Source organism: Amblyomma maculatum, chromosome 1 (assembly GCF_055883805.1).
Source record: "Amblyomma maculatum isolate TAMU_Amacu chromosome 1, ASM5588380v1, whole genome shotgun sequence".
Lineage (NCBI taxonomy): Eukaryota > Metazoa > Arthropoda > Arachnida > Ixodida > Ixodidae > Amblyomma > Amblyomma maculatum.
In genome coordinates, this window is record NC_139344.1 from 495,637,904 (window position 1) to 495,709,992 (window position 72,089).

Here is a 72,089-nt window from a genome sequence, read left to right on the forward strand (position 1 = left end):
GCTCAGAACTGCGATTCAAGTTTGCCCATAGCGGCTAAAACGAATCGCAACATGCTAATACAAACAAAGCATTACAGGCACTTTTAGGCTTGTGCAAAATGGGGTCATCCAGCTTGCGCGGGTTAGGCTCAGAACTGCGATTCAAGTTTGCACGTAGCGGCTCAAACGAATCGCAACAAGTTAATACACACAACGCCTTACAGGCATTTTTAGGCATGATGTGCATAACGCGGTCATCCAGCTTGCGCGGGTTAGGCTCAGAACTGCAATTCAAGTTCGCACATAGTGGCTAAAGCGAATCGCACCAAGTTAATACGCAGAAAGCCTTACAGGCACTTCTAGGCATGATGTGCATAACGCGGTCATCCAGCTTGCGCGGGTTAGGCTCAGAACTGCGATTCAAGTTTGCACGTAGCGGCTCAAACGAATCGCAACAAGTTAATACACACAACGCCTTAAAAGCACTTTTAGGCATGATGTGCAAAACGGGGTCATCCAGCTTGCGCGGGTTAGGCTCAGAACTGCGATTCAAGTTTGCACGTAGCGGCTCAAACGAATCGCAACAAGTTAATACACACAACGCCTTAAAGGCACTTCTAGGCATTATGTGCAAAACGCGGTCATCCAGCTTGCGCGGGTTAGGCTCAGAACTGCGATTCAAGTTTGCACGTAGCGGCTCAAACGAATCGCAACAAGTTAATAAACACAAAGCTTTAAAGGCACTTTTAGGCATGATGTGCAAAACGTGGTCATCCAGCTTGCGCGGGTTAGGCTCAGAACTGCGATTCAAGTTTGCACGTAGCGGCTAAAGCGAATCGCAACAAGTTAATACACACAAAGCCTTACAGGCACTTTTAGGCATGATGTGAAAAACGAGGTCATCCAGCTTGCGCGGGTTAGGTTGAGAACTGCGATTCAAGTTCGCACATAGCGGCTAAAGCGAATCGCAACAAGTAAATACACACAAAGCCTTACAGGCACTTCTAGGCATGATGTGCATAACGCGGTCATCCAGCTTGCGCGGGTTAGGCTCAGAACTGCGATTCAAGTTTGCACGTAGCGGCTCGAACAAATCGCAACAAGTTAATACACACAACGCCTTAAAGGCACTTTTAGGCATGATGTGCAAAACGTGGTCATCCAGCTTGCGCGGGTTAGGCTCAGAACTGCGATTCAAGTTTGCACGTAGCGGCTCAAACGAATCGCAACAAGTTAATACACACAAAGCCTTACAGGCACTTCTAGGCATGATGTGCAAAACGTGGTCATCCAGCTTGCGCGGGTTAGGCTGAGAACTGCGATTCAAGTTCGCACATAGCGGCTCAAACGAATCGCAACAAGTTAATACACACAAAGCCTTACAGGCACTTTTAGGCATGATGTGAAAAACGCGGTCATCCAGCTTGCGCGGGTTAGGCTCAGAACTGCGATTCAAGTTTGCACGTAGCGGCTCAAACGAATCGCAACAAGTTAATACACACAACGCCTTAAAGGCACTTTTAGGCTTGATGTGCAAAACGGGGTCATCCAGCTTGCGCGGGTTAGGCTCAGAACTGCGATTCAAGTTTGCACGTAGCGGCTGAAACGAATCGCAACAAGTTAATACACACAACGCCTTAAAGGCACTTTTAGGCATGATGTGCATAACGCGGTCATCCAGCTTCCGCGGGTTAGGCTCAGAACTGCGATTCAAGTTTGCACGTAGCGGCTCAAACGAATCGCAACATGTTAATACACACAAAGCCTTACAGGCACTTCTAGGCATGATGTGCATAACGCGGTCATCCAGCTTGCGCGGGTTAGGCTCAGAACTGCGAATCAAGTTTGCACGTAGCGGCTCAAACGAATCGCAACAAGTTAATACACACAAAGCCTTACAGGCACTTTTAGGCATGATGTGAAAAACGAGGTCATCCAGCTTGCGCGGGTTAGGCTGAGAACTGCGATTCAAGTTTGCACGTAGCGGCTCAAACGAATCGCAACAAGTTAATACACACAACGCCTTAAAGGCACTTTTAGGCATGATGTGCAAAACGTGGTCATCCAGCTTGCGCGGGTTAGGCTCAGAACTGCGAATCAAGTTTGCACGTAGCGGCTCAAACGAATCGCAACAAGTTAATACACACAAAGCCTTACAGGCACTTTTAGGCATGATGTGAAAAACGAGGTCATCCAGCTTGCGCGGGTTAGGCTCAGAACTGCGATTCAAGTTTGCACGTAGCGGCTCAAACGAATCGCAACAAGTTAATACACGCAACGCCTTAAAGGCACTTTAGGCATGATGTGCAAAACTTGGTCATCCAGCTTGCGCGGGTTAGGCTCAGAACTGCGAATCAAGTTTGCACGTAGCGGCTCAAACGAATCGCAACAAGTTAATACACACAAAGCCTTACAGGCACTTCTAGGCATGATGTGCATAACGCGGTCATCCAGCTTGCGCGGGTTAGGCTCAGAACTGCGATTCAAGTTTGCACGTAGCGGCTCAAACGAATCGCAACAAGTTAATACACACAAAGCCTTACAGGCACTTCTAGGCATGATGTGCATAACGCGGTCATCCAGCTTGCGCGGGTTAGGCTCAGAACTGCGATTCAAGTTTGCACGTAGCGGCTCAAACGAATCGCAACAATACACACAACGGCTTACAGGCACTTCTAGGCATGATGTGAAAAACGAGGTCATCCAGCTTGCGCGGGTTAGGCTGAGAACTGCGATTCAAGTTCGCACATAGCGGCTAAAGCGAATCGCAACAAGTTAATACACACAAAGCCTTACAGGCACTTTTAGGCATGATGTGAAAAACGCGGTCATCCAGCTTGCGCGGGTTAGGCTCAGAACTGCGATTCAAGTTTGCACGTAGCGGCTCAAACGAATCGCAACAAGTTAATACACACAACGCCTTAAAGGCACTTTTAGGCTTGATGTGCAAAACGGGGTCATCCAGCTTGCGCGGGTTAGGCTCAGAACTGCGATTCAAGTTTGCACGTAGCGGCTGAAACGAATCGCAACAAGTTAATACACACAACGCCTTAAAGGCACTTTTAGGCATGATGTGCATAACGCGGTCATCCAGCTTCCGCGGGTTAGGCTCAGAACTGCGATTCAAGTTTGCACGTAGCGGCTCAAACGAATCGCAACAAGTTAATACACACAAAGCCTTACAGGCACTTCTAGGCATGATGTGCATAACGCGGTCATCCAGCTTGCGCGGGTTAGGCTCAGAACTGCGAATCAAGTTTGCACGTAGCGGCTCAAACGAATCGCAACAAGTTAATACACACAAAGCCTTACAGGCACTTTTAGGCATGATGTGAAAAACGAGGTCATCCAGCTTGCGCGGGTTAGGCTGAGAACTGCGATTCAAGTTCGCACATAGCGGCTAAAGCGAATCGGAACAAGTTAATACACACAAAGCCTTACAGGCACTTCTAGGCATGATGTGCATCACGCGGTCATCCAGCTTGCGCGGGTTAGGCTCAGAACTGCGATTCAAGTTTGCACGTAGCGGCTCAAACGAATCGCAACAAGTTAATACACAACGCCTTAAAGGCACTTTTAGGCATGATGTGCAAAACGTGGTCATCCAGCTTGCGCGGGTTAGGCTCAGAACTGCGAATCAAGTTTGCACGTAGCGGCTCAAACGAATCGCAACAAGTTAATACACACAAAGCCTTACAGGCACTTTTAGGCATGATGTGAAAAACGAGGTCATCCAGCTTGCGCGGGTTAGGCTGAGAACTGCGATTCAAGTTCGCACATAGCGGCTAAAGCGAATCGGAACAAGTTAATACACACAAAGCCTTACAGGCACTTCTAGGCATGATGTGCATCACGCGGTCATCCAGCTTGCGCGGGTTAGGCTCAGAACTGCGATTCAAGTTTGCACGTAGCGGCTCAAACGAATCGCAACAAGTTAATACACGCAACGCCTTAAAGGCACTTTAGGCATGATGTGCAAAACTTGGTCATCCAGCTTGCGCGGGTTAGGCTCAGAACTGCGAATCAAGTTTGCACGTAGCGGCTCAAACGAATCGCAACAAGTTAATACACACAAAGCCTTACAGGCACTTCTAGGCATGATGTGCACAACGCGGTCATCCAGCTTGCGCGGGTTAGGCTCAGAACTGCGATTCAAGTTTGCACGTAGCGGCTCAAACGAATCGCAACAAGTTAATACACACAAAGCCTTACAGGCACTTCTAGGCATGATGTGCATAACGCGGTCATCCAGCTTGCGCGGGTTAGGCTCAGAACTGCGATTCAAGTTTGCACGTAGCGGCTCAAACGAATCGCAACAATACACACAACGGCTTACAGGCACTTCTAGGCATGATGTGAAAAACGAGGTCATCCAGCTTGCGCGGGTTAGGCTGAGAACTGCGATTCAAGTTCGCACATAGCGGCTAAAGCGAATCGCAACAAGTTAATACACACAAAGCCTTACAGGCACTTCTAGGCATGATGTGCATAACGCGGTCATCCAGCTTGCGCGGGTTAGGCTCAGAACTGCGATTCAAGTTTGCACGTAGCGGCTCAAACGAATCGCAACAAGTTAATACACACAACGCCTTAAAGGCACTTTTAGGCATGATGTGCAAAACGTGGTCATCCAGCTTGCGCGGGTTAGGCTCAGAACTGCGAATCAAGTTTGCACGTAGCGGCTCAAACGAATCGCAACAAGTTAATACACACAAAGCCTTACAGGCACTTTTAGGCATGATGTGAAAAACGAGGTCATCCAGCTTGCGCGGGTTAGGCTGAGAACTGCGATTCAAGTTCGCACATAGCGGCTAAAGCGAATCGCAACAAGTTAATACACACAAAGCCTTACAGGCACTTCTAGGCATGATGTGCATCACGCGGTTATCCAGCTTGCGCGGGTTAGGCTCAGAACTGCTATTCAAGTTTGCACGTAGCGGCTCAGACGAATCGCAACAAGTTAATCAACACAACGCTTTAAAGGCACTTTTAGGCATGATGTGCAAAACGTGGTCATCCAGCTTGCGCGGGTTAGGCTGAGAACTGCGATTCAAGTTCGCACATAGAGGCTAAAGCGAATCGCAACAAGTTAATACACACAAAGCCTTACAGGCACTTTTAGGCATGATGTGAAAAACGAGGTCATCCAGCTTGCGCGGGTTAGGCTGAGAACTGCGATTCAAGTTCGCACATAGCGGCTAAAGCGAATCGCAACAAGTTAATACACTCAAAGCCTTACAGGCACTTCTAGGCATGATGTGCATAATGCGGTCATCCAGCTTGCGCGGGTTAGGCTCAGAACTGCGATTCAAGTTTGCACGTAGCGGCTCAAACGAATCGCAACAGTACACACAACGCCTTACAGGCACTTTTAGGAATTATGTGCAAAACGCGGTCATCCAGCTTCGCGGGTTAGGCTCAGAACTGCGATTCAAGTTTGCACGTAGCGGCTCAAACGAATCGCAACAAGTTAATAAACACAACGCCTTACAGGCATTTTTAGGCATGATGTGCATAACGCGGTCATCCAGCTTGCGCGGGTTAGGCTCAGAACTGCGATTCAAGTTTGCACGTAGCGGCTCAAACGAATCGCAACAAGTTAATACACACAACGCCTTACAGGCACTTTTACGCATTATGTGCAAAACGCTGTCATCCAGCTTGCGCGGGTTAGGCTCAGAACTGCGATTCAAGTTCGCACATAGTGGCTAAAGCGAATCGCACCAAGTTAATACGCACAAAGCCTTACAGGCACTTCTAGGCATGATGTGCATAACGCGGTCATCCAGCTTGCGCGGGTTAGGCTCAGAACTGCGATTCAAGTTTGCACGTAGCGGCTCAAACGAATCGCAACAAGTTAATACACACAACGCCTTAAAAGCACTTTTAGGCATGATGTGCAAAACGGGGTCATCCAGCTTGCGCGGGTTAGGCTCAGAACTGCGATTCAAGTTTGCACGTAGCGGCTCAAACGAATCGCAACAAGTTAATACACACAAAGCCTTACAGGCACTTCTAGGCATGATGTGCAAAACGTGGTCATCCAGCTTGCGCGGGTTAGGCTGAGAACTGCGATTCAAGTTCGCACATAGCGGCTCAAACGAATCGCAACAAGTTAATAAACACAAAGCCTTACAGGCACTTTTAGGCATGATGTGAAAAACGCGGTCATCCAGCTTGCGCGGGTTAGGCTCAGAACTGCGATTCAAGTTTGCACGTAGCGGCTCAAACGAATCGCAACAAGTTAATACACACAACGCCTTAAAGGCACTTTTAGGCTTGATGTGCAAAACGGGGTCATCCAGCTTGCGCGGGTTAGGCTCAGAACTGCGATTCAAGTTTGCACGTAGCGGCTGAAACGAATCGCAACAAGTTAATACACACAACGCCTTAAAGGCACTTTTAGGCATGATGTGCATAACGCGGTCATCCAGCGTCCGCGGGTTAGGCTCAGAACTGCGATTCAAGTTTGCACGTAGCGGCTCAAACGAATCGCAACAAGTTAATACACACAACGCCTTAAAGGCACTTTTAGGCATGATGTGCAAAACGTGGTCATCCAGCTTGCGCGGGTTAGGCTCAGAACTGCGAATCAAGTTTGCACGTAGCGGCTCAAACGAATCGCAACAAGTTAATACACACAAAGCCTTACAGGCACTTTTAGGCATGATGTGAAAAACGAGGTCATCCAGCTTGCGCGGGTTAGGCTGAGAACTGCGATTCAAGTTCGCACATAGCGGCTAAAGCGAATCGGAACAAGTTAATACACACAAAGCCTTACAGGCACTTCTAGGCATTATGTGCATCACGCGGTCATCCAGCTTGCGCGGGTTAGGCTCAGAACTGCGATTCAAGTTTGCACGTAGCGGCTCAAACGAATCGCAACAAGTTAATACACACAACGCCTTAAAGGCACTTTAGGCATGATGTGCAAAACTTGGTCATCCAGCTTGCGCGGGTTAGGCTCAGAACTGCGAATCAAGTTTGCACGTAGCGGCTCAAACGAATCGCAACAAGTTAATACACACAAAGCCTTACAGGCACTTCTAGGCATGATGTGCATAACGCGGTCATCCAGCTTGCGCGGGTTAGGCTCAGAACTGCGATTCAAGTTCGCACGTAGCGGCTCAGACGAACCGCAACAAGTTAATACACTCAAAGCCTTACAGGCACTTCTAGGCATGATGTGCATAACGCGGTCATCCAGCTTCCGCGGGTTAGGCTCAGAACTGCGATTCAAGTTTGCACGTAGCGGCTCAAACGAATCGCAACAAGTTAATACACACAACGCCTTAAAGGCACTTCTAGGCATTATGTGCAAAACGCGGTCATCCAGCTTGCGCGGGTTAGGCTCAGAACTGCGATTCAAGTTTGCACGTAGCGGCTCAAACGAATCGCAACAAGTTAATACACACAAAGCCTTACAGGCACTTCTAGGCATGATGTGCAAAACGTGGTCATCCAGCTTGCGCGGGTTAGGCTGAGAACTGCGATTCAAGTTCGCACATAGCGGCTCAAACGAATCGCAACAAGTTAATACACACAACGCCTTAAAGGCACTTTTAGGCATGATGTGCATAACGCGGTCATCCAGCTTCCGCGGGTTAGGCTCAGAACTGCGATTCAAGTTTGCACGTAGCGGCTCAAACGAATCGCAACAAGTTAATACACAACGCCTTAAAGGCACTTTTAGGCATGATGTGCAAAACGTGGTCATCCAGCTTGCGCGGGTTAGGCTCAGAACTGCGAATCAAGTTTGCACGTAGCGGCTCAAACGAATCGCAACAAGTTAATACACACAAAGCCTTACAGGCACTTTTAGGCATGATGTGAAAAACGAGGTCATCCAGCTTGCGCGGGTTAGGCTGAGAACTGCGATTCAAGTTCGCACATAGCGGCTAAAGCGAATCGGAACAAGTTAATACACACAAAGCCTTACAGGCACTTCTAGGCATGATGTGCATCACGCGGTCATCCAGCTTGCGCGGGTTAGGCTCAGAACTGCGATTCAAGTTTGCACGTAGCGGCTCAAACGAATCGCAACAAGTTAATACACGCAACGCCTTAAAGGCACTTTAGGCATGATGTGCAAAACTTGGTCATCCAGCTTGCGCGGGTTAGGCTCAGAACTGCGAATCAAGTTTGCACGTAGCGGCTCAAACGAATCGCAACAAGTTAATACACACAAAGCCTTACAGGCACTTCTAGGCATGATGTGCACAACGCGGTCATCCAGCTTGCGCGGGTTAGGCTCAGAACTGCGATTCAAGTTTGCACGTAGCGGCTCAAACGAATCGCAACAAGTTAATACACACAAAGCCTTACAGGCACTTCTAGGCATGATGTGCATAACGCGGTCATCCAGCTTGCGCGGGTTAGGCTCAGAACTGCGATTCAAGTTTGCACGTAGCGGCTCAAACGAATCGCAACAATACACACAACGGCTTACAGGCACTTCTAGGCATGATGTGAAAAACGAGGTCATCCAGCTTGCGCGGGTTAGGCTGAGAACTGCGATTCAAGTTCGCACATAGCGGCTAAAGCGAATCGCAACAAGTTAATACACACAAAGCCTTACAGGCACTTCTAGGCATGATGTGCATAACGCGGTCATCCAGCTTGCGCGGGTTAGGCTCAGAACTGCGATTCAAGTTTGCACGTAGCGGCTCAAACGAATCGCAACAAGTTAATACACACAACGCCTTAAAGGCACTTTTAGGCATGATGTGCAAAACGTGGTCATCCAGCTTGCGCGGGTTAGGCTCAGAACTGCGAATCAAGTTTGCACGTAGCGGCTCAAACGAATCGCAACAAGTTAATACACACAAAGCCTTACAGGCACTTTTAGGCATGATGTGAAAAACGAGGTCATCCAGCTTGCGCGGGTTAGGCTGAGAACTGCGATTCAAGTTCGCACATAGCGGCTAAAGCGAATCGCAACAAGTTAATACACACAAAGCCTTACAGGCACTTCTAGGCATGATGTGCATCACGCGGTTATCCAGCTTGCGCGGGTTAGGCTCAGAACTGCTATTCAAGTTTGCACGTAGCGGCTCAGACGAATCGCAACAAGTTAATCAACACAACGCTTTAAAGGCACTTTTAGGCATGATGTGCAAAACGTGGTCATCCAGCTTGCGCGGGTTAGTCTGAGAACTGCGATTCAAGTTCGCACATAGAGGCTAAAGCGAATCGCAACAAGTTAATACACACAAAGCCTTACAGGCACTTTTAGGCATGATGTGAAAAACGAGGTCATCCAGCTTGCGCGGGTTAGGCTGAGAACTGCGATTCAAGTTCGCACATAGCGGCTAAAGCGAATCGCAACAAGTTAATACACTCAAAGCCTTACAGGCACTTCTAGGCATGATGTGCATAATGCGGTCATCCAGCTTGCGCGGGTTAGGCTCAGAACTGCGATTCAAGTTTGCACGTAGCGGCTCAAACGAATCGCAACAGTACACACAACGCCTTACAGGCACTTTTAGGAATTATGTGCAAAACGCGGTCATCCAGCTTCGCGGGTTAGGCTCAGAACTGCGATTCAAGTTTGCACGTAGCGGCTCAAACGAATCGCAACAAGTTAATAAACACAACGCCTTACAGGCATTTTTAGGCATGATGTGCATAACGCGGTCATCCAGCTTGCGCGGGTTAGGCTCAGAACTGCGATTCAAGTTTGCACGTAGCGGCTCAAACGAATCGCAACAAGTTAATACGCACAAAGCCTTACAGGCACTTCTAGGCATGATGTGCATAACGCGGTCATCCAGCTTGCGCGGGTTAGGCTCAGAACTGCGATTCAAGTTTGCACGTAGCGGCTCAAACGAATCGCAACAAGTTAATACACACAACGCCTTAAAAGCACTTTTAGGCATGATGTGCAAAACGGGGTCATCCAGCTTGCGCGGGTTAGGCTCAGAACTGCGATTCAAGTTTGCACGTAGCGGCTCAAACGAATCGCAACAAGTTAATACACACAAAGCCTTACAGGCACTTCTAGGCATGATGTGCAAAACGTGGTCATCCAGCTTGCGCGGGTTAGGCTGAGAACTGCGATTCAAGTTCGCACATAGCGGCTCAAACGAATCGCAACAAGTTAATAAACACAAAGCCTTACAGGCACTTTTAGGCATGATGTGAAAAACGCGGTCATCCAGCTTGCGCGGGTTAGGCTCAGAACTGCGATTCAAGTTTGCACGTAGCGGCTCAAACGAATCGCAACAAGTTAATACACACAACGCCTTAAAGGCACTTTTAGGCTTGATGTGCAAAACGGGGTCATCCAGCTTGCGCGGGTTAGGCTCAGAACTGCGATTCAAGTTTGCACGTAGCGGCTGAAACGAATCGCAACAAGTTAATACACACAACGCCTTAAAGGCACTTTTAGGCATGATGTGCATAACGCGGTCATCCAGCGTCCGCGGGTTAGGCTCAGAACTGCGATTCAAGTTTGCACGTAGCGGCTCAAACGAATCGCAACAAGTTAATACACACAACGCCTTAAAGGCACTTTTAGGCATGATGTGCAAAACGTGGTCATCCAGCTTGCGCGGGTTAGGCTCAGAACTGCGAATCAAGTTTGCACGTAGCGGCTCAAACGAATCGCAACAAGTTAATACACACAAAGCCTTACAGGCACTTTTAGGCATGATGTGAAAAACGAGGTCATCCAGCTTGCGCGGGTTAGGCTGAGAACTGCGATTCAAGTTCGCACATAGCGGCTAAAGCGAATCGGAACAAGTTAATACACACAAAGCCTTACAGGCACTTCTAGGCATGATGTGCATCACGCGGTCATCCAGCTTGCGCGGGTTAGGCTCAGAACTGCGATTCAAGTTTGCACGTAGCGGCTCAAACGAATCGCAACAAGTTAATACACACAACGCCTTAAAGGCACTTTAGGCATGATGTGCAAAACTTGGTCATCCAGCTTGCGCGGGTTAGGCTCAGAACTGCGAATCAAGTTTGCACGTAGCGGCTCAAACGAATCGCAACAAGTTAATACACACAAAGCCTTACAGGCACTTCTAGGCATGATGTGCATAACGCGGTCATCCAGCTTGCGCGGGTTAGGCTCAGAACTGCGATTCAAGTTCGCACGTAGCGGCTCAGACGAACCGCAACAAGTTAATACACTCAAAGCCTTACAGGCACTTCTAGGCATGATGTGCATAACGCGGTCATCCAGCTTCCGCGGGTTAGGCTCAGAACTGCGATTCAAGTTTGCACGTAGCGGCTCAAACGAATCGCAACAAGTTAATACACACAACGCCTTAAAGGCACTTCTAGGCATTATGTGCAAAACGCGGTCATCCAGCTTGCGCGGGTTAGGCTCAGAACTGCGATTCAAGTTTGCACGTAGCGGCTCAAACGAATCGCAACAAGTTAATAAACACAAAGCTTTAAAGGCACTTTTAGGCATGATGTGCAAAACGTGGTCATCCAGCTTGCGAGGGTTAGGCTCAGAACTGCGATTCAAGTTTGCACGTAGCGGCTAAAGCGAATCGCAACAAGTTAATACACACAAAGCCTTACAGGCACTTTTAGGCATGATGTGAAAAACGAGGTCATCCAGCTTGCGCGGGTTAGGTTGAGAACTGCGATTCAAGTTCGCACATAGCGGCTAAAGCGAATCGCAACAAGTTAATACACACAAAGCCTTACAGGCACTTCTAGGCATGATGTGCATAACGCGGTCATCCAGCTTGCGCGGGTTAGGCTCAGAACTGCGATTCAAGTTTGCACGTAGCGGCTCGAACAAATCGCAACAAGTTAATACACACAACGCCTTAAAGGCACTTTTAGGCATGATGTGCAAAACGGTGTCATCCAGCTTGCGCGGGTTAGGCTCAGAACTGCGATTCAAGTTCGCACATAGTGGCTAAAGCGAATCGCAGCAAGTTAATACACACAAAGCCTTACAGGCACTTCTAGGCATGATGTGCATAACGCGGTCATCCAGCTTGCGCGGGTTAGGCTCAGAACTGCGATTCAAGTTTGCACGTAGCGGCTCAAACGAATCGCAACAAGTTAATCAACACAACGCTTTAAAGGCACTTTTAGGCATGATGTGCAAAACGTGGTCATCCAGCTTGCGCGGGTTAGGCTGAGAACTGCGATTCAAGTTCGCACATAGAGGCTAAAGCGAATCGCAACAAGTTAATACACACAAAGCCTTACAGGCACTTTTAGGCATGATGTGAAAAACGAGGTCATCCAGCTTGCGCGGGTTAGGCTGAGAACTGCGATTCAAGTTCGCACATAGCGGCTAAAGCGAATCGCAACAAGTTAATACACACAAAGCCTTACAGGCACTTCTAGGCATGATGTGCATAACGCGGTCATCCAGCTTGCGCGGGTTAGGATCAGAACTGCGATTCAAGTTTGCACGTAGCGGCTCAAACGAATCGCAACAAGTTAATACACACAACGCCTTAAAGGCACTTTTAGGCATGATGTGCAAAACGTGGTCATCCAGCTTGCGCGGGTTAGGCTCAGAACTGCGATTCAAGTTCGCACATAGTGGCTAAAGCGAATCGCAACAAGTTAATACACACAAAGCCTTACAGGCACTTCTAGGCATGATGTGCAAAACGTGGTCATCCAGCTTGCGCGGGTTGGGCTCAGAACTGCGATTCAAGTTTGCACGTAGCGGCTAAAGCGAATCGCAACAAGTTAATACACACAAAGCCTTACAGGCACTTTTAGGCATGATGTGAAAAACGAGGTCATCCAGCTTGCGCGGGTCAGGTTGAGAACTGCGATTCAAGTTCGTACATAGCGGCTAAACGAATCGCAACAAGTTAATACACACAAAGCCTTACAGGCACTTCTAGGCATGATGTGCATAACGCGGTCATCCAGCTTGCGCGGGTTAGGCTCAGAACTGCGATTCAAGTTTGCACGAAGCGGCTCAAACAAATCGCAACAAGTTAATACACACAACGCCTTAAAGGCACTTTTAGGCATGATGTGCAAAACGTGGTCATCCAGCTTGCGCGGGTTAGGCTCAGAACTGCGATTCAAGTTTGCACGTAGCGGCTCAAACGAATCGCAACAAGTTAATACACACAAAGCCTTACAGGCACTTCTAGGCATGATGTGCAAAACGCGGTCATCCAGCTTGCGCGGGTTAGGCTCAGAACTGCGATTCAAGTTTGCACGTAGCGGCTCAAACGAATCGCAACAAGTTAATACACACAACGCCTTAAAGGCACTTTAGGCATGATGTGCAAAACGTGGTCATCCAGCTTGCGCGGGTTAGGCTCAGAACTGCGAATCAAGTTTGCACGTAGCGGCTCAAACGAATCGCAACAAGTTAATACACACAAAGCCTTACAGGCACTTCTAGGCATGATGTGCATAACGCGGTCATCCAGCTTGCGCGGGTTAGGCTCAGAACTGCGATTCAAGTTTGCACGTAGCGGCTCAAACGAACCGCGACAAGTTAATACACTCAAAGCCTTACAGGCACTTCTAGGCATGATGTGCATAACGCGGTCATCCAGCTTCCGCGGGTTAGGCTCAGAACTGCGATTCAAGTTTGCACGTAGCGGCTCAAACGAATCGCAACAAGTTAATACACACAACGCCTTAAAGGCACTTTTAGGCATGATGTGCAAAACGTGGTCATCCAGCTTGCGCGGGTTAGGCTCAGAACTGCGATTCAAGTTCGCACATGGTGGCTAAAGCGAATCGCAACAAGTTAATACACACAACGCCTTAAAGGCACTTTTAGGCATGATGTGCAATCGTGGTCATCCAGCTTGCGCGGGTTAGGCTCAGAACTGCGATTCAAGTTTGCACGTAGCGGCTCAAACGAATCGCAACAATTTAATACACACAACGCCTTACAGGCACTTTTAGGCATGATGTGAAAAACGAGGTCATCCAGCTTGCGCGGGTTAGGCTGAGAACTGCGATTCAAGTTCGCACATAGCGGCTAAAGCAAATCGCAACAAGTTAATACACACAAAGCCTTACAGGCACTTCTAGGCATGATGTGCATAACGCGGTCATCCAGCTTGCGCGGGTTAGGCTCAGAACTGCGATTCAAGTTTGCACGTAGCGGCTCAAACGAATCGCAACAAGTTAATACACACAACGCCTTAAAGGCACTTTTAGGCATGATGTGCAAAACGTGGTCATCCAGCTTGCGCGGGTTAGGCTCAGAACTGCGAATCAAGTTTGCACGTAGCGGCTCAAACGAATCGCAACAAGTTAATACACACAAAGCCTTAAAGGCACTTTTAGGCATGATGTGAAAAACGAGGTCATCCAGCTTGCGCGGGTTAGGCTGGGAACTGCGATTCAAGTTCGCACATAGCGGCTAAAGCGAATCGCAACAAGTTAATACACACAAAGCCTTACAGGCACTTCTAGGCATGATGTGCATAACGCGGTCATCCAGCTCGCGCGGGTTAGGCTCAGAACTGCGATTCAAGTTTGCCCATAGCGGCTAAAACGAATCGCAACATGCTAATACAAACAAAGCCTTACAGGCACTTTTAGGCTTGTGCAAAATGGGGTCATCCAGCTTGCGCGGGTTAGGCTCAGAACTGCAATTCAGGTTTGCACGTAGCGGCTCAAATGGATCGCAACAAGTTAATACACACAACCCCTTACAGGCACTTTTACGCATTATGTGCAAAACGCGGTCATCCAGATTGCGCGGGTTAGGCTCAGAACTGCGATTCAAGTTCGCACATTGTGGCTAAAGCGAATCGCAGCAAGTTAATACACACAAAGCCTTACAGGCACTTCTAGGCATGATGTGCATAACGCGGTCATCCAGCTTGCGCGGGTTAGGCTCAGAACTGCGATTCAAGTTTGCACGTAGCGGCTCAAACGAATCGCAACAAGTTAATACACACAACGCCTTAAAGGCACTTTTAGGCATGATGTGCAAAACGGGGTCATCCAGCTTGCGCGGGTTAGGCTCAGAACTGCGATTCAAGTTTGCACGTAGCGGCTCAAACGAACCGCAGCAAGTAATACACTCAAAGCCTTACAGGCACTTCTAGGCATGATGTGCATAACGCGGTCATCCAGCTTCCGCGGGTTAGGCTCAGAACTGCGATTCAAGTTCGCACATAGCGGCTAAAGCGAATCGCAACAAGTTAATACACTCAAAGCCTTACAGGCACTTCTAGGCATGATGTGCATAACGCGGTCATCCAGCTTCCGCGGGTTAGGCTCAGAACTGCGATTCAAGTTTGCACGTAGCGGCTCAAACGAATCGCAACAAGTTAATAAACACAACGCCTTACAGGCATTTTTAGGCATGATGTGCATAACGCGGTCATCCAGCTTGCGCGGGTTAGGCTCAGAACTGCAATTCAGGATTGCACGTAGCGGCTCAAACGAATCGCAACAAGTTAATACACACAACGCCTTAAAGGCACTTTTAGGCATGATGTGCAAAACGTGGTCTTCCAGCTTGCGCGGGTTAGGCTCAGAACTGCGATTCAAGTTTGCACGTAGCGGCTCAAACGAACCGCAACAAGTTAATACACTCAAAGCCTTACAGGCACTTCTAGGCATGATGTGCATAACGCGGTCATCCAGCTTGCGCGGGTTAGGCTCAGAACTGCGATTCAAGTTTGCACGTAGCGGCTCAAACGAATCGCAACAAGTTAATACACACAACGCCTTAAAGGCACTTTTAGGCATGATGTGCAAAACGTGGTCATCCAGCTTGCGCGGGTTAGGCTCAGAACTGCGAATCAAGTTTGCACGTAGCGGCTCAAACGAATCGCAACAAGTTAATACACACAAAGCCTTACAGGCACTTTTAGGCATGATGTGAAAAACGAGGTCATCCAGCTTGCGCGGGTTAGGCTGAAAACTGCGATTCAAGTTCGCACATAGCAGCTAAAGCGAATCGCAACAAGTTAATACACACAAAGCCTTACAGGCACTTCTAGGCATGATGTGCATCACGCGGTCATCCAGCTTGCGCGGGTTAGGCTCAGAACTGCGATTCAAGTTTGCACGTAGCGGCTCAAACGAATCGCAACAAGTTAATACACACAACGCCTTAAAGGCACTTTAGGCATGATGTGCAAAACGTGGTCATCCAGCTTGCGCGGGTTAGGCTCAGAACTGCGAATCAAGTTTGCACGTAGCGGCTCAAACTAATCGCAACAAGTTAATACACACAAAGCCTTACAGGCACTTCTAGGCATGATGTGCATAACGCGGTCATCCAGCTTGCGCGGGTTAGGCTCAGAACTGCGATTCAAGTTTGCACGTAGCGGCTCAAACGAACCGCGACAAGTTAATACACTCAAAGCCTTACAGGCACTTCTAGGCATGATGTGCATAACGCGGTCATCCAGCTTCCGAGGGTTAGGCTCAGAACTGCGATTCAAGTTTGCACGTAGCGGCTCAAACGAATCGCAACAAGTTAATACACACAACGCCTTAAAGGCACTTTTAGGCATGATGTGCAAAACGTGGTCATCCAGTTTGCGCGGGTTAGGCTCAGAACTGCGATTCAAGTTCGCACATGGTGGCTAAAGCGAATCGCAACAAGTTAATACACACAACGCCTTAAAGGCACATTTAGGCATGATGTGCAATCGTGGTCATCCAGCTTGCGCGGGTTAGGCTCAGAACTGCGATTCAAGTTTGCACGTAGCGGCTCAAACGAATCGCAACAATTTAATACACACAACGCCTTACAGGCACTTTTAGGCATGATGTGAAAAACGAGGTCATCAAGCTTGCGCGGGTTAGGCTGAGAACTGCGATTCAAGTTCGCACGTAGCGGCTAAAGCGAATCGCAACAAGTTAATACACACAAAGCCTTACAGGCACTTCTAGGCATGATGTGCATAACGCGGTCATCCAGCTTGCGCGGGTTAGGCTCAGAACTGCGATTCAAGTTTGCACGTAGCGGCTCAAACGAATCGCAACAAGTTAATACACACAACGCCTTAAAGGCACTTTAGGCATGATGTGCAAAACGTGGTCATCCAGCTTGCGCGGGTTAGGCTCAGAACTGCGAATCAAGTTTGCACGTAGCGGCTCAAACGAATCGCAACAAGTTAATACACACAAAGCCTTACAGGCACTTCTAGGCATGATGTGCATAACGCGGTCATCCGGCTTGCGCGGGTTGGCTCAGAACTGCGATTCAACTTCGCACGTAGTGGCTAAAGCGAATCGCAACAAGTTAATACACACAAAGCCTTAGAGGCACTTCTAGGCATGATGTGCATAGCGCGGTCATCCAGCTCGCGCGGGTTAGGCTCAGAACTGCGATTCAAGTTTGCCCATAGCGGCTAAAACGAATCGCAACATGCTAATACAAACAAAGCCTTACAGGCACTTTTAGGCTTGTGCAAAATGGGGTCATCCAGCTTGCGCGGGTTAGGCTCAGAACTGCGATTCAAGTTTGCACGTAGCGGCTCAAACGAATCGCAACAAGTTAATACACACAACGCCTTACAGGCATTTTTAGGCATGATGTGCATAACGCGGTCATCCAGCTTGCGCGGGTTAGGCTGGGAACTGCGATTCAAGTTCGCACATAGCGGCTAAAGCGAATCGCAACAAGTTAATACACACAAAGCCTTACAGGCACTTCTAGGCATGATGTGCATAACGCGGTCATCCAGCTCGCGCGGGTTAGGCTCAGAACTGCGATTCAAGTTTGCCCATAGCGGCTAAAACGAATCGCAACATGCTAATACAAACAAAGCCTTACAGGCACTTTTAGGCTTGTGCAAAATGGGGTCATCCAGCTTGCGCGGGTTAGGCTCAGAACTGCAATTCAGGTTTGCACTTAGCGGCTCAAATGAATCGCAACAAGTTAATACACACAACCCCTTACAGGCACTTTTACGCATTATGTGCAATACGCGGTCATCCAGATTGCGCGGGTTAGGCTCAGAACTTCGATTCAAGTTCGCACATTGTGGCTAAAGCGAATCGCAACAAGTTAATACACACAAAGCCTTACAGGCACTTCTAGGCATGATGTGCATAACGCGGTCATCCAGCTTGCGCGGGTTAGGCTCAGAACTGCGATTCAAGTTTGCACGTAGCGGCTCAAACGAATCGCAACAAGTTAATACACACAACGCCTTAAAGGCACTTTTAGGCATGATGTGCAAAACGGGGTCATCCAGCTTGCGCGGGTTAGGCTCAGAACTGCGATTCAAGTTTGCACGTAGCGGCTCAAACGAACCGCAGCAAGTAATACACTCAAAGCCTTACAGGCACTTCTAGGCATGATGTGCATAACGCGGTCATCCAGCTTCCGCGGGTTAGGCTCAGAACTGCGATTCAAGTTCGCATATAGCGGCTAAAGCGAATCGCAACAAGTTAATACACTCAAAGCCTTACAGGCACTTCTAGGCATGATGTGCATAACGCGGTCATCCAGCTTCCGCGGGTTAGGCTCAGAACTGCGATTCAAGTTTGCACGTAGCGGCTCAAACGAATCGCAACAAGTTAATAAACACAACGCCTTACAGGCATTTTTAGGCATGATGTGCATAACGCGGTCATCCAGCTTGCGCGGGTTAGGCTCAGAACTGCAATTCAGGATTGCACGTAGCGGCTCAAACGAATCGCAACAAGTTAATACACACAACGCCTTAAAGGCACTTTTAGGCATGATGTGCAAAACGTGGTCTTCCAGCTTGCGCGGGTTAGGCTCAGAACTGCGATTCAAGTTTGCACGTAGCGGCTCAAACGAACCGCGACAAGTTAATACACTCAAAGCCTTACAGGCACTTCTAGGCATGATGTGCATAACGCGGTCATCCAGCTTCCGAGGGTTAGGCTCAGAACTGCGATTCAAGTTTGCACGTAGCGGCTCAAACGAATCGCAACAAGTTAATACACACAACGCCTTAAAGGCACTTTTAGGCATGATGTGCAAAACGTGGTCATCCAGTTTGCGCGGGTTAGGCTCAGAACTGCGATTCAAGTTCGCACATGGTGGCTAAAGCGAATCGCAACAAGTTAATACACACAACGCCTTAAAGGCACATTTAGGCATGATGTGCAATCGTGGTCATCCAGCTTGCGCGGGTTAGGCTCAGAACTGCGATTCAAGTTTGCACGTAGCGGCTCAAACGAATCGCAACAATTTAATACACACAACGCCTTACAGGCACTTTTAGGCATGATGTGAAAAACGAGGTCATCAAGCTTGCGCGGGTTAGGCTGAGAACTGCGATTCAAGTTCGCACGTAGCGGCTAAAGCGAATCGCAACAAGTTAATACACACAAAGCCTTACAGGCACTTCTAGGCATGATGTGCATAACGCGGTCATCCAGCTTGCGCGGGTTAGGCTCAGAACTGCGATTCAAGTTTGCACGTAGCGGCTCAAACGAATCGCAACAAGTTAATACACACAACGCCTTAAAGGCACTTTAGGCATGATGTGCAAAACGTGGTCATCCAGCTTGCGCGGGTTAGGCTCAGAACTGCGAATCAAGTTTGCACGTAGCGGCTCAAACGAATCGCAACAAGTTAATACACACAAAGCCTTACAGGCACTTCTAGGCATGATGTGCATAACGCGGTCATCCGGCTTGCGCGGGTTGGCTCAGAACTGCGATTCAACTTCGCACGTAGTGGCTAAAGCGAATCGCAACAAGTTAATACACACAAAGCCTTAGAGGCACTTCTAGGCATGATGTGCATAGCGCGGTCATCCAGCTCGCGCGGGTTAGGCTCAGAACTGCGATTCAAGTTTGCCCATAGCGGCTAAAACGAATCGCAACATGCTAATACAAACAAAGCCTTACAGGCACTTTTAGGCTTGTGCAAAATGGGGTCATCCAGCTTGCGCGGGTTAGGCTCAGAACTGCGATTCAAGTTTGCACGTAGCGGCTCAAACGAATCGCAACAAGTTAATACACACAACGCCTTACAGGCATTTTTAGGCATGATGTGCATAACGCGGTCATCCAGCTTGCGCGGGTTAGGCTCAGAACTGCAATTCAAGTTCGCACATAGTGGCTAAAGCGAATCGCACCAAGTTAATACGCACAAAGCCTTACAGGCACTTCTAGGCATGATGTGCATAACGCGGTCATCCAGCTTGCGCGGGTAAGGCTCAGAACTGCGATTCAAGTTTGCACGTAGCGGCTCAAACGAATCGCAACAAGTTAATACACACAACGCCTTAAAAGCACTTTTAGGCATGATGTGCAAAACGGGGTCATCCAGCTTGCGCGGGTTAGGCTCAGAACTGCGATTCAAGTTTGCACGTAGCGGCTCAAACGAATCGCAACAAGTTAATACACACAACGCCTTAAAGGCACTTCTAGGCATTATGTGCAAAACGCGGTCATCCAGCTTGCGCGGGTTAGGCTCAGAACTGCGATTCAAGTTTGCACGTAGCGGCTCAAACGAATCGCAACAAGTTAATAAACACAAAGCTTTAAAGGCACTTTTAGGCATGATGTGCAAAACGTGGTCATCCAGCTTGCGCGGGTTAGGCTCAGAACTGCGATTCAAGTTTGCACGTAGCGGCTAAAGCGAATCGCAACAAGTTAATACACACAAAGCCTTACAGGCACTTTTAGGCATGATGTGAAAAACGAGGTCATCCAGCTTGCGCGGGTTAGGTTGAGAACTGCGATTCAAGTTCGCACATAGCGGCTAAAGCGGATCGCAACAAGTTAATACACACAAAGCCTTACAGGCACTTCTAGGCATGATGTGCATAACGCGGTCATCCAGCTTGCGCGGGTTAGGCTCAGAACTGCGATTCAAGTTTGCACGTAGCGGCTCAAACGAACCGCAGCAAGTAATACACTCAAAGCCTTACAGGCACTTCTAGGCATGATGTGCATAACGCGGTCATCCAGCTTCCGCGGGTTAGGCTCAGAACTGCGATTCAAGTTCGCACATAGCGGCTAAAGCGAATCGCAACAAGTTAATACACTCAAAGCCTTACAGGCACTTCTAGGCATGATGTGCATAACGCGGTCATCCAGCTTCCGCGGGTTAGGCTCAGAACTGCGATTCAAGTTTGCACGTAGCGGCTCAAACGAATCGCAACAATTTAATACACACAACGCCTTACAGGCACTTTTAGGCATGATGTGAAAAACGAGGTCATCAAGCTTGCGCGGGTTAGGCTGAGAACTGCGATTCAAGTTCGCACGTAGCGGCTAAAGCGAATCGCAACAAGTTAATACACACAAAGCCTTACAGGCACTTCTAGGCATGATGTGCATAACGCGGTCATCCAGCTTGCGCGGGTTAGGCTCAGAACTGCTATTCAAGTTTGCACGTAGCGGCTCAAACGAATCGCAACAAGTTAATACACACAACGCCTTAAAGGCACTTTAGGCATGATGTGCAAAACGTGGTCATCCAGCTTGCGCGGGTTAGGCTCAGAACTGCGAATCAAGTTTGCACGTAGCGGCTCAAACGAATCGCAACAAGTTAATACACACAAAGCCTTACAGGCACTTCTAGGCATGATGTGCATAACGCGGTCATCCGGCTTGCGCGGGTTGGCTCAGAACTGCGATTCAACTTCGCACGTAGTGGCTAAAGCGAATCGCAACAAGTTAATACACACAAAGCCTTAGAGGCACTTCTAGGCATGATGTGCATAGCGCGGTCATCCAGCTCGCGCGGGTTAGGCTCAGAACTGCGATTCAAGTTTGCCCATAGCGGCTAAAACGAATCGCAACATGCTAATACAAACAAAGCCTTACAGGCACTTTTAGGCTTGTGCAAAATGGGGTCATCCAGCTTGCGCGGGTTAGGCTCAGAACTGCGATTCAAGTTTGCACGTAGCGGCTCAAACGAATCGCAACAAGTTAATACACACAACGCCTTACAGGCATTTTTAGGCATGATGTGCATAACGCGGTCATCCAGCTTGCGCGGGTTAGGCTGGGAACTGCGATTCAAGTTCGCACATAGCGGCTAAAGCGAATCGCAACAAGTTAATACACACAAAGCCTTACAGGCACTTCTAGGCATGATGTGCATAACGCGGTCATCCAGCTCGCGCGGGTTAGGCTCAGAACTGCGATTCAAGTTTGCCCATAGCGGCTAAAACGAATCGCAACATGCTAATACAAACAAAGCCTTACAGGCACTTTTAGGCTTGTGCAAAATGGGGTCATCCAGCTTGCGCGGGTTAGGCTCAGAACTGCAATTCAGGTTTGCACGTAGCGGCTCAAATGAATCGCAACAAGTTAATACACACAACCCCTTACAGGCACTTTTACGCATTATGTGCAAAACGCAGTCATCCAGATTGCGCGGGTTAGGCTCAGAACTGCGATTCAAGTTCGCACATTGTGGCTAAAGCGAATCGCAACAAGTTAATACACACAAAGCCTTACAGGCACTTCTAGGCATGATGTGCATAACGCGGTCATCCAGCTTGCGCGGGTTAGGCTCAGAACTGCGATTCAAGTTTGCACGTAGCGGCTCAAACGAATCGCAACAAGTTAATACACACAACGCCTTAAAGGCACTTTTAGGCATGATGTGCAAAACGGGGTCATCCAGCTTGCGCGGGTTAGGCTCAGAACTGCGATTCAAGTTTGCACGTAGCGGCTCAAACGAACCGCAGCAAGTAATACACTCAAAGCCTTACAGGCACTTCTAGGCATGATGTGCATAACGCGGTCATCCAGCTTCCGCGGGTTAGGCTCAGAACTGCGATTCAAGTTCGCACATAGCGGCTAAAGCGAATCGCAACAAGTTAATACACTCAAAGCCTTACAGGCACTTCTAGGCATGATGTGCATAACGCGGTCATCCAGCTTCCGCGGGTTAGGCTCAGAACTGCGATTCAAGTTTGCACGTAGCGGCTCAAACGAATCGCAACAAGTTAATAAACACAACGCCTTACAGGCATTTTTAGGCATGATGTGCATAACGCGGTCATCCAGCTTGCGCGGGTTAGGCTCAGAACTGCAATTCAGGATTGCACGTAGCGGCTCAAACGAATCGCAACAAGTTAATACACACAACGCCTTAAAGGCACTTTTAGGCATGATGTGCAAAACGTGGTCTTCCAGCTTGCGCGGGTTAGGCTCAGAACTGCGATTCAAGTTTGCACGTAGCGGCTCAAACGAACCGCGACAAGTTAATACACTCAAAGCCTTACAGGCACTTCTAGGCATGATGTGCATAACGCGGTCATCCAGCTTGCGCGGGTTAGGCTCAGAACTGCGATTCAAGTTTGCACGTAGCGGCTCAAACGAATCGCAACAAGTTAATACACACAACGCCTTAAAGGCACTTTTAGGCATGATGTGCAAAACGTGGTCATCCAGCTTGCGCGGGTTAGGCTCAGAACTGCGAATCAAGTTTGCACGTAGCGGCTCAAACGAATCGCAACAAGTTAATACACACAAAGCCTTACAGGCACTTTTAGGCATGATGTGAAAAACGAGGTCATCCAGCTTGCGCGGGTTAGGCTGAAAACTGCGATTCAAGTTCGCACATAGCAGCTAAAGCGAATCGCAACAAGTTAATACACACAAAGCCTTACAGGCACTTCTAGGCATGATGTGCATCACGCGGTCATCCAGCTTGCGCGGGTTAGGCTCAGAACTGCGATTCAAGTTTGCACGTAGCGGCTCAAACGAATCGCAACAAGTTAATACACACAACGCCTTAAAGGCACTTTAGGCATGATGTGCAAAACGCGGTCATCCAGCTTGCGCGGGTTAGGCTCAGAACTGCGAATCAAGTTTGCACGTAGCGGCTCAAACTAATCGCAACAAGTTAATACACACAAAGCCTTACAGGCACTTCTAGGCATGATGTGCATAACGCGGTCATCCAGCTTGCGCGGGTTAGGCTCAGAACTGCGATTCAAGTTTGCACGTAGCGGCTCAAACGAACCGCGACAAGTTAATACACTCAAAGCCTTACAGGCACTTCTAGGCATGATGTGCATAACGCGGTCATCCAGCTTCCGAGGGTTAGGCTCAGAACTGCGATTCAAGTTTGCACGTAGCGGCTCAAACGAATCGCAACAAGTTAATACACACAACGCCTTAAAGGCACTTTTAGGCATGATGTGCAAAACCTGGTCATCCAGTTTGCGCGGGTTAGGCTCAGAACTGCGATTCAAGTTCGCACATGGTGGCTAAAGCGAATCGCAACAAGTTAATACACACAACGCCTTAAAGGCACATTTAGGCATGATGTGCAATCGTGGTCATCCAGCTTGCGCGGGTTAGGCTCAGAACTGCGATTCAAGTTTGCACGTAGCGGCTCAAACGAATCGCAACAATTTAATACACACAACGCCTTACAGGCACTTTTAGGCATGATGTGAAAAACGAGGTCATCAAGCTTGCGCGGGTTAGGCTGAGAACTGCGATTCAAGTTCGCACGTAGCGGCTAAAGCGAATCGCAACAAGTTAATACACACAAAGCCTTACAGGCACTTCTAGGCATGATGTGCATAACGCGGTCATCCAGCTTGCGCGGGTTAGGCTCAGAACTGCGATTCAAGTTTGCACGTAGCGGCTCAAACGAATCGCAACAAGTTAATACACACAACGCCTTAAAGGCACTTTAGGCATGATGTGCAAAACGTGGTCATCCAGCTTGCGCGGGTTAGGCTCAGAACTGCGAATCAAGTTTGCACGTAGCGGCTCAAACGAATCGCAACAAGTTAATACACACAAAGCCTTACAGGCACTTCTAGGCATGATGTGCATAACGCGGTCATCCGGCTTGCGCGGGTTGGCTCAGAACTGCGATTCAACTTCGCACGTAGTGGCTAAAGCGAATCGCAACAAGTTAATACACACAAAGCCTTAGAGGCACTTCTAGGCATGATGTGCATAGCGCGGTCATCCAGCTCGCGCGGGTTAGGCTCAGAACTGCGATTCAAGTTTGCCCATAGCGGCTATAACGAATCGCAACATGCTAATACAAACAAAGCCTTACAGGCACTTTTAGGCTTGTGCAAAATGGGGTCATCCAGCTTGCGCGGGTTAGGCTCAGAACTGCGATTCAAGTTTGCACGTAGCGGCTCAAACGAATCGCAACAAGTTAATACACACAACGCCTTACAGGCATTTTTAGGCATGATGTGCATAACGCGGTCATCCAGCTTGCGCGGGTTAGGCTCAGAACTGCAATTCAAGTTCGCACATAGTGGCTAAAGCGAATCGCACCAAGTTAATACGCACAAAGCCTTACAGGCACTTCTAGGCATGATGTGCATAACGCGGTCATCCAGCTTGCGCGGGTTAGGCTCAGAACTGCGATTCAAGTTTGCACGTAGCGGCTCAAACGAATCGCAACAAGTTAATACACACAACGCCTTAAAAGCACTTTTAGGCATGATGTGCAAAACGGGGTCATCCAGCTTGCGCGGGTTAGGCTCAGAACTGCGATTCAAGTTTGCACGTAGCGGCTCAAACGAATCGCAACAAGTTAATACACACAACGCCTTAAAGGCACTTCTAGGCATTATGTGCAAAACGCGGTCATCCAGCTTGCGCGGGTTAGGCTCAGAACTGCGATTCAAGTTTGCACGTAGCGGCTCAAACGAATCGCAACAAGTTAATAAACACAAAGCTTTAAAGGCACTTTTAGGCATGATGTGCAAAACGTGGTCATCCAGCTTGCGCGGGTTAGGCTCAGAACTGCGATTCAAGTTTGCACGTAGCGGCTAAAGCGAATCGCAACAAGTTAATACACACAAAGCCTTACAGGCACTTTTAGGCATGATGTGAAAAACGAGGTCATCCAGCTTGCGCGGGTTAGGTTGAGAACTGCGATTCAAGTTCGCACATAGCGGCTAAAGCGGATCGCAACAAGTTAATACACACAAAGCCTTACAGGCACTTCTAGGCATGATGTGCATAACGCGGTCATCCAGCTTGCGCGGGTTAGGCTCAGAACTGCGATTCAAGTTTGCACGTAGCGGCTCAAACGAACCGCAGCAAGTAATACACTCAAAGCCTTACAGGCACTTCTAGGCATGATGTGCATAACGCGGTCATCCAGCTTCCGCGGGTTAGGCTCAGAACTGCGATTCAAGTTCGCACATAGCGGCTAAAGCGAATCGCAACAAGTTAATACACTCAAAGCCTTACAGGCACTTCTAGGCATGATGTGCATAACGCGGTCATCCAGCTTCCGCGGGTTAGGCTCAGAACTGCGATTCAAGTTTGCACGTAGCGGCTCAAACGAATCGCAACAAGTTAATAAACACAACGCCTTACAGGCATTTTTAGGCATGATGTGCATAACGCGGTCATCCAGCTTGCGCGGGTTAGGCTCAGAACTGCAATTCAGGATTGCACGTAGCGGCTCAAACGAATCGCAACAAGTTAATACACACAACGCCTTAAAGGCACTTTTAGGCATGATGTGCAAAACGTGGTCTTCCAGCTTGCGCGGGTTAGGCTCAGAACTGCGATTCAAGTTTGCACGTAGCGGCTCAAACGAACCGCAACAAGTTAATACACTCAAAGCCTTACAGGCACTTCTAGGCATGATGTGCATAACGCGGTCATCCAGCTTGCGCGGGTTAGGCTCAGAACTGCGATTCAAGTTTGCACGTAGCGGCTCAAACGAATCGCAACAAGTTAATACACACAACGCCTTAAAGGCACTTTTAGGCATGATGTGCAAAACGTGGTCATCCAGCTTGCGCGGGTTAGGCTCAGAACTGCGAATCAAGTTTGCACGTAGCGGCTCAAACGAATCGCAACAAGTTAATACACACAAAGCCTTACAGGCACTTTTAGGCATGATGTGAAAAACGAGGTCATCCAGCTTGCGCGGGTTAGGCTGAAAACTGCGATTCAAGTTCGCACATAGCAGCTAAAGCGAATCGCAACAAGTTAATACACACAAAGCCTTACAGGCACTTCTAGGCATGATGTGCATCACGCGGTCATCCAGCTTGCGCGGGTTAGGCTCAGAGCTGCGATTCAAGTTTGCACGTAGCGGCTCAAACGAATCGCAACAAGTTAATACACACAACGCCTTAAAGGCACTTTAGGCATGATGTGCAAAACGTGGTCATCCAGCTTGCGCGGGTTAGGCTCAGAACTGCGAATCAAGTTTGCACGTAGCGGCTCAAACTAATCGCAACAAGTTAATACACACAAAGCCTTACAGGCACTTCTAGGCATGATGTGCATAACGCGGTCATCCAGCTTGCGCGGGTTAGGCTCAGAACTGCGATTCAAGTTTGCACGTAGCGGCTCAAACGAACCGCGACAAGTTAATACACTCAAAGCCTTACAGGCACTTCTAGGCATGATGTGCATAACGCGGTCATCCAGCTTCCGAGGGTTAGGCTCAGAACTGCGATTCAAGTTTGCACGTAGCGGCTCAAACGAATCGCAACAAGTTAATACACACAACGCCTTAAAGGCACTTTTAGGCATGATGTGCAAAACGTGGTCATCCAGTTTGCGCGGGTTAGGCTCAGAACTGCGATTCAAGTTCGCACATGGTGGCTAAAGCGAATCGCAACAAGTTAATACACACAACGCCTTAAAGGCACTTTAGGCATGATGTGCAAAACGTGGTCATCCAGCTTGCGCGGGTTAGGCTCAGAACTGCGAATCAAGTTTGCACGTAGCGGCTCAAACGAATCGCAACAAGTTAATACACACAAAGCCTTACAGGCACTTCTAGGCATGATGTGCATAACGCGGTCATCCGGCTTGCGCGGGTTGGCTCAGAACTGCGATTCAACTTCGCACGTAGTGGCTAAAGCGAATCGCAACAAGTTAATACACACAAAGCCTTAGAGGCACTTCTAGGCATGATGTGCATAGCGCGGTCATCCAGCTCGCGCGGGTTAGGCTCAGAACTGCGATTCAAGTTTGCCCATAGCGGCTATAACGAATCGCAACATGCTAATACAAACAAAGCCTTACAGGCACTTTTAGGCTTGTGCAAAATGGGGTCATCCAGCTTGCGCGGGTTAGGCTCAGAACTGCGATTCAAGTTTGCACGTAGCGGCTCAAACGAATCGCAACAAGTTAATACACACAACGCCTTACAGGCATTTTTAGGCATGATGTGCATAACGCGGTCATCCAGCTTGCGCGGGTTAGGCTCAGAACTGCAATTCAAGTTCGCACATAGTGGCTAAAGCGAATCGCACCAAGTTAATACGCACAAAGCCTTACAGGCACTTCTAGGCATGATGTGCATAACGCGGTCATCCAGCTTGCGCGGGTTAGGCTCAGAACTGCGATTCAAGTTTGCACGTAGCGGCTCAAACGAATCGCAACAAGTTAATACACACAACGCCTTAAAAGCACTTTTAGGCATGATGTGCAAAACGGGGTCATCCAGCTTGCGCGGGTTAGGCTCAGAACTGCGATTCAAGTTTGCACGTAGCGGCTCAAACGAATCGCAACAAGTTAATACACACAACGCCTTAAAGGCACTTCTAGGCATTATGTGCAAAACGCGGTCATCCAGCTTGCGCGGGTTAGGCTCAGAACTGCGATTCAAGTTTGCACGTAGCGGCTCAAACGAATCGCAACAAGTTAATAAACACAAAGCTTTAAAGGCACTTTTAGGCATGATGTGCAAAACGTGGTCATCCAGCTTGCGCGGGTTAGGCTCAGAACTGCGATTCAAGTTTGCACGTAGCGGCTAAAGCGAATCGCAACAAGTTAATACACACAAAGCCTTACAGGCACTTTTAGGCATGATGTGAAAAACGAGGTCATCCAGCTTGCGCGGGTTAGGTTGAGAACTGCGATTCAAGTTCGCACATAGCGGCTAAAGCGGATCGCAACAAGTTAATACACACAAAGCCTTACAGGCACTTCTAGGCATGATGTGCATAACGCGGTCATCCAGCTTGCGCGGGTTAGGCTCAGAACTGCTATTCAAGTTTGCACGTAGCGGCTCAAACGAATCGCAACAAGTTAATACACACAACGCCTTAAAGGCACTTTAGGCATGATGTGCAAAACGTGGTCATCCAGCTTGCGCGGGTTAGGCTCAGAACTGCGAATCAAGTTTGCACGTAGCGGCTAAAGCGAATCGCAACAAGTTAATACACACAAAGCCTTACAGGCACTTTTAGGCATGATGTGAAAAACGAGGTCATCAAGCTTGCGCGGGTTAGGCTGAGAACTGCGATTCAAGTTCGCACGTAGCGGCTCAAACGAATCGCAACAAGTTAATAAACACAAAGCTTTAAAGGCACTTTTAGGCATGATGTGCAAAACGTGGTCATCCAGCTTGCGCGGGTTAGGCTCAGAACTGCGATTCAAGTTTGCACGTAGCGGCTAAAGCGAATCGCAACAAGTTAATACACACAAAGCCTTACAGGCACTTTTAGGCATGATGTGAAAAACGAGGTCATCAAGCTTGCGCGGGTTAGGCTGAGAACTGCGATTCAAGTTCGCACGTAGCGGCTAAAGCGAATCGCAACAAGTTAATACACACAAAGCCTTACAGGCACTTCTAGGCATGATGTGCATAACGCGGTCATCCAGCTTGCGCGGGTTAGGCTCAGAACTGCTATTCAAGTTTGCACGTAGCGGCTCAAACGAATCGCAACAAGTTAATACACACAACGCCTTAAAGGCACTTTAGGCATGATGTGCAAAACGTGGTCATCCAGCTTGCGCGGGTTAGGCTCAGAACTGCGAATCAAGTTTGCACGTAGCGGCTCAAACGAATCGCAACAAGTTAATACACACAAAGCCTTACAGGCACTTCTAGGCATGATGTGCATAACGCGGTCATCCGGCTTGCGCGGGTTGGCTCAGAACTGCGATTCAACTTCGCACGTAGTGGCTAAAGCGAATCGCAACAAGTTAATACACACAAAGCCTTAGAGGCACTTCTAGGCATGATGTGCATAGCGCGGTCATCCAGCTCGCGCGGGTTAGGCTCAGAACTGCGATTCAAGTTTGCCCATAGCGGCTAAAACGAATCGCAACATGCTAATACAAACAAAGCCTTACAGGCACTTTTAGGCTTGTGCAAAATGGGGTCATCCAGCTTGCGCGGGTTAGGCTCAGAACTGCGATTCAAGTTTGCACGTAGCGGCTCAAACGAATCGCAACAAGTTAATACACACAACGCCTTACAGGCATTTTTAGGCATGATGTGCATAACGCGGTCATCCAGCTTGCGCGGGTTAGGCTGGGAACTGCGATTCAAGTTCGCACATAGCGGCTAAAGCGAATCGCAACAAGTTAATACACACAAAGCCTTACAGGCACTTCTAGGCATGATGTGCATAACGCGGTCATCCAGCTCGCGCGGGTTAGGCTCAGAACTGCGATTCAAGTTTGCCCATAGCGGCTAAAACGAATCGCAACATGCTAATACAAACAAAGCCTTACAGGCACTTTTAGGCTTGTGCAAAATGGGGTCATCCAGCTTGCGCGGGTTAGGCTCAGAACTGCAATTCAGGTTTGCACGTAGCGGCTCAAATGAATCGCAACAAGTTAATACACACAACCCCTTACAGGCACTTTTACGCATTATGTGCAAAACGCAGTCATCCAGATTGCGCGGGTTAGGCTCAGAACTGCGATTCAAGTTCGCACATTGTGGCTAAAGCGAATCGCAACAAGTTAATACACACAAAGCCTTACAGGCACTTCTAGGCATGATGTGCATAACGCGGTCATCCAGCTTGCGCGGGTTAGGCTCAGAACTGCGATTCAAGTTTGCACGTAGCGGCTCAAACGAATCGCAACAAGTTAATACACACAACGCCTTAAAGGCACTTTTAGGCATGATGTGCAAAACGGGGTCATCCAGCTTGCGCGGGTTAGGCTCAGAACTGCGATTCAAGTTTGCACGTAGCGGCTCAAACGAACCGCAGCAAGTAATACACTCAAAGCCTTACAGGCACTTCTAGGCATGATGTGCATAACGCGGTCATCCAGCTTCCGCGGGTTAGGCTCAGAACTGCGATTCAAGTTCGCACATAGCGGCTAAAGCGAATCGCAACAAGTTAATACACTCAAAGCCTTACAGGCACTTCTAGGCATGATGTGCATAACGCGGTCATCCAGCTTCCGCGGGTTAGGCTCAGAACTGCGATTCAAGTTTGCACGTAGCGGCTCAAACGAATCGCAACAAGTTAATAAACACAACGCCTTACAGGCATTTTTAGGCATGATGTGCATAACGCGGTCATCCAGCTTGCGCGGGTTAGGCTCAGAACTGCAATTCAGGATTGCACGTAGCGGCTCAAACGAATCGCAACAAGTTAATACACACAACGCCTTAAAGGCACTTTTAGGCATGATGTGCAAAACGTGGTCTTCCAGCTTGCGCGGGTTAGGCTCAGAACTGCGATTCAAGTTTGCACGTAGCGGCTCAAACGAACCGCGACAAGTTAATACACTCAAAGCCTTACAGGCACTTCTAGGCATGATGTGCATAACGCGGTCATCCAGCTTGCGCGGGTTAGGCTCAGAACTGCGATTCAAGTTTGCACGTAGCGGCTCAAACGAATCGCAACAAGTTAATACACACAACGCCTTAAAGGCACTTTTAGGCATGATGTGCAAAACGTGGTCATCCAGCTTGCGCGGGTTAGGCTCAGAACTGCGAATCAAGTTTGCACGTAGCGGCTCAAACGAATCGCAACAAGTTAATACACACAAAGCCTTACAGGCACTTTTAGGCATGATGTGAAAAACGAGGTCATCCAGCTTGCGCGGGTTAGGCTGAAAACTGCGATTCAAGTTCGCACATAGCAGCTAAAGCGAATCGCAACAAGTTAATACACACAAAGCCTTACAGGCACTTCTAGGCATGATGTGCATCACGCGGTCATCCAGCTTGCGCGGGTTAGGCTCAGAACTGCGATTCAAGTTTGCACGTAGCGGCTCAAACGAATCGCAACAAGTTAATACACACAACGCCTTAAAGGCACTTTAGGCATGATGTGCAAAACGCGGTCATCCAGCTTGCGCGGGTTAGGCTCAGAACTGCGAATCAAGTTTGCACGTAGCGGCTCAAACTAATCGCAACAAGTTAATACACACAAAGCCTTACAGGCACTTCTAGGCATGATGTGCATAACGCGGTCATCCAGCTTGCGCGGGTTAGGCTCAGAACTGCGATTCAAGTTTGCACGTAGCGGCTCAAACGAACCGCGACAAGTTAATACACTCAAAGCCTTACAGGCACTTCTAGGCATGATGTGCATAACGCGGTCATCCAGCTTCCGAGGGTTAGGCTCAGAACTGCGATTCAAGTTTGCACGTAGCGGCTCAAACGAATCGCAACAAGTTAATACACACAACGCCTTAAAGGCACTTTTAGGCATGATGTGCAAAACCTGGTCATCCAGTTTGCGCGGGTTAGGCTCAGAACTGCGATTCAAGTTCGCACATGGTGGCTAAAGCGAATCGCAACAAGTTAATACACACAACGCCTTAAAGGCACATTTAGGCATGATGTGCAATCGTGGTCATCCAGCTTGCGCGGGTTAGGCTCAGAACTGCGATTCAAGTTTGCACGTAGCGGCTCAAACGAATCGCAACAATTTAATACACACAACGCCTTACAGGCACTTTTAGGCATGATGTGAAAAACGAGGTCATCAAGCTTGCGCGGGTTAGGCTGAGAACTGCGATTCAAGTTCGCACGTAGCGGCTAAAGCGAATCGCAACAAGTTAATACACACAAAGCCTTACAGGCACTTCTAGGCATGATGTGCATAACGCGGTCATCCAGCTTGCGCGGGTTAGGCTCAGAACTGCGATTCAAGTTTGCACGTAGCGGCTCAAACGAATCGCAACAAGTTAATACACACAACGCCTTAAAGGCACTTTAGGCATGATGTGCAAAACGTGGTCATCCAGCTTGCGCGGGTTAGGCTCAGAACTGCGAATCAAGTTTGCACGTAGCGGCTCAAACGAATCGCAACAAGTTAATACACACAAAGCCTTACAGGCACTTCTAGGCATGATGTGCATAACGCGGTCATCCGGCTTGCGCGGGTTGGCTCAGAACTGCGATTCAACTTCGCACGTAGTGGCTAAAGCGAATCGCAACAAGTTAATACACACAAAGCCTTAGAGGCACTTCTAGGCATGATGTGCATAGCGCGGTCATCCAGCTCGCGCGGGTTAGGCTCAGAACTGCGATTCAAGTTTGCCCATAGCGGCTATAACGAATCGCAACATGCTAATACAAACAAAGCCTTACAGGCACTTTTAGGCTTGTGCAAAATGGGGTCATCCAGCTTGCGCGGGTTAGGCTCAGAACTGCGATTCAAGTTTGCACGTAGCGGCTCAAACGAATCGCAACAAGTTAATACACACAACGCCTTACAGGCATTTTTAGGCATGATGTGCATAACGCGGTCATCCAGCTTGCGCGGGTTAGGCTCAGAACTGCAATTCAAGTTCGCACATAGTGGCTAAAGCGAATCGCACCAAGTTAATACGCACAAAGCCTTACAGGCACTTCTAGGCATGATGTGCATAACGCGGTCATCCAGCTTGCGCGGGTTAGGCTCAGAACTGCGATTCAAGTTTGCACGTAGCGGCTCAAACGAATCGCAACAAGTTAATACACACAACGCCTTAAAAGCACTTTTAGGCATGATGTGCAAAACGGGGTCATCCAGCTTGCGCGGGTTAGGCTCAGAACTGCGATTCAAGTTTGCACGTAGCGGCTCAAACGAATCGCAACAAGTTAATACACACAACGCCTTAAAGGCACTTCTAGGCATTATGTGCAAAACGCGGTCATCCAGCTTGCGCGGGTTAGGCTCAGAACTGCGATTCAAGTTTGCACGTAGCGGCTCAAACGAATCGCAACAAGTTAATAAACACAAAGCTTTAAAGGCACTTTTAGGCATGATGTGCAAAACGTGGTCATCCAGCTTGCGCGGGTTAGGCTCAGAACTGCGATTCAAGTTTGCACGTAGCGGCTAAAGCGAATCGCAACAAGTTAATACACACAAAGCCTTACAGGCACTTTTAGGCATGATGTGAAAAACGAGGTCATCCAGCTTGCGCGGGTTAGGTTGAGAACTGCGATTCAAGTTCGCACATAGCGGCTAAAGCGGATCGCAACAAGTTAATACACACAAAGCCTTACAGGCACTTCTAGGCATGATGTGCATAACGCGGTCATCCAGCTTGCGCGGGTTAGGCTCAGAACTGCGATTCAAGTTTGCACGTAGCGGCTCAAACGAACCGCAGCAAGTAATACACTCAAAGCCTTACAGGCACTTCTAGGCATGATGTGCATAACGCGGTCATCCAGCTTCCGCGGGTTAGGCTCAGAACTGCGATTCAAGTTCGCACATAGCGGCTAAAGCGAATCGCAACAAGTTAATACACTCAAAGCCTTACAGGCACTTCTAGGCATGATGTGCATAACGCGGTCATCCAGCTTCCGCGGGTTAGGCTCAGAACTGCGATTCAAGTTTGCACGTAGCGGCTCAAACGAATCGCAACAAGTTAATAAACACAACGCCTTACAGGCATTTTTAGGCATGATGTGCATAACGCGGTCATCCAGCTTGCGCGGGTTAGGCTCAGAACTGCAATTCAGGATTGCACGTAGCGGCTCAAACGAATCGCAACAAGTTAATACACACAACGCCTTAAAGGCACTTTTAGGCATGATGTGCAAAACGTGGTCTTCCAGCTTGCGCGGGTTAGGCTCAGAACTGCGATTCAAGTTTGCACGTAGCGGCTCAAACGAACCGCAACAAGTTAATACACTCAAAGCCTTACAGGCACTTCTAGGCATGATGTGCATAACGCGGTCATCCAGCTTGCGCGGGTTAGGCTCAGAACTGCGATTCAAGTTTGCACGTAGCGGCTCAAACGAATCGCAACAAGTTAATACACACAACGCCTTAAAGGCACTTTTAGGCATGATGTGCAAAACGTGGTCATCCAGCTTGCGCGGGTTAGGCTCAGAACTGCGAATCAAGTTTGCACGTAGCGGCTCAAACGAATCGCAACAAGTTAATACACACAAAGCCTTACAGGCACTTTTAGGCATGATGTGAAAAACGAGGTCATCCAGCTTGCGCGGGTTAGGCTGAAAACTGCGATTCAAGTTCGCACATAGCAGCTAAAGCGAATCGCAACAAGTTAATACACACAAAGCCTTACAGGCACTTCTAGGCATGATGTGCATCACGCGGTCATCCAGCTTGCGCGGGTTAGGCTCAGAGCTGCGATTCAAGTTTGCACGTAGCGGCTCAAACGAATCGCAACAAGTTAATACACACAACGCCTTAAAGGCACTTTAGGCATGATGTGCAAAACGTGGTCATCCAGCTTGCGCGGGTTAGGCTCAGAACTGCGAATCAAGTTTGCACGTAGCGGCTCAAACTAATCGCAACAAGTTAATACACACAAAGCCTTACAGGCACTTCTAGGCATGATGTGCATAACGCGGTCATCCAGCTTGCGCGGGTTAGGCTCAGAACTGCGATTCAAGTTTGCACGTAGCGGCTCAAACGAACCGCGACAAGTTAATACACTCAAAGCCTTACAGGCACTTCTAGGCATGATGTGCATAACGCGGTCATCCAGCTTCCGAGGGTTAGGCTCAGAACTGCGATTCAAGTTTGCACGTAGCGGCTCAAACGAATCGCAACAAGTTAATACACACAACGCCTTAAAGGCACTTTTAGGCATGATGTGCAAAACGTGGTCATCCAGTTTGCGCGGGTTAGGCTCAGAACTGCGATTCAAGTTCGCACATGGTGGCTAAAGCGAATCGCAACAAGTTAATACACACAACGCCTTAAAGGCACTTTAGGCATGATGTGCAAAACGTGGTCATCCAGCTTGCGCGGGTTAGGCTCAGAACTGCGAATCAAGTTTGCACGTAGCGGCTCAAACGAATCGCAACAAGTTAATACACACAAAGCCTTACAGGCACTTCTAGGCATGATGTGCATAACGCGGTCATCCGGCTTGCGCGGGTTGGCTCAGAACTGCGATTCAACTTCGCACGTAGTGGCTAAAGCGAATCGCAACAAGTTAATACACACAAAGCCTTAGAGGCACTTCTAGGCATGATGTGCATAGCGCGGTCATCCAGCTCGCGCGGGTTAGGCTCAGAACTGCGATTCAAGTTTGCCCATAGCGGCTATAACGAATCGCAACATGCTAATACAAACAAAGCCTTACAGGCACTTTTAGGCTTGTGCAAAATGGGGTCATCCAGCTTGCGCGGGTTAGGCTCAGAACTGCGATTCAAGTTTGCACGTAGCGGCTCAAACGAATCGCAACAAGTTAATACACACAACGCCTTACAGGCATTTTTAGGCATGATGTGCATAACGCGGTCATCCAGCTTGCGCGGGTTAGGCTCAGAACTGCAATTCAAGTTCGCACATAGTGGCTAAAGCGAATCGCACCAAGTTAATACGCACAAAGCCTTACAGGCACTTCTAGGCATGATGTGCATAACGCGGTCATCCAGCTTGCGCGGGTTAGGCTCAGAACTGCGATTCAAGTTTGCACGTAGCGGCTCAAACGAATCGCAACAAGTTAATACACACAACGCCTTAAAAGCACTTTTAGGCATGATGTGCAAAACGGGGTCATCCAGCTTGCGCGGGTTAGGCTCAGAACTGCGATTCAAGTTTGCACGTAGCGGCTCAAACGAATCGCAACAAGTTAATACACACAACGCCTTAAAGGCACTTCTAGGCATTATGTGCAAAACGCGGTCATCCAGCTTGCGCGGGTTAGGCTCAGAACTGCGATTCAAGTTTGCACGTAGCGGCTCAAACGAATCGCAACAAGTTAATAAACACAAAGCTTTAAAGGCACTTTTAGGCATGATGTGCAAAACGTGGTCATCCAGCTTGCGCGGGTTAGGCTCAGAACTGCGATTCAAGTTTGCACGTAGCGGCTAAAGCGAATCGCAACAAGTTAATACACACAAAGCCTTACAGGCACTTTTAGGCATGATGTGAAAAACGAGGTCATCCAGCTTGCGCGGGTTAGGTTGAGAACTGCGATTCAAGTTCGCACATAGCGGCTAAAGCGGATCGCAACAAGTTAATACACACAAAGCCTTACAGGCACTTCTAGGCATGATGTGCATAACGCGGTCATCCAGCTTGCGCGGGTTAGGCTCAGAACTGCGATTCAAGTTTGCACGTAGCGGCTCAAACGAACCGCAGCAAGTAATACACTCAAAGCCTTACAGGCACTTCTAGGCATGATGTGCATAACGCGGTCATCCAGCTTCCGCGGGTTAGGCTCAGAACTGCGATTCAAGTTCGCACATAGCGGCTAAAGCGAATCGCAACAAGTTAATACACTCAAAGCCTTACAGGCACTTCTAGGCATGATGTGCATAACGCGGTCATCCAGCTTCCGCGGGTTAGGCTCAGAACTGCGATTCAAGTTTGCACGTAGCGGCTCAAACGAATCGCAACAAGTTAATAAACACAACGCCTTACAGGCATTTTTAGGCATGATGTGCATAACGCGGTCATCCAGCTTGCGCGGGTTAGGCTCAGAACTGCAATTCAGGATTGCACGTAGCGGCTCAAACGAATCGCAACAAGTTAATACACACAACGCCTTAAAGGCACTTTTAGGCATGATGTGCAAAACGTGGTCTTCCAGCTTGCGCGGGTTAGGCTCAGAACTGCGATTCAAGTTTGCACGTAGCGGCTCAAACGAACCGCAACAAGTTAATACACTCAAAGCCTTACAGGCACTTCTAGGCATGATGTGCATAACGCGGTCATCCAGCTTGCGCGGGTTAGGCTCAGAACTGCGATTCAAGTTTGCACGTAGCGGCTCAAACGAATCGCAACAAGTTAATACACACAACGCCTTAAAGGCACTTTTAGGCATGATGTGCAAAACGTGGTCATCCAGCTTGCGCGGGTTAGGCTCAGAACTGCGAATCAAGTTTGCACGTAGCGGCTCAAACGAATCGCAACAAGTTAATACACACAAAGCCTTACAGGCACTTTTAGGCATGATGTGAAAAACGAGGTCATCCAGCTTGCGCGGGTTAGGCTGAAAACTGCGATTCAAGTTCGCACATAGCAGCTAAAGCGAATCGCAACAAGTTAATACACACAAAGCCTTACAGGCACTTCTAGGCATGATGTGCATCACGCGGTCATCCAGCTTGCGCGGGTTAGGCTCAGAACTGCGATTCAAGTTTGCACGTAGCGGCTCAAACGAATCGCAACAAGTTAATACACACAACGCCTTAAAGGCACTTTAGGCATGATGTGCAAAACGTGGTCATCCAGCTTGCGCGGGTTAGGCTCAGAACTGCGAATCAAGTTTGCACGTAGCGGCTCAAACTAATCGCAACAAGTTAATACACACAAAGCCTTACAGGCACTTCTAGGCATGATGTGCATAACGCGGTCATCCAGCTTGCGCGGGTTAGGCTCAGAACTGCGATTCAAGTTTGCACGTAGCGGCTCAAACGAACCGCGACAAGTTAATACACTCAAAGCCTTACAGGCACTTCTAGGCATGATGTGCATAACGCGGTCATCGAGCTTCCGAGGGTTAGGCTCAGAACTGCGATTCAAGTTTGCACGTAGCGGCTCAAACGAATCGCAACAAGTTAATACACACAACGCCTTAAAGGCACTTTTAGGCATGATGTGCAAAACGTGGTCATCCAGTTTGCGCGGGTTAGGCTCAGAACTGCGATTCAAGTTCGCACATGGTGGCTAAAGCGAATCGCAACAAGTTAATACACACAACGCCTTAAAGGCACTTTTAGGCATGATGTGCAATCGTGGTCATCCAGCTTGCGCAAGTTAGGCTCAGAACTGCGATTCAAGTTTGCACGTAGCGGCTCAAACGAATCGCAACAATTTAATACACACAACGCCTTACAGGCACTTTTAGGCATGATGTGAAAAACGAGGTCATCAAGCTTGCGCGGGTTAGGCTGAGAACTGCGATTCAAGTTCGCACGTAGCGGCTAAAGCGAATCGCAACAAGTTAATACACACAAAGCCTTACAGGCACTTCTAGGCATGATGTGCATAACGCGGTCATCCAGCTTGCGCGGGTTAGGCTCAGAACTGCGATTCAAGTTTGCACGTAGCGGCTCAAACGAATCGCAACAAGTTAATACACACAACGCCTTAAAGGCACTTTAGGCATGATGTGCAAAACGTGGTCATCCAGCTTGCGCGGGTTAGGCTCAGAACTGCGATTCAAGTTTGCACGTAGCGGCTCAAACGAATCGCAACAAGTTAATACACACAACGCCTTAAAGGCACTTTTAGGCATGATGTGCAAAACGGGGTCATCCAGCTTGCGCGGGTTAGGCTCAGAACTGCGATTCAAGTTTGCACGTAGCGGCTCAAACGAATCGCAACAAGTTAATACACACAACGCCTTAAAGGCACTTTTAGGCATGATGTGCAAAACGTGGTCATCCAGCTTGCGCGGGTTAGGCTCAGAACTGCGAATCAAGTTTGCACGTAGCGGCTCAAACGAATCGCAACAAGTTAATACACACAAAGCCTTACAGGCACTTCTAGGCATGATGTGCATAACGCGGTCATCCGGCTTGCGCGGGTTGGCTCAGAACTGCGATTCAACTTCGCACGTAGTGGCTAAAGCGAATCGCAACAAGTTAATACACACAAAGCCTTAGAGGCACTTCTAGGCATGATGTGCATAGCGCGGTCATCCAGCTCGCGCGGGTTAGGCTCAGAACTGCGATTCAAGTTTGCCCATAGCGGCTAAAACGAATCGCAACATGCTAATACAAACAAAGCCTTACAGGCACTTTTAGGCTTGTGCAAAATGGGGTCATCCAGCTTGCGCGGGTTAGGCTCAGAACTGCGATTCAAGTTTGCACGTAGCGGCTCAAACGAATCGCAACAAGTTAATACACACAACGCCTTACAGGCATTTTTAGGCATGATGTCCATAACGCGGTCATCCAGCTTGCGCGGGTTAGGCTCAGAACTGCAATTCAAGTTCGCACATAGTGGCTAAAGCGAATCGCACCAAGTTAATACGCACAAAGCCTTACAGGCACTTCTAGGCATGATGTGCATAACGCGGTCATCCAGCTTGCGCCGGTTAGGCTCAGAACTGCGATTCAAGTTTGCACGTAGCGGCTCAAACGAATCGCAACAAGTTAATACACACAACGCCTTAAAAGCACTTTTAGGCATGATGTGCAAAACGGGGTCATCCAGCTTGCGCGGGTTAGGCTCAGAACTGCGATTCAAGTTTGCACGTAGCGGCTCAAACGAATCGCAACAAGTTAATACACACAACGCCTTAAAGGCACTTCTAGGCATTATGTGCAAAACGCGGTCATCCAGCTTGCGCGGGTTAGGCTCAGAACTGCGATTCAAGTTTGCACGTAGCGGCTCAAACGAATCGCAACAAGTTAATAAACACAAAGCTTTAAAGGCACTTTTAGGCATGATGTGCAAAACGTGGTCATCCAGCTTGCGCGGGTTAGGCTCAGAACTGCGATTCAAGTTTGCACGTAGCGGCTAAAGCGAATCGCAACAAGTTAATACACACAAAGCCTTACAGGCACTTTTAGGCATGATGTGAAAAACGAGGTCATCCAGCTTGCGCGGGTTAGGTTGAGCACTGCGATTCAAGTTCGCACATAGCGGCTAAAGCGAATCGCAACAAGTTAATACACACAAAGCCTTACAGGCACTTCTAGGCATGATGTGCATAACGCGGTCATCCAGCTTGCGCGGGTTAGGCTCAGAACTGCGATTCAAGTTTGCACGTAGCGGCTCGAACAAATCGCAACAAGTTAATACACACAACGCCTTAAAGGCACTTTTAGGCATGATGTGCAAAACGTGGTCATCCAGCTTGCGCGGGTTAGGCTCAGAACTGCGATTCAAGTTTGCACGTAGCGGCTCAAACGAATCGCAACAAGTTAATACACACAAAGCCTTACAGGCACTTCTAGGCATGATGTGCAAAACGTGGTCATCCAGCTTGCGCGGGTTAGGCTGAGAACTGCGATTCAAGTTCGCACATAGCGGCTCAAACGAATCGCAACAAGTTAATACACACAAAGCCTTACAGGCACTTTTAGGCATGATGTGAAAAACGCGGTCATCCAGCCTGCGCGGGTTAGGCTCAGAACTGCGATTCAAGTTTGCACGTAGCGGCTCAAACGAATCGCAACAAGTTAATACACACAACGCCTTAAAGGCACTTTTAGGCATGATGTGCATAACGCGGTCATCCAGCTTCCGCGGGTTAGGCTCAGAACTGCGATTCAAGTTCGCACATAGCGGCTAAAGCGAATCGCAACAAGTTAATACACTCAAAGCCTTACAGGCACTTCTAGGCATGATGTGCATAACGCGGTCATCCAGCTTCCGCGGGTTAGGCTCAGAACTGCGATTCAAGTTTGCACGTAGCGGCTCAAACGAATCGCAACAAGTTAATAAACACAACGCCTTACAGGCATTTTTAGGCATGATGTGCATAACGCGGTCATCCAGCTTGCGCGGGTTAGGCTCAGAACTGCAATTCAGGATTGCACGTAGCGGCTCAAACGAATCGCAACAAGTTAATACACACAACGCCTTAAAGGCACTTTTAGGCATGATGTGCAAAACGTGGTCTTCCAGCTTGCGCGGGTTAGGCTCAGAACTGCGATTCAAGTTTGCACGTAGCGGCTCAAACGAATCGCAACAAGTTAATACACACAACGCCTTAAAGGCACTTTTAGGCATGATGTGCAAAACGTGGTCATCCAGCTTGCGCGGGTTAGGCTCAGAACTGCGAATCAAGTTTGCACGTAGCGGCTCAAACGAATCGCAACAAGTTAATACACACAAAGCCTTACAGGCACTTTTAGGCATGATGTGAAAAACGAGGTCATCCAGCTTGCGCGGGTTAGGCTGAAAACTGCGATTCAAGTTCGCACATAGCAGCTAAAGCGAATCGCAACAAGTTAATACACACAAAGCCTTACAGGCACTTCTAGGCATGATGTGCATCACGCGGTCATCCAGCTTGCGCGGGTTAGGCTCAGAACTGCGATTCAAGTTTGCACGTAGCGGCTCAAACGAATCGCAACAAGTTAATACACACAACGCCTTAAAGGCACTTTAGGCATGATGTGCAAAACGTGGTCATCCAGCTTGCGCGGGTTAGGCTCAGAACTGCGAATCAAGTTTGCACGTAGCGGCTCAAACTAATCGCAACAAGTTAATACACACAAAGCCTTACAGGCACTTCTAGGCATGATGTGCATAACGCGGTCATCCAGCTTGCGCGGGTTAGGCTCAGAACTGCGATTCAAGTTTGCACGTAGCGGCTCAAACGAACCGCGACAAGTTAATACACTCAAAGCCTTACAGGCACTTCTAGGCATGATGTGCATAACGCGGTCATCCAGCTTCCGAGGGTTAGGCTCAGAACTGCGATTCAAGTTTGCACGTAGCGGCTCAAACGAATTGCAACAAGTTAATACACACAACGCCTTAAAGGCACTTTTAGGCATGATGTGCAAAACGTGGTCATCCAGTTTGCGCGGGTTAGGCTCAGAACTGCGATTCAAGTTCGCACATGGTGGCTAAAGCGAATCGCAACAAGTTAATACACACAACGCCTTAAAGGCACATTTAGGCATGATGTGCAATCGTGGTCATCCAGCTTGCGCGGGTTAGGCTCAGAACTGCGATTCAAGTTTGCACGTAGCGGCTCAAACGAATCGCAACAATTTAATACACACAACGCCTTACAGGCACTTTTAGGCATGATGTGAAAAACGAGGTCATCAAGCTTGCGCGGGTTAGGCTGAGAACTGCGATTCAAGTTCGCACGTAGCGGCTAAAGCGAATCGCAACAAGTTAATACACACAAAGCCTTACAGGCACTTCTAGGCATGATGTGCATAACGCGGTCATCCAGCTTGCGCGGGTTAGGCTCAGAACTGCGATTCAAGTTTGCACGTAGCGGCTCAAACGAATCGCAACAAGTTAATACACACAACGCCTTAAAGGCACTTTAGGCATGATGTGCAAAACGTGGTCATCCAGCTTGCGCGGGTTAGGCTCAGAACTGCGAATCAAGTTTGCACGTAGCGGCTCAAACGAATCGCAACAAGTTAATACACACAAAGCCTTACAGGCACTTCTAGGCATGATGTGCATAACGCGGTCATCCGGCTTGCGCGGGTTGGCTCAGAACTGCGATTCAACTTCGCACGTAGTGGCTAAAGCGAATCGCAACAAGTTAATACACACAAAGCCTTAGAGGCACTTCTAGGCATGATGTGCATAGCGCGGTCATCCAGCTCGCGCGGGTTAGGCTCAGAACTGCGATTCAAGTTTGCCCATAGCGGCTAAAACGAATCGCAACATGCTAATACAAACAAAGCCTTACAGGCACTTTTAGGCTTGTGCAAAATGGGGTCATCCAGCTTGCGCGGGTTAGGCTCAGAACTGCGATTCAAGTTTGCACGTAGCGGCTCAAACGAATCGCAACAAGTTAATACACACAACGCCTTACAGGCATTTTTAGGCATGATGTGCATAACGCGGTCATCCAGCTTGCGCGGGTTAGGCTCAGAACTGCAATTCAAGTTCGCACATAGTGGCTAAAGCGAATCGCACCAAGTTAATACGCACAAAGCCTTACAGGCACTTCTAGGCATGATGTGCATAACGCGGTCATCCAGCTTGCGCGGGTTAGGCTCAGAACTGCGATTCAAGTTTGCACGTAGCGGCTCAAACGAATCGCAACAAGTTAATACACACAACGCCTTAAAAGCACTTTTAGGCATGATGTGCAAAACGGGGTCATGCAGCTTGCGCGGGTTAGGCTCAGAACTGCGATTCTAGTTTGCACGTAGCGGCTCAAACGAATCGCAACAAGTTAATACACACAACGCCTTAAAGGCACTTCTAGGCATTATGTGCAAAACGCGGTCATCCAGCTTGCGCGGGTTAGGCTCAGAACTGCGATTCAAGTTTGCACGTAGCGGATCAAACGAATCGCAACAAGTTAATAAACACAAAGCTTTAAAGGCACTTTTAGGCATGATGTGCAAAACGTGGTCATCCAGCTTGCGCGGGTTAGGCTCAGAACTGCGATTCAAGTTTGCACGTAGCGGCTAAAGCGAATCGCAACAAGTTAATACACACAAAGCCTTACAGGCACTTTTAGGCATGATGTGAAAAACGAGGTCATCCAGCTTGCGCGGGTTAGGTTGAGAACTGCGATTCAAGTTCGCACATAGCGGCTAAAGCGAATCGCAACAAGTTAATACACACAAAGCCTTACAGGCACTTCTAGGCATGATGTGCATAACGCGGTCATCCAGCTTGCGCGGGTTAGGCTCAGAACTGCGATTCAAGTTTGCACGTAGCGGCTCAAACGAACCGCAGCAAGTAATACACTCAAAGCCTTACAGGCACTTCTAGGCATGATGTGCATAACGCGGTCATCCAGCTTCCGCGGGTTAGGCTCAGAACTGCGATTCAAGTTTGCACGTAGCGGCTCAAACGAATCGCAACAAGTTAATACACACAACGCCTTAAAGGCACTTTAGGCATGATGTGCAAAACGTGGTCATCCAGCTTGCGCGGGTTAGGCTCAGAACTGCGAATCAAGTTTGCACGTAGCGGCTCAAACTAATCGCAACAAGTTAATACACACAAAGCCTTACAGGCACTTCTAGGCATGATGTGCATAACGCGGTCATCCAGCTTGCGCGGGTTAGGCTCAGAACTGCGATTCAAGTTTGCACGTAGCGGCTCAAACGAACCGCGACAAGTTAATACACTCAAAGCCTTACAGGCACTTCTAGGCATGATGTGCATAACGCGGTCATCCAGCTTCCGAGGGTTAGGCTCAGAACTGCGATTCAAGTTTGCACGTAGCGGCTCAAACGAATTGCAACAAGTTAATACACACAACGCCTTAAAGGCACTTTTAGGCATGATGTGCAAAACGTGGTCATCCAGTTTGCGCGGGTTAGGCTCAGAACTGCGATTCAAGTTCGCACATGGTGGCTAAAGCGAATCGCAACAAGTTAATACACACAACGCCTTAAAGGCACATTTAGGCATGATGTGCAATCGTGGTCATCCAGCTTGCGCGGGTTAGGCTCAGAACTGCGATTCAAGTTTGCACGTAGCGGCTCAAACGAATCGCAACAATTTAATACACACAACGCCTTACAGGCACTTTTAGGCATGATGTGAAAAACGAGGTCATCAAGCTTGCGCGGGTTAGGCTGAGAACTTCGATTCAAGTTCGCACGTAGCGGCTAAAGCGAATCGCAACAAGTTAATACACACAAAGCCTTACAGGCACTTCTAGGCATGATGTGCATAACGCGGTCATCCAGCTTGCGCGGGTTAGGCTCAGAACTGCGATTCAAGTTTGCACGTAGCGGCTCAAACGAATCGCAACAAGTTAATACACACAACGCCTTAAAGGCACTTTAGGCATGATGTGCAAAACGTGGTCATCCAGCTTGCGCGGGTTAGGCTCAGAACTGCGAATCAAGTTTGCACGTAGCGGCTCAAACGAATCGCAACAAGTTAATACACACAAAGCCTTACAGGCACTTCTAGGCATGATGTGCATAACGCGGTCATCCGGCTTGCGCGGGTTGGCTCAGAACTGCGATTCAACTTCGCACGTAGTGGCTAAAGCGAATCGCAACAAGTTAATACACACAAAGCCTTAGAGGCACTTCTAGGCATGATGTGCATAGCGCGGTCATCCAGCTCGCGCGGGTTAGGCTCAGAACTGCGATTCAAGTTTGCCCATAGCGGCTAAAACGAATCGCAACATGCTAATACAAACAAAGCCTTACAGGCACTTTTAGGCTTGTGCAAAATGGGGTCATCCAGCTTGCGCGGGTTAGGCTCAGAACTGCGATTCAAGTTTGCACGTAGCGGCTCAAACGAATCGCAACAAGTTAATACACACAACGCCTTACAGGCATTTTTAGGCATGATGTGCATAACGCGGTCATCCAGCTTGCGCGGGTTAGGCTCAGAACTGCAATTCAAGTTCGCACATAGTGGCTAAAGCGAATCGCACCAAGTTAATACGCACAAAGCCTTACAGGCACTTCTAGGCATGATGTGCATAACGCGGTCATCCAGCTTGCGCGGGTTAGGCTCAGAACTGCGATTCAAGTTTGCACGTAGCGGCTCAAACGAATCGCAACAAGTTAATACACACAACGCCTTAAAAGCACTTTTAGGCATGATGTGCAAAACGGGGTCATCCAGCTTGCGCGGGTTAGGCTCAGAACTGCGATTCTAGTTTGCACGTAGCGGCTCAAACGAATCGCAACAAGTTAATACACACAACGCCTTAAAGGCACTTCTAGGCATTATGTGCAAAACGCGGTCATCCAGCTTGCGCGGGTTAGGCTCAGAACTGCGATTCAAGTTTGCACGTAGCGGATCAAACGAATCGCAACAAGTTAATAAACACAAAGCTTTAAAGGCACTTTTAGGCATGATGTGCAAAACGTGGTCATCCAGCTTGCGCGGGTTAGGCTCAGAACTGCGATTCAAGTTTGCACGTAGCGGCTAAAGCGAATCGCAACAAGTTAATACACACAAAGCCTTACAGGCACTTTTAGGCATGATGTGAAAAACGAGGTCATCCAGCTTGCGCGGGTTAGGTTGAGAACTGCGATTCAAGTTCGCACATAGCGGCTAAAGCGAATCGCAACAAGTTAATACACACAAAGCCTTACAGGCACTTCTAGGCATGATGTGCATAACGCGGTCATCCAGCTTGCGCGGGTTAGGCTCAGAACTGCGATTCAAGTTTGCACGTAGCGGCTCAAACGAACCGCAGCAAGTAATACACTCAAAGCCTTACAGGCACTTCTAGGCATGATGTGCATAACGCGGTCATCCAGCTTCCGCGGGTTAGGCTCAGAACTGCGATTCAAGTTCGCACATAGCGGCTAAAGCGAATCGCAACAAGTTAATACACTCAAAGCCTTACAGGCACTTCTAGGCATGATGTGCATAACGCGGTCATCCAGCTTCCGCGGGTTAGGCTCAGAACTGCGATTCAAGTTTGCACGTAGCGGCTCAAACGAATCGCAACAAGTTAATAAACACAACGCCTTACAGGCATTTTTAGGCATGATGTGCATAACGCGGTCATCCAGCTTGCGCGGGTTAGGCTCAGAACTGCAATTCAGGATTGCACGTAGCGGCTCAAACGAATCGCAACAAGTTAATACACACAACGCCTTAAAGGCACTTTTAGGCATGATGTGCAAAACGTGGTCTTCCAGCTTGCGCGGGTTAGGCTCAGAACTGCGATTCAAGTTTGCACGTAGCGGCTCAAACGAACCGCAACAAGTTAATACACTCAAAGCCTTACAGGCACTTCTAGGCATGATGTGCATAACGCGGTCATCCAGCTTGCGCGGGTTAGGCTCAGAACTGCGATTCAAGTTTGCACGTAGCGGCTCAAACGAATCGCAACAAGTTAATACACACAACGCCTTAAAGGCACTTTTAGGCATGATGTGCAAAACGTGGTCATCCAGCTTGCGCGGGTTAGGCTCAGAACTGCGAATCAAGTTTGCACGTAGCGGCTCAAACGAATCGCAACAAGTTAATACACACAAAGCCTTACAGGCACTTTTAGGCATGATGTGAAAAACGAGGTCATCCAGCTTGCGCGGGTTAGGCTGAAAACTGCGATTCAAGTTCGCACATAGCAGCTAAAGCGAATCGCAACAAGTTAATACACACAAAGCCTTACAGGCACTTCTAGGCATGATGTGCATCACGCGGTCATCCAGCTTGCGCGGGTTAGGCTCAGAACTGCGATTCAAGTTTGCACGTAGCGGCTCAAACGAATCGCAACAAGTTAATACACACAACGCCTTAAAGGCACTTTAGGCATGATGTGCAAAACATGGTCATCCAGCTTGCGCGGGTTAGGCTCAGAACTGCGAATCAAGTTTGCACGTAGCGGCTCAAACTAATCGCAACAAGTTAATACACACAAAGCCTTACAGGCACTTCTAGGCATGATGTGCATAACGCGGTCATCCAGCTTGCGCGGGTTAGGCTCAGAACTGCGATTCAAGTTTGCACGTAGCGGCTCAAACGAACCGCGACAAGTTAATACACTCAAAGCCTTACAGGCACTTCTAGGCATGATGTGCATAACGCGGTCATCCAGCTTCCGAGGGTTAGGCTCAGAACTGCGATTCAAGTTTGCACGTAGCGGCTCAAACGAATCGCAACAAGTTAATACACACAACGCCTTAAAGGCACTTTTAGGCATGATGTGCAAAACGTGGTCATCCAGTTTGCGCGGGTTAGTCTCAGAACTGCGATTCAAGTTCGCACATGGTGGCTAAAGCGAATCGCAACAAGTTAATACACACAACGCCTTAAAGGCACTTTTAGGCATGATGTGCAATCGTGGTCATCCAGCTTGCGCGGGTTAGGCTCAGAACTGCGATTCAAGTTTGCACGTAGCGGCTCAAACGAATCGCAACAATTTAATACACACAACGCCTTACAGGCACTTTTAGGCATGATGTGAAAAACGAGGTCATCAAGCTTGCGCGGGTTAGGCTGAGAACTGCGATTCAAGTTCGCACGTAGCGGCTAAAGCGAATCGCAACAAGTTAATACACACAAAGCCTTACAGGCACTTCTAGGCATGATGTGCATAACGCGGTCATCCAGCTTGCGCGGGTTAGGCTCAGAACTGCGATTCAAGTTTGCACGTAGCGGCTCAAACGAATCGCAACAAGTTAATAAACACAAAGCTTTAAAGGCACTTTTAGGCATGATGTGCAAAACGTGGTCATCCAGTTTGCGCGGGTTAGTCTCAGAACTGCGATTCAAGTTCGCACATGGTGGCTAAAGCGAATCGCAACAAGTTAATACACACAACGCCTTAAAGGCACTTTTAGGCATGATGTGCAATCGTGGTCATCCAGCTTGCGCGGGTTAGGCTCAGAACTGCGATTCAAGTTTGCACGTAGCGGCTCAAACGAATCGCAACAATTTAATACACACAACGCCTTACAGGCACTTTTAGGCATGATGTGAAAAACGAGGTCATCAAGCTTGCGCGGGTTAGGCTGAGAACTGCGATTCAAGTTCGCACGTAGCGGCTAAAGCGAATCGCAACAAGTTAATACACACAACGCCTTAAAGGCACTTTTAGGCATGATGTGCAATCGTGGTCATCCAGCTTGCGCGGGTTAGGCTCAGAACTGCGATTCAAGTTTGCACGTAGCGGCTCAAACGAATCGCAACAAGTTAATACACACAACGCCTTACAGGCATTTTTAGGCATGATGTGCATAACGCAGTCATCCAGCTTGCGCGGGTTAGGCTCAGAACTGCAATTCAAGTTCGCACATAGTGGCTAAAGCGAATCGCACCAAGTTAATACGCACAAAGCCTTACAGGCACTTCTAGGCATGATGTGCATAACGCGGTCATCCAGCTTGCGCGGGTTAGGCTCAGAACTGCGATTCAAGTTTGCACGTAGCGGCTCAAACGAATCGCAACAAGTTAATACACACAACGCCTTAAAAGCACTTTTAGGCATGATGTGCAAAACGGGGTCATCCAGCTTGCGCGGGTTAGGCTCAGAACTGCGATTCAAGTTTGCACGTAGCGGCTCAAACGAATCGCAACAAGTTAATACACACAACGCCTTAAAGGCACTTCTAGGCATTATGTGCAAAACGCGGTCATCCAGCTTGCGCGGGTTAGGCTCAGAACTGCGATTCAAGTTTGCACGTAGCGGCTCAAACGAATCGCAACAAGTTAATAAACACAAAGCTTTAAAGGCACTTTTAGGCATGATGTGCAAAACGTGGTCATCCAGCTTGCGCGGGTTAGGCTCAGAACTGCGATTCAAGTTTGCACGTAGCGGCTAAAGCGAATCGCAACAAGTTAATACACACAAAGCCTTACAGGCACTTTTAGGCATGATGTGAAAAACGAGGTCATCCAGCTTGCGCGGGTTAGGTTGAGAACTGCGATTCAAGTTCGCACATAGCGGCTAAAGCGAATCGCAACAAGTTAATACACACAAAGCCTTAGAGGCACTTCTAGGCATGATGTGCATAGCGCGGTCATCCAGCTCGCGCGGGTTAGGCTCAGAACTGCGATTCAAGTTTGCCCATAGCGGCTAAAACGAATCGCAACATGCTAATACAAACAAAGCCTTACAGGCACTTTTAGGCTTGTGCAAAATGGGGTCATCCAGCTTGCGCGGGTTAGGCTCAGAACTGCGATTCAAGTTTGCACGTAGCGGCTCAAACGAATCGCAACAAGTTAATACACACAACGCCTTACAGGCATTTTTAGGCATGATGTGCATAACGCGGTCATCCAGCTTGCGCGGGTTAGGCTCAGAACTGCAATTCAAGTTCGCACATAGTGGCTAAAGCGAATCGCACCAAGTTAATACGCACAAAGCCTTACAGGCACTTCTAGGCATGATGTGCATAACGCGGTTATCCAGCTTGCGCGGGTTAGGCTCAGAACTGCGATTCAAGTTTGCACGTAGCGGCTCAAACGAATCGCAACAAGTTAATACACACAACGCCTTAAAAGCACTTTTAGGCATGATGTGCAAAACGGGGTCATCCAGCTTGCGCGGGTTAGGCTCAGAACTGCGATTCAAGTTTGCACGTAGCGGCTCAAACGAATCGCAACAAGTTAATACACACAACGCCTTAAAGGCACTTCTAGGCATTATGTGCAAAACGCGGTCATCCAGCTTGCGCGGGTTAGGCTCAGAACTGCGATTCAAGTTTGCACGTAGCGGCTCAAACGAATCGCAACAAGTTAATAAACACAAAGCTTTAAAGGCACTTTTAGGCATGATGTGCAAAACGTGGTCATCCAGCTTGCGCGGGTTAGGCTCAGAACTGCGATTCAAGTTTGCACGTAGCGGCTAAAGCGAATCGCAACAAGTTAATACACACAAAGCCTTACAGGCACTTTTAGGCATGATGTGAAAAACGAGGTCATCCAGCTTGCGCGGGTTAGGTTGAGAACTGCGATTCAAGTTCGCACATAGCGGCTAAAGCGAATCGCAACAAGTTAATACACACAAAGCCTTACAGGCACTTCTAGGCATGATGTGCATAACGCGGTCATCCAGCTTGCGCGGGTTAGGCTCAGAACTGCGATTCAAGTTTGCACGTAGCGGCTCGAACAAATCGCAACAAGTTAATACACACAACGCCTTAAAGGCACTTTTAGGCATGATGTGCAAAACGTGGTCATCCAGCTTGCGCGGGTTAGGCTCAGAACTGCGATTCAAGTTTGCACGTAGCGGCTCAAACGAATCGCAACAAGTTAATACACACAAAGCCTTACAGGCACTTCTAGGCATGATGTGCAAAACGTGGTCATCCAGCTTGCGCGGGTTAGGCTGAGAACTGCGATTCAAGTTCGCACATAGCGGCTCAAACGAATCGCAACAAGTTAATACACACAAAGCCTTACAGGCACTTTTAGGCATGATGTGAAAAACGCGGTCATCCAGCTTGCGCGGGTTAGGCTCAGAACTGCGATTCAAGTTTGCACGTAGCGGCTCAAACGAATCGCAACAAGTTAATACACACAACGCCTTAAAGGCACTTTTAGGCTTGATGTGCAAAACGGGGTCATCCAGCTTGCGCGGGTTAGGCTCAGAACTGCGATTCAAGTTTGCACGTAGCGGCTGAAACGAATCGCAACAAGTTAATACACACAACGCCTTAAAGGCACTTTTAGGCATGATGTGCATAACGCGGTCATCCAGCTTCCGCGGGTTAGGCTCAGAACTGCGATTCAAGTTTGCACGTAGCGGCTCAAACGAATCGCAACAAGTTAATACACACAAAGCCTTACAGGCACTTCTAGGCATGATGTGCATAACGCGGTCATCCAGCTTGCGCGGGTTAGGCTCAGAACTGCGAATCAAGTTTGCACGTAGCGGCTCAAACGAATCGCAACAAGTTAATACACACAAAGCCTTACAGGCACTTTGAGGCATGATGTGAAAAACGAGGTCATCCAGCTTGCGCGGGTTAGGCTGAGAACTGCGATTCAAGTTCGCACATAGCGGCTAAAGCGAATCGGAACAAGTTAATACACACAAAGCCTTACAGGCACTTCTAGGCATGATGTGCATCACGCGGTCATCCAGCTTGCGCGGGTTAGGCTCAGAACTGCGATTCAAGTTTGCACGTAGCGGCTCAAACGAATCGCAACAAGTGAATACACACAACGCCTTAAAGGCACTTTAGGCATGATGTGCAAAACGTGGTCATCCAGCTTGCGCGGGTTAGGCTCAGAACTGCGATTCAAGTTTGCACGTAGCGGCTCAAACAAATCGCAACAAGTTAATACACACAAAGCCTTACAGGCACTTCTAGGCATGATGTGCAAAACGTGGTCATCCAGCTTGCGCGGGTTAGGCTGAGAACTGCGATTCAAGTTCGCACATAGCGGCTCAAACGAATCGCAACAAGGTAATACACACAACGCCTTAAAGGCACTTTTAGGCATGATGTGCATAACGCGGTCATCCAGCTTCCGCGGGTTAGGCTCAGAACTGCGATTCAAGTTTGCACGTAGCGGCTCAAACGAATCGCAACAAGTTAATACACACAACGCCTTAAAGGCACTTTAAGGCATGATGTGCAAAACGTGGTCATCCAGCTTGCGCGGGTTAGGCTCAGAACTGCGAATCAAGTTTGCACGTAGCGGCTCAAACGAATCGCAACAAGTTAATACACACAAAGCCTTACAGGCACTTTTAGGCATGATGTGAAAAACGAGGTCATCCAGCTTGCGCGGGTTAGGCTGAGAACTGCGATTCAAGTTCGCACATAGCGGCTAAAGCGAATCGGAACAAGTTAATACACACAAAGCCTTACAGGCACTTCTAGGCATGATGTGCATCACGCGGTCATCCAGCTTGCGCGGGTTAGGCTCAGAACTGCGATTCAAGTTTGCACGTAGCGGCTCAAACGAATCGCAACAAGTTAATACACGCAACGCCTTAAAGGCACTTTAGGCATGATGTGCAAAACTTGGTCATCCAGCTTGCGCGGGTTAGGCTCAGAACTGCGAATGAAGTTTGCACGTAGCGGCTCAAACGAATCGCAACAAGTTAATACACACAAAGCCTTACAGGCACTTCTAGGCATGATGTGCATAACGCGGTCATCCAGCTTGCGCGGGTTAGGCTCAGAACTGCGATTCAAGTTTGCACGTAGCGGCTCAAACGAATCGCAACAAGTTAATACACACAAAGCCTTACAGGCACTTCTAGGCATGATGTGCATAACGCGGTCATCCAGCTTGCGCGGGTTAGGCTCAGAACTGCGATTCAAGTTTGCACGTAGCGGCTCAAACGAATCGCAACAATACACACAACGGCTTACAGGCACTTCTAGGCATGATGTGAAAAACGAGGTCATCCAGCTTGCGCGGGTTAGGCTGAGAACTGCGATTCAAGTTCGCACATAGCGGCTAAAGCGAATCGCAACAAGTTAATACACACAAAGCCTTACAGGCACTTCTAGGCATGATGTGCATAACGCGGTCATCCAGCTTGCGCGGGTTAGGCTCAGAACTGCGATTCAAGTTTGCACGTAGCGGCTCAAACGAATCGCAACAAGTTAATACACACAAAAGCCTTAAAGGCACTTTTAGGCATGATGTGCAAAACGTGGTCATCCAGCTTGCGCGGGTTAGGCTCAGAACTGCGAATCAAGTTTGCACGTAGCGGCTCAAACGAATCGCAACAAGTTAATACACACAAAGCCTTACAGGCACTTTTAGGCATGATGTGAAAAACGAGGTCATCCAGCTTGCGCGGGTTAGGCTGAGAACTGCGATTCAAGTTCGCACATAGCGGCTAAAGCGAATCGCAACAAGTTAATACACACAAAGCCTTACAGGCACTTCTAGGCATGATGTGCATCACGCGGTCATCCAGCTTGCGCGGGTTAGGCTCAGAACTGCGATTCAAGTTTGCACGTAGCGGCTCAGACGAATCGCAACAAGTTAATCAACACAACGCTTTAAAGGCACTTTTAGGCATGATGTGCAAAACGTGGTCATCCAGCTTGCGCGGGTTAGGCTGAGAACTGCGATTCAAGTTCGCACATAGAGGCTAAAGCGAATCGCAACAAGTTAATACACACAAAGCCTTACAGGCACTTTTAGGCATGATGTGAAAAACGAGGTCATCCAGCTTGCGCGGGTTAGGCTGAGAACTGCGATTCAAGTTCGCACATAGCGGCTAAAGCGAATCGCAACAAGTTAATACACTCAAAGCCTTACAGGCACTTCTAGGCATGATGTGCATAATGCGGTCATCCAGCTTGCGCGGGTTAGGCTCAGAACTGCGATTCAAGTTTGCACGTAGCGGCTCAAACGAATCGCAACAATACACACAACGCCTTACAGGCACTTTTAGGAATTATGTGCAAAACGCGGTCATCCAGCTTCGCGGGTTAGGCTCAGAACTGCGATTCAAGTTTGCACGTAGCGGCTCAAACGAATCGCAACAAGTTAATAAACACAACGCCTTACAGGCATTTTTAGGCATGATGTGCATAACGCGGTCATCCAGCTTGCGCGGGTTAGGCTCAGAACTGCGATTCAAGTTTGCACGTAGCGGCTCAAACGAATCGCAACAAGTTAATACACACAACGCCTTACAGGCACTTTTACGCATTATGTGCAAAACGCTGTCATCCAGCTTGCGCGGGTTAGGCTCAGAACTGCGAATCAAGTTCGCACATAGTGGCTAAAGCGAATCGCACCAAGTTAATACGCACAAAGCCTTACAGGCACTTCTAGGCATGATGTGCATAACGCGGTCATCCAGCTTGCGCGGGTTAGGCTCAGAACTGCGATTCAAGTTTGCACGTAGCGGCTCAAACGAATCGCAACAAGTTAATACACACAACGCCTTAAAAGCACTTTTAGGCATGATGTGCAAAACGGGGTCATCCAGCTTGCGCGGGTTAGGCTCAGAACTGCGATTCAAGTTTGCACGTAGCGGCTCAAACGAATCGCAACAAGTTAATACACACAACGCCTTAAAGGCACTTTAGGCATGATGTGCAAAACGTGGTCATCCAGCTTGCGCGGGTTAGGCTCAGAACTGCGATTCAAGTTTGCACGTAGCGGCTCAAACGAATCGCAACAAGTTAATACACACAAAGCCTTACAGGCACTTCTAGGCATGATGTGCAAAACGTGGTCATCCAGCTTGCGCGGGTTAGGCTGAGAACTGCGATTCAAGTTCGCACATAGCGGCTCAAACGAATCGCAACAAGTTAATACACACAAAGCCTTACAGGCACTTTTAGGCATGATGTGAAAAACGCGGTCATCCAGCTTGCGCGGGTTAGGCTCAGAACTGCGATTCAAGTTTGCACGTAGCGGCTCAAACGAATCGCAACAAGTTAATACACACAACGCCTTAAAGGCACTTTTAGGCTTGATGTGCAAAACGGGGTCATCCAGCTTGCGCGGGTTAGGCTCAGAACTGCGATTCAAGTTTGCACGTAGCGGCTGAAACGAATCGCAACAAGTTAATACACACAACGCCTTAAAGGCACTTTTAGGCATGATGTGCATAACGCGGTCATCCAGCTTCCGCGGGTTAGGCTCAGAACTGCGATTCAAGTTTGCACGTAGCGGCTCAAACGAATCGCAACAAGTTAATACACACAACGCCTTAAAGGCACTTTTAGGCATGATGTGCAAAACGTGGTCATCCAGCTTGCGCGGGTTAGGCTCAGAACTGCGAATCAAGTTTGCACGTAGCGGCTCAAACGAATCGCAACAAGTTAATACACACAAAGCCTTACAGGCACTTTTAGGCATGATGTGAAAAACGAGGTCATCCAGCTTGCGCGGGTTAGGCTGAGAACTGCGATTCAAGTTCGCACATAGCGGCTAAAGCGAATCGGAACAAGTTAATACACACAAAGCCTTACAGGCACTTCTAGGCATGATGTGCATCACGCGGTCATCCAGCTTGCGCGGGTTAGGCTCAGAACTGCGATTCAAGTTTGCACGTAGCGGCTCAAACGAATCGCAACAAGTTAATACACACAACGCCTTAAAGGCACTTTAGGCATGATGTGCAAAACTTGGTCATCCAGCTTGCGCGGGTTAGGCTCAGAACTGCGAATCAAGTTTGCACGTAGCGGCTCAAACGAATCGCAACAAGTTAATACACACAAAGCCTTACAGGCACTTCTAGGCATGATGTGCATAACGCGGTCATCCAGCTTGCGCGGGTTAGGCTCAGAACTGCGATTCAAGTTCGCACGTAGCGGCTCAGACGAACCGCAACAAGTTAATACACTCAAAGCCTTACAGGCACTTCTAGGCATGATGTGCATAACGCGGTCATCCAGCTTCCGCGGGTTAGGCTCAGAACTGCGATTCAAGTTTGCACGTAGCGGCTCAAACGAATCGCAACAAGTTAATACACACAACGCCTTAAAGGCACTTCTAGGCATTATGTGCAAAACGCGGTCAACCAGCTTGCGCGGGTTAGGCTCAGAACTGCGATTCAAGTTTGCACGTAGCGGCTCAAACGAATCGCAACAAGTTAATAAACACAAAGCTTTAAAGGCACTTTTAGGCATGATGTGCAAAACGTGGTCATCCAGCTTGCGAGGGTTAGGCTCAGAACTGCGATTCAAGTTTGCACGTAGCGGCTAAAGCGAATCGCAACAAGTTAATACACACGAAGCCTTACAGGCACTTTTAGGCATGATGTGAAAAACGAGGTCATTCAGCTTGCGCGGGTTAGGTTGAGAACTGCGATTCAAGTTCGCACATAGCGGCTAAAGCGAATCGCAACAAGTTAATACACACAAAGCCTTACAGGCACTTCTAGGCATGATGTGCATAACGCGGTCATCCAGCTTGCGCGGGTTAGGCTCAGAACTGCGATTCAAGTTTGCACGTAGCGGCTCGAACAAATCGCAACAAGTTAATACACACAACGCCTTAAAGGCACTTTTAGGCATGATGTGCAAAACGTGGTCATCCAGCTTGCGCGGGTTAGGCTCAGAACTGCGATTCAAGTTTGCACGTAGCGGCTCAAACGAATCGCAACAAGTTAATACACACAACGCCTTAAAGGCACTTTTAGGCTTGATGTGCAAAACGGGGTCATCCAGCTTGCGCGGGTTAGGCTCAGAACTGCGATTCAAGTTTGCACGTAGCGGCTGAAACGAATCGCAACAAGTTAATACACACAACGCCTTAAAGGCACTTTTAGGCATGATGTGCATAAAGCGGTCATCCAGCTTCCGCGGGTTAGGCTCAGAACTGCGATTCAAGTTTGCACGTAGCGGCTCAAACGAATCGCAACAAGTTAATACACACAACGCCTTAAAGGCACTTTTAGGCTTGATGTGCAAAACGGGGTCATCCAGCTTGCGCGGGTTAGGCTCAGAACTGCGATTCAAGTTTGCACGTAGCGGCTGAAACGAATCGCAACAAGTTAATACACACAACGCCTTAAAGGCACTTTTAGGCATGATGTGCATAACGCGGTCATCCAGCTTCCGCGGGTTAGGCTCAGAACTGCGATTCAAGTTTGCACGTAGCCGCTCAAACGAATCGCAACAAGTTAATACACACAAAGCCTTACAGGCACTTCTAGGCATGATGTGCATAACGCGGTCATCCAGCTTGCGCGGGTTAGGCTCAGAACTGCGAATCAAGATTGCACGTAGCGGCTCAAACGAATCGCAACAAGTTAATACACACAAAGCCTTACAGGCACTTTTAGGCATGATGTGAAAAACGAGGTCATCCAGCTTGCGCGGGTTAGGCTGAGAACTGCGATTCAAGTTCGCACATAGCGGCTGAAGCGAATCGGAACAAGTTAATACACACAAAGCCTTACAGGCACTTCTAGGCATGATGTGCATCACGCGGTCATCCAGCTTGCGCGGGTTAGGCTCAGAACTGCGATTCAAGTTTGCACGTAGCGGCTCAAACGAATCGCAACAAGTTAATACACACAACGCCTTAAAGGCACTTTAGGCATGATGTGCAAAACGTGGTCATCCAGCTTGCGCGGGTTAGGCTCAGAACTGCGATTCAAGTTTGCACGTAGCGGCTCAAACGAATCGCAACAAGTTAATACACACAAAGCCTTACAGGCACTTCTAGGCATGATGTGCAAAACGTGGTCATCCATCTTGCGCGGGTTAGGCTGAGAACTGCGATTCAAGTTCGCACATAGCGGCTCAAACGAATCGCAACAAGTTAATACACACAACGCCTCAAAGGCACTTTTAGGCATGATGTGCATAACGCGGTCATCCAGCTTCCGCGGGTTAGGCTCAGAACTGCGATTCAAGTTTGCACGTAGCGGCTCAAACGAATCGCAACAAGTTAATACACACAACGCCTTAAAGGCACTTTTAGGCATGATGTGCAAAACGTGGTCATCCAGCTTGCGCGGGTTAGGCTCAGAACTGCGAATCAAGTTTGCACGTAGCGGCTCAAACGAATCGCAACAAGTTAATACACACAAAGCCTTACAGGCACTTTTAGGCATGATGTGAAAAACGAGGTCATCCAGCTTGCGCGGGTTAGGCTGAGAACTGCGATTCAAGTTCGCACATAGCGGCTAAAGCGAATCGGAACAAGTTAATACACACAAAGCCTTACAGGCACTTTTAGGCATGATGTGAAAAACGCGGTCATCCAGCTTGCGCGGGTTAGGCTCAGAACTGCGATTCAAGTTTGCACGTAGCGGCTCAAACGAATCGCAACAAGTTAATACACACAACGCCTTAAAGGCACTTTTAGGCATGATGTGCAAAACTTGGTCATCCAGCTTGCGCGGGTTAGGCTCAGAACTGCGAATCAAGTTTGCACGTAGCGGCTCAAACGAATCGCAACAAGTTAATACACACAAAGCCTTACAGGCACTTTTAGGCATGATGTGAAAAACGAGGTCATCCAGCTTGCGCGGGTTAGGCTGAGAACTGCGATTCAAGTTCGCACGTAGCGGCTCAGACGAACCGCAACAAGTTAATACACTCAAAGCCTTACAGGCACTTCTAGGCATGATGTGCATAACGCGGTCATCCAGCTTCCGCGGGTTAGGCTCAGAACTGCGATTCAAGTTTGCACGTAGCGGCTCAAACGAATCGCAACAAGTTAATACACACAACGCCTTAAAGGCACTTCTAGGCATTATGTGCAAAACGAGGTCATCCAGCTTGCGCGGGTTAGGCTCAGAACTGCGATTCAAGTTTGCACGTAGCGGCTCAAACGAATCGCAACAAGTTAATAAACACAAAGCTTTAAAGGCACTTTTAGGCATGATGTGCAAAACGTGGTCATCCAGCTTGCGAGGGTTAGGCTCAGAACTGCGATTCAAGTTTGCACGTAGCGGCTAAAGCGAATCGCAACAAGTTAATACACACGAAGCCTTACAGGCACTTTTAGGCATGATGTGAAAAACGAGGTCATCCAGCTTGCGCGGGTTAGGTTGAGAACTGCGATTCAAGTTCGCACATAGCGGCTAAAGCGAATCGCAACAAGTTAATACATACAAAGCCTTACAGGCACTTCTAGGCATGATGTGCATAACGCGGTCATCCAGCTTGCGCGGGTTAGGCTCAGAACTGCGATTCAAGTTTGCACGTAGCGGCTCGAACAAATCGCAACAAGTTAATACACACAACGCCTTAAAGGCACTTTTAGGCATGATGTGCAAAACGTGGTCATCCAGCTTGCGCGGGTTAGGCTCAGAACTGCGATTCAAGTTTGCACGTAGCGGCTCAAACGAATCGCAACAAGTTAATACACACAAAGCCTTACAGGCACTTCTGGGCATGATGTGCAAAACGTGGTCATCCAGCTTGCGCGCGTTAGGCTGAGAACTGCGATTCAAGTTCGCACATAGCGGCTCAAACGAATCGCAACAAGTTAATACACACAAAGCCTTACAGGCACTTTTAGGCATGATGTGAAAAACGCGGTCATCCAGCTTGCGCGGGTTAGGCTCAGAACTGCGATTCAAGTTTGCACGTAGCGGCTCAAACGAATCGCAACAAGTTAATACACACAACGCCTTAAAGGCACTTTTAGGCTTGATGTGCAAAACGGGGTCATCCAGCTTGCGCGGGTTAGGCTCAGAACTGCGATTCAAGTTTGCACGTAGCGGCTGAAACGAATCGCAACAAGTTAATACACACAACGCCTTAAAGGCACTTTTAGGCATGATGTGCATAACGCGGTCATCCAGCTTCCGCGGGTTAGGCTCAGAACTGCGATTCAAGTTTGCACGTAGCGGCTCAAACGAATCGCAACAAGTTAATACACACAACGCCTTAAAGGCACTTTTAGGCTTGATGTGCAAAACGGGGTCATCCAGCTTGCGCGGGTTAGGCTCAGAACTGCGATTCAAGTTTGCACGTAGCGGCTGAAACGAATCGCAACAAGTTAATACACACAACGCCTTAAAGGCACTTTTAGGCATGATGTGCATAACGCGGTCATCCAGCTTCCGCGGGTTAGGCTCAGAACTGCGATTCAAGTTTGCACGTAGCGGCTCAAACGAATCGCAACAAGTTAATACACACAAAGCCTTACAGGCACTTCTAGGCATGATGTGCATAACGCGGTCATCCAGCTTGCGCGGGTTAGGCTCAGAACTGCGAATCAAGATTGCACGTAGCGGCTCAAACGAATCGCAACAAGTTAATACACACAAAGCCTTACAGGCACTTTTAGGCATGATGTGAAAAACGAGGTCATCCAGCTTGCGCGGGTTAGGCTGAGAACTGCGATTCAAGTTCGCACATAGCGGCTGAAGCGAATCGGAACAAGTTAATACACACAAAGCCTTACAGGCACTTCTAGGCATGATGTGCATCACGCGGTCATCCAGCTTGCGCGGGTTAGGCTCAGAACTGCGATTCAAGTTTGCACGTAGCGGCTCAAACGAATCGCAACAAGTTAATACACACAACGCCTTAAAGGCACTTTAGGCATGATGTGCAAAACGTGGTCATCCAGCTTGCGCGGGTTAGGCTCAGAACTGCGATTCAAGTTTGCACGTAGCGGCTCAAACGAATCGCAACAAGTTAATACACACAAAGCCTTACAGGCACTTCTAGGCATGATGTGCAAAACGTGGTCATCCAGCTTGCGAGGGTTAGGCTGAGAACTGCGATTCAAGTTCGCACATAGCGGCTCAAACGAATCGCAACAAGTTAATACACACAACGCCTTAAAGGCACTTTTAGGCATGATGTGCATAACGCGGTCATCCAGCTTCCGCGGGTTAGGCTCAGAACTGCGATTCAAGTTTGCACGTAGCGGCTCAAACGAATCGCAACAAGTTAATACACACAACGCCTTAAAGGCACTTTTAGGCATGATGTGCAAAACGTGGTCATCCAGCTTGCGCGGGTTAGCCTCAGAACTGCGAATCAAGTTTGCACGTAGCGGCTCAAACGAATCGCAACAAGTTAATACACACAAAGCCTTACAGGCACTTTTAGGCATGATGTGAAAAACGAGGTCATCCAGCTTGCGCGGGTTAGGCTGAGAACTGCGATTCAAGTTCGCACATAGCGGCTAAAGCGAATCGGAACAAGTTAATACACACAAAGCCTTACAGGCACTTCTAGGCATGATGTGCATCACGCGGTCATCCAGCTTGCGCGGGTTAGGCTCAGAACTGCGATTCAAGTTTGCACGTAGCGGCTCAAACTAATCGCAACAAGTTAATACACGCAACGCCTTAAAGGCACTTTAGGCATGATGTGCAAAACTTGGTCATCCAGCTTGCGCGGGTTAGGCTCAGAACTGCGAATCAAGTTTGCACGTAGCGGCTCAAACGAATCGCAACAAGTTAATACACACAAAGCCTTACAGGCACTTCTAGGCATGATGTGCATAACGCGGTCATCCAGCTTGCGCGGGTTAGGCTCAGAACTGCGATTCAAGTTTGCACGTAGCGGCTCAAACGAATCGCAACAAGTTAATACACACAAAGCCTTACAGGCACTTCTAGGCATGATGTGCATAACGCGGTCATCCAGCTTGCGCGGGTTAGGCTCAGAACTGCGATTCAAGTTTGCACGTAGCGGCTCAAACGAATCGCAACAATACACACAACGGCTAACAGGCACTTCTAGGCATGATGTGAAAAACGAGGTCATCCAGCTTGCGCGGGTTAGGCTGAGAACTGCGATTCAAGTTCGCACATAGCGGCTAAAGCGAATCGCAACAAGTTAATACACACAAAGCCTTACAGGCACTTCTAGGCATGATGTGCATAACGCGGTCATCCAGCTTGCGCGGGTTAGGCTCAGAACTGCGATTCAAGTTTGCACGTAGCGGCTCAAACGAATCGCAACAAGTTAATACTCACAACGCCTTAAAGGCACTTTTAGGCATGATGTGCAAAACGTGGTCATCCAGCTTGCGCGGGTTAGGCTCAGAACTGCGAATCAAGTTTGCACGTAGCGGCTCAAACGAATCGCAACAAGTTAATACACACAAAGCCTTACAGGCACTTTTAGGCATGATGTGAAAAACGAGGTCATCCAGCTTGCGCGGGTTAGGCTGAGAACTGCGATTCAAGTTCGCACATAGCGGCTAAAGCGAATCGCAACAAGTTAATACACACAAAGCCTTACAGGCACTTCTAGGCATGATGTGCATCACGCGGTCATCCAGCTTGCGCGGGTTAGGCTCAGAACTGCGATTCAAGTTTGCACGTAGCGGCTCAGACGAATCGCGACAAGTTAATCAACACAACGCTTTAAAGGCACTTTTAGGCATGATGTGCAAAACGTGGTCATCCAGCTTGCGCGGGTTAGGCTGAGAACTGCGATTCAAGTTCGCACATAGAGGCTAAAGCGAATCGCAACAAGTTAATACACACAAAGCCTTACAGGCACTTTTAGGCATGATGTGAAAAACGAGGTCATCCAGCTTGCGCGGGTTAGGCTGAGAACTGCGATTCAAGTTCGCACATAGCGGCTAAAGCGAATCGCAACAAGTTAATACACTCAAAGCCTTACAGGCACTTCTAGGCATGATGTGCATAATGCGGTCATCCAGCTTGCGCGGGTTAGGCTCAGAACTGCGATTCAAGTTTGCACGTAGCGGCTCAAACGAATCGCAACAATACACACAACGCCTTACAGGCACTTTTAGGAATTATGTGCAAAACGCGGTCATCCAGCTTCGCGGGTTAGGCTCAGAACTGCGATTCAAGTTTGCACGTAGCGGCTCAAACGAATCGCAACAAGTTAATAAACACAACGCCTTACAGGCATTTTTAGGCATGATGTGCATAACGCGGTCATCCAGCTTGCGCGGGTTAGGCTCAGAACTGCGATTCAAGTTTGCACGTAGCGGCTCAAACGAATCGCAACAAGTTAATACACACAACGCCTTACAGGCACTTTTACGCATTATGTGCAAAACGCTGTCATCCAGCTTGCGCGGGTTAGGCTCAGAACTGCGATTCAAGTTCGCACATAGTGGCTAAAGCGAATCGCACCAAGTTAATACGCACAAAGCCTTACAGGCACTTCTAGGCATGATGTGCATAACGCGGTCATCCAGCTTGCGCGGGTTAGGCTCAGAACTGCGATTCAAGTTTGCACGTAGCGGCTCAAACGAATCGCAACAAGTTAATACACACAACGCCTTAAAAGCACTTTTAGGCATGATGTGCAAAACGGGGTCATCCAGCTTGCGCGGGTTAGGCTCAGAACTGCGATTCAAGTTTGCACGTAGCGGCTCAAACGAATCGCAACAAGTTAATACACACAACGCCTTAAAGGCACTTTAGGCATGATGTGCAAAACGTGGTCATCCAGCTTGCGCGGGTTAGGCTCAGAACTGCGATTCAAGTTTGCACGTAGCGGCTCAAACGAATCGCAACAAGTTAATACACACAAAGCCTTACAGGCACTTCTAGGCATGATGTGCAAAACGTGGTCATCCAGCTTGCGCGGGTTAGGCTGAGAACTGCGATTCAAGTTCGCACATAGCGGCTCAAACGAATCGCAACAAGTTAATACACACAAAGCCTTACAGGCACTTTTAGGCATGATGTGAAAAACGCGGTCATCCAGCTTGCGCGGGTTAGGCTCAGAACTGCGATTCAAGTTTGCACGTAGCGGCTGAAACGAATCGCAACAAGTTAATACACACAACGCCTTAAAGGCACTTTTAGGCATGATGTGCATAACGCGGTCATCCAGCTTCCGCGGGTTAGGCTCAGAACTGCGATTCAAGTTTGCACGTAGCGGCTCAAACGAATCGCAACAAGTTAATACACACAACGCCTTAAAGGCACTTTTAGGCTTGATGTGCAAAACGGGGTCATCCAGCTTGCGCGGGTTAGGCTCAGAACTGCGATTCAAGTTTGCACGTAGCGGCTGAAACGAATCGCAACAAGTTAATACACACAACGCCTTAAAGGCACTTTTAGGCATGATGTGCATAACGCGGTCATCCAGCTTCCGCGGGTTAGGCTCAGAACTGCGATTCAAGTTTGCACGTAGCGGCTCAAACGAATCGCAACAAGTTAATACACACAAAGCCTTACAGGCACTTCTAGGCATGATGTGCATAACGCGGTCATCCAGCTTGCGCGGGTTAGGCTCAGAACTGCGAATCAAGATTGCACGTAGCGGCTCAAACGAATCGCAACAAGTTAATACACACAAAGCCTTACAGGCACTTTTAGGCATGATGTGAAAAACGAGGTCATCCAGCTTGCGCGGGTTAGGCTGAGAACTGCGATTCAAGTTCGCACATAGCGGCTGAAGCGAATCGGAACAAGTTAATACACACAAAGCCTTACAGGCACTTCTAGGCATGATGTGCATCACGCGGTCATCCAGCTTGCGCGGGTTAGGCTCAGAACTGCGATTCAAGTTTGCACGTAGCGGCTCAAACGAATCGCAACAAGTTAATACACACAACGCCTTAAAGGCACTTTAGGCATGATGTGCAAAACGTGGTCATCCAGCTTGCGCGGGTTAGGCTCAGAACTGCGATTCAAGTTTGCACGTAGCGGCTCAAACGAATCGCAACAAGTTAATACACACAAAGCCTTACAGGCACTTCTAGGCATGATGTGCAAAACGTGGTCATCTAGCTTGCGCGGGTTAGGCTGAGAACTGCGATTCAAGTTCGCACATAGCGGCTCAAACGAATCGCAACAAGTTAATACACACAACGCCTCAAAGGCACTTTTAGGCATGATGTGCATAACGCGGTCATCCAGCTTCCGCGGGTTAGGCTCAGAACTGCGATTCAAGTTTGCACGTAGCGGCTCAAACGAATCGCAACAAGTTAATACACACAACGCCTTAAAGGCACTTTTAGGCATGATGTGCAAAACGTGGTCATCCAGCTTGCGCGGGTTAGGCTCAGAACTGCGAATCAAGTTTGCACGTAGCGGCTCAAACGAATCGCAACAAGTTAATACACACAAAGCCTTACAGGCACTTTTAGGCATGATGTGAAAAACGAGGTCATCCAGCTTGCGCGGGTTAGGCTGAGAACTGCGATTCAAGTTCGCACATAGCGGCTAAAGCGAATCGGAACAAGTTAATACACACAAAGCCTTACAGGCACTTTTAGGCATGATGTGAAAAACGCGGTCATCCAGCTTGCGCGGGTTAGGCTCAGAACTGCGATTCAAGTTTGCACGTAGCGGCTCAAACGAATCGCAACAAGTTAATACACACAACGCCTTAAAGGCACTTTTAGGCATGATGTGCAAAACTTGGTCATCCAGCTTGCGCGGGTTAGGCTCAGAACTGCGAATCAAGTTTGCACGTAGCGGCTCAAACGAATCGCAACAAGTTAATACACACAAAGCCTTACAGGCACTTTTAGGCATGATGTGAAAAACGAGGTCATCCAGCTTGCGCGGGTTAGGCTGAGAACTGCGATTCAAGTTCGCACGTAGCGGCTCAGACGAACCGCAACAAGTTAATACACTCAAAGCCTTACAGGCACTTCTAGGCATGATGTGCATAACGCGGTCATCCAGCTTCCGCGGGTTAGGCTCAGAACTGCGATTCAAGTTTGCACGTAGCGGCTCAAACGAATCGCAACAAGTTAATACACACAACGCCTTAAAGGCACTTCTAGGCATTATGTGCAAAACGAGGTCATCCAGCTTGCGCGGGTTAGGCTCAGAACTGCGATTCAAGTTTGCACGTAGCGGCTCAAACGAATCGCAACAAGTTAATAAACACAAAGCTTTAAAGGCACTTTTAGGCATGATGTGCAAAACGTGGTCATCCAGCTTGCGAGGGTTAGGCTCAGAACTGCGATTCAAGTTTGCACGTAGCGGCTAAAGCGAATCGCAACAAGTTAATACACACGAAGCCTTACAGGCACTTTTAGGCATGACGTGAAAAACGAGGTCATCCAGCTTGCGCGGGTTAGGTTGAGAACTGCGATTCAAGTTCGCACATAGCGGCTAAAGCGAATCGCAACAAGTTAATACATACAAAGCCTTACAGGCACTTCTAGGCATGATGTGCATAACGCGGTCATCCAGCTTGCGCGGGTTAGGCTCAGAACTGCGATTCAAGTTTGCACGTAGCGGCTCGAACAAATCGCAACAAGTTAATACACACAACGCCTTAAAGGCACTTTTAGGCATGATGTGCAAAACGTGGTCATCCAGCTTGCGCGGGTTAGGCTCAGAACTGCGATTCAAGTTTGCACGTAGCGGCTCAAACGAATCGCAACAAGTTAATACACACAAAGCCTTACAGGCACTTCTGGGCATGATGTGCAAAACGTGGTCATCCAGCTTGCGCGCGTTAGGCTGAGAACTGCGATTCAAGTTCGCACATAGCGGCTCAAACGAATCGCAACAAGTTAATACACACAAAGCCTTACAGGCACTTTTAGGCATGATGTGAAAAACGCGGTCATCCAGCTTGCGCTTGTTAGGCTCAGAACTGCGATTCAAGTTTGCACGTAGCGGCTCAAACGAATCGCAACAAGTTAATACACACAACGCCTTAAAGGCACTTTTAGGCTTGATGTGCAAAACGGGGTCATCCAGCTTGCGCGGGTTAGGCTCAGAACTGCGATTCAAGTTTGCACGTAGCGGCTGAAACGAATCGCAACAAGTTAATACACACAACGCCTTAAAGGCACTTTTAGGCATGATGTGCATAACGCGGTCATCCAGCTTCCGCGGGTTAGGCTCAGAACTGCGATTCAAGTTTGCACGTAGCGGCTCAAACGAATCGCAACAAGTTAATACACACAACGCCTTAAAGGCACTTTTAGGCTTGATGTGCAAAACGGGGTCATCCAGCTTGCGCGGGTTAGGCTCAGAACTGCGATTCAAGTTTGCACGTAGCGGCTGAAACGAATCGCAACAAGTTAATACACACAACGCCTTAAAGGCACTTTTAGGCATGATGTGCATAACGCGGTCATCCAGCTTCCGCGGGTTAGGCTCAGAACTGCGATTCAAGTTTGCACGTAGCGGCTCAAACGAATCGCAACAAGTTAATACACACAAAGCCTTACAGGCACTTCTAGGCATGATGTGCATAACGCGGTCATCCAGCTTGCGCGGGTTAGGCTCAGAACTGCGAATCAAGATTGCACGTAGCGGCTCAAACGAATCGCAACAAGTTAATACACACAAAGCCTTACAGGCACTTTTAGGCATGATGTGAAAAACGAGGTCATCCAGCTTGCGCGGGTTAGGCTGAGAACTGCGATTCAAGTTCGCACATAGCGGCTGAAGCGAATCGGAACAAGTTAATACACACAAAGCCTTACAGGCACTTCTAGGCATGATGTGCATCACGCGGTCATCCAGCTTGCGCGGGTTAGGCTCAGAACTGCGATTCAAGTTTGCACGTAGCGGCTCAAACGAATCGCAACAAGTTAATACACACAACGCCTTAAAGGCACTTTAGGCATGATGTGCAAAACGTGGTCATCCAGCTTGCGCGGGTTAGGCTCAGAACTGCGATTCAAGTTTGCACGTAGCGGCTCAAACGAATCGCAACAAGTTAATACACACAAAGCCTTACAGGCACTTCTAGGCATGATGTGCAAAACGTGGTCATCCAGCTTGCGAGGGTTAGGCTGAGAACTGCGATTCAAGTTCGCACATAGCGGCTCAAACGAATCGCAACAAGTTAATACACACAACGCCTTAAAGGCACTTTTAGGCATGATGTGCATAACGCGGTCATCCAGCTTCCGCGGGTTAGGCTCAGAACTGCGATTCAAGTTTGCACGTAGCGGCTCAAACGAATCGCAACAAGTTAATACACACAACGCCTTAAAGGCACTTTTAGGCATGATGTGCAAAACGTGGTCATCCAGCTTGCGCGGGTTAGCCTCAGAACTGCGAATCAAGTTTGCACGTAGCGGCTCAAACGAATCGCAACAAGTTAATACACACAAAGCCTTACAGGCACTTTTAGGCATGATGTGAAAAACGAGGTCATCCAGCTTGCGCGGGTTAGGCTGAGAACTGCGATTCAAGTTCGCACATAGCGGCTAAAGCGAATCGGAACAAGTTAATACACACAAAGCCTTACAGGCACTTCTAGGCATGATGTGCATCACGCGGTCATCCAGCTTGCGCGGGTTAGGCTCAGAACTGCGATTCAAGTTTGCACGTAGCGGCTCAAACTAATCGCAACAAGTTAATACACGCAACGCCTTAAAGGCACTTTAGGCATGATGTGCAAAACTTGGTCATCCAGCTTGCGCGGGTTAGGCTCAGAACTGCGAATCAAGTTTGCACGTAGCGGCTCAAACGAATCGCAACAAGTTAATACACACAAAGCCTTACAGGCACTTCTAGGCATGATGTGCATAACGCGGTCATCCAGCTTGCGCGGGTTAGGCTCAGAACTGCGATTCAAGTTTGCACGTAGCGGCTCAAACGAATCGCAACAAGTTAATACACACAAAGCCTTACAGGCACTTCTAGGCATGATGTGCATAACGCGGTCATCCAGCTTGCGCGGGTTAGGCTCAGAACTGCGATTCAAGTTTGCACGTAGCGGCTCAAACGAATCGCAACAATACACACAACGGCTAACAGGCACTTCTAGGCATGATGTGAAAAACGAGGTCATCCAGCTTGCGCGGGTTAGGCTGAGAACTGCGATTCAAGTTCGCACATAGCGGCTAAAGCGAATCGCAACAAGTTAATACACACAAAGCCTTACAGGCACTTCTAGGCATGATGTGCATAACGCGGTCATCCAGCTTGCGCGGGTTAGGCTCAGAACTGCGATTCAAGTTTGCACGTAGCGGCTCAAACGAATCGCAACAAGTTAATACTCACAACGCCTTAAAGGCACTTTTAGGCATGATGTGCAAAACGTGGTCATCCAGCTTGCGCGGGTTAGGCTCAGAACTGCGAATCAAGTTTGCACGTAGCGGCTCAAACGAATCGCAACAAGTTAATACACACAAAGCCTTACAGGCACTTTTAGGCATGATGTGAAAAACGAGGTCATCCAGCTTGCGCGGGTTAGGCTGAGAACTGCGATTCAAGTTCGCACATAGCGGCTAAAGCGAATCGCAACAAGTTAATACACACAAAGCCTTACAGGCACTTCTAGGCATGATGTGCATCACGCGGTCATCCAGCTTGCGCGGGTTAGGCTCAGAACTGCGATTCAAGTTTGCACGTAGCGGCTCAGACGAATCGCAACAAGTTAATCAACACAACGCTTTAAAGGCACTTTTAGGCATGATGTGCAAAACGTGGTCATCCAGCTTGCGCGGGTTAGGCTGAGAACTGCGATTCAAGTTCGCACATAGAGGCTAAAGCGAATCGCAACAAGTTAATACACACAAAGCCTTACAGGCACTTTTAGGCATGATGTGAAAAACGAGGTCATCCAGCTTGCGCGGGTTAGGCTGAGAACTGCGATTCAAGTTCGCACATAGCGGCTAAAGCGAATCGCAACAAGTTAATACACTCAAAGCCTTACAGGCACTTCTAGGCATGATGTGCATAATGCGGTCATCCAGCTTGCGCGGGTTAGGCTCAGAACTGCGATTCAAGTTTGCACGTAGCGGCTCAAACGAATCGCAACAATACACACAACGCCTTACAGGCACTTTTAGGAATTATGTGCAAAACGCGGTCATCCAGCTTCGCGGGTTAGGCTCAGAACTGCGATTCAAGTTTGCACGTAGCGGCTCAAACGAATCGCAACAAGTTAATAAACACAACGCCTTACAGGCATTTTTAGGCATGATGTGCATAACGCGGTCATCCAGCTTGCGCGGGTTAGGCTCAGAACTGCGATTCAAGTTTGCACGTAGCGGCTCAAACGAATCGCAACAAGTTAATACACACAACGCCTTACAGGCACTTTTACGCATTATGTGCAAAACGCTGTCATCCAGCTTGCGCGGGTTAGGCTCAGAACTGCGATTCAAGTTCGCACATAGTGGCTAAAGCGAATCGCACCAAGTTAATACGCACAAAGCCTTACAGGCACTTCTAGGCATGATGTGCATAACGCGGTCATCCAGCTTGCGCGGGTTAGGCTCAGAACTGCGATTCAAGTTTGCACGTAGCGGCTCAAACGAATCGCAACAAGTTAATACACACAACGCCTTAAAAGCACTTTTAGGCATGATGTGCAAAACGGGGTCATCCAGCTTGCGCGGGTTAGGCTCAGAACTGCGATTCAAGTTTGCACGTAGCGGCTCAAACGAATCGCAACAAGTTAATACACACAACGCCTTAAAGGCACTTTAGGCATGATGTGCAAAACGTGGTCATCCAGCTTGCGCGGGTTAGGCTCAGAACTGCGATTCAAGTTTGCACGTAGCGGCTCAAACGAATCGCAACAAGTTAATACACACAAAGCCTTACAGGCACTTCTAGGCATGATGTGCAAAACGTGGTCATCCAGCTTGCGCGGGTTAGGCTGAGAACTGCGATTCAAGTTCGCACATAGCGGCTCAAACGAATCGCAACAAGTTAATACACACAAAGCCTTACAGGCACTTTTAGGCATGATGTGAAAAACGCGGTCATCCAGCTTGCGCGGGTTAGGCTCAGAACTGCGATTCAAGTTTGCACGTAGCGGCTCAAACGAATCGCAACAAGTTAATACACACAACGCCTTAAAGGCACTTTTAGGCTTGATGTGCAAAACGGGGTCATCCAGCTTGCGCGGGTTAGGCTCAGAACTGCGATTCAAGTTTGCACGTAGCGGCTGAAACGAATCGCAACAAGTTAATACACACAACGCCTTAAAGGCACTTTTAGGCATGATGTGCATAACGCGGTCATCCAGCTTCCGCGGGTTAGGCTCAGAACTGCGATTCAAGTTTGCACGTAGCGGCTCAAACGAATCGCAACAAGTTAATACACACAACGCCTTAAAGGCACTTTTAGGCATGATGTGCAAAACGTGGTCATCCAGCTTGCGCGGGTTAGGCTCAGAACTGCGAATCAAGTTTGCACGTAGCGGCTCAAACGAATCGCAACAAGTTAATACACACAAAGCCTTACAGGCACTTTTAGGCATGATGTGAAAAACGAGGTCATCCAGCTTGCGCGGGTTAGGCTGAGAACTGCGATTCAAGTTCGCACATAGCGGCTAAAGCGAATCGGAACAAGTTAATACACACAAAGCCTTACAGGCACTTCTAGGCATGATGTGCATCACGCGGTCATCCAGCCTGAGCGGGTTAGGCTCAGAACTGCGATTCAAGTTTGCACGTAGCGGCTCAAACGAATCGCAACAAGTTAATACACACAACGCCTTAAAGGCACTTTAGGCATGATGTGCAAAACTTGGTCATCCAGCTTGCGCGGGTTAGGCTCAGAACTGCGAATCAAGTTTGCACGTAGCGGCTCAAACGAATCGCAACAAGTTAATACACACAAAGCCTTACAGGCACTTCTAGGCATGATGTGCATAACGCGGTCATCCAGCTTGCGCGGGTTAGGCTCAGAACTGCGATTCAAGTTCGCACGTAGCGGCTCAGACGAACCGCAACAAGTTAATACACTCAAAGCCTTACAGGCACTTCTAGGCATGATGTGCATAACGCGGTCATCCAGCTTCCGCGGGTTAGGCTCAGAACTGCGATTCAAGTTTGCACGTAGCGGCT